At 37.3% G+C, this 72,089-nt stretch overlaps 1 protein-coding gene across 1 annotated transcript; it reads right to left on the minus strand.

Moving 5' to 3' along the window:
* Window positions 1–10,951: 10,951 nt before the first annotated feature.
* On the minus strand, window positions 10,952–51,513 carry lepr (leptin receptor). Its single transcript, XM_073851857.1, has 20 exons — window positions 51,278–51,513; window positions 46,182–46,234; window positions 43,467–43,519; window positions 40,176–40,349; window positions 38,130–38,247; window positions 37,583–37,758; window positions 32,538–32,683; window positions 31,148–31,286; window positions 26,251–26,511; window positions 26,066–26,171; window positions 25,762–25,982; window positions 23,649–23,800; window positions 23,153–23,306; window positions 18,750–18,832; window positions 18,446–18,662; window positions 17,863–18,066; window positions 17,655–17,732; window positions 17,292–17,385; window positions 13,145–13,220; window positions 10,952–12,993 (listed from the first exon to the last, which is right to left on the minus strand). The coding sequence occupies exons 2-20, from the start codon at window positions 46,184–46,186 to the stop codon at window positions 12,238–12,240; spliced, it is 3,213 nt and encodes a 1,070-aa protein (XP_073707958.1). The 5' UTR covers window positions 46,187–46,234; window positions 51,278–51,513; the 3' UTR covers window positions 10,952–12,237.
* Window positions 51,514–72,089: the final 20,576 nt, after the last annotated feature.

Genomic DNA, 72,089 nt, shown 5'->3' on the forward strand with positions numbered 1-72,089 from the left:
GAAATATTTGAACTATCTAAAATGGCTGTTTTCTATTTTAATATATTTTAAAATGTAATTCTTTCCTGTGATTTCAAAGCTAAATTTTTAGCATCATTACTCCGGTCACATGATCCTTAAAAATCATTCTAATATAGTAGCAGTAGAGTAGAATTTTTTCAGGTTTCTTTGATGAATAGAAAGTTGAGAAGAATGGTATTTATCTCAAATAGACATATGTTGTAACATTATGTCTTTATTATCAATTTTCTCTAATAATAATAATAATAAAATCAGCATATTAGAAGATTTCTGAAGGAGCATGTGACACTAAAGATTGAAGTAATCATGCTGACAAATTAGCTTTGATCACAGGAATAAATTACATAATAAAATATATTCAAATAGAAAACAATTGGATCCGAAGAAATGCAGGCTTGGTGAGCAAAAGAGACTTATTTTAAAAACTTTAAAAGTCTTACTGTTCAAAAAATTTTGACTGGTAGTGTAATTTTTGCAAAAAATAATATTATTTTTATTTATTTAGATCTATTTTTACTGGCCAGTCAAGTAATGGACCACAGATTTGACATTACATAATTAAAAAAAAAAAAAAAAAAATTACAAAGCCACAAAATTACACTATATACTGCTATCAAATGTTTGTGCTCAGTAAGATATTTCTTTAAAGAAATACATGCTTTTATTCCACAAGAACTCAATAAATTGCACAAAAGCAAATTGTTGCATAAAAGTATGTTTCAATTAAATGCTGTTCTTTGGAACTTTCTATTAATCAGAGAATCTAAAATAAATAAATAAATAACATGTTTCCACAGAAACATGAATAATAAGAAGAAATGTTTCTTGGTCCTTCAGAATTCATTCTGATTGGTTCATGTGACACTAAAGACTGTAATAATGGATGGTAAAAATTCACAGGAATAATTATTTTAAAATATATTAGGCTAAAACAGCAAACAGTTATCTGAAATGGTACTATATTCCACAATATTACTGTTTTCATTGTATTTTTCAAATAAATGCAGCCTTGGTGAACATAACAGACTTTCTGGATCAGTTTTGATGTCACACACAGAGATGCTGAGGGATTGTTTAAAGCACAGATGTGTCTATTAGCTGAACAGGATAAGCAGGATATAAGAATGATTGAGAAAATGACCAATTGACCTGTCTCTAATGAGATTGTTAAAGCTGTCTTAAGTAGATTACAGAACGTTTTCATAAAGTATCAAACGTGAGGAGTGCACCCAGACCTGTTGAATAAACCATTACTGGATCGAGACAGTTTTCCATGTCAAAGATATGATTGGGAAATAGGCCCTTTTTATTTTCGGAAAGCTGAAAAGATTAATTAATTACACTAATTGTTGCATAAAAAGCAAGGTCCATGAAGTTACTGCAGGAGGACAGTGAGCTGGCATATAACTGATTTAGAAAGTTCTTAAAAGACGAATAAATATTTAATATGTTTAAAAACAGTTATACTATATGTTTTCCTATTTCATCTTATTATTTCACATCCCATGTCTCAGTCATAGGTATAGTTGCATGATTGTATATACTGCACTGAAAGGTGTTTGTTGGTATTTAGTGTTACAGTGCCATCTGTTGGTGAGCTAGAAGCAGTGAAATTCTCTATTCACAGGAGAACCATACCAGACCAATTTAAAAAGCTGTTCTTTAAAAACATTAAAATCACAGCTGGGAATGACCGGTGTGCATTCGAGAATTTGTTGCGTCCATGTGTTGGAAGTTGTTTTTACTCAATACGTGAACGCGCGTTATCATGTTTACATTAATTCAGATTTACTTCCTGTTGTCGGATAATGCTAAAGTAACGATTTCTGTTAGGATTTTAAAGCTTTTTAAAGTTAAGCTACCTGAAATTCACTTACTGAGATGCAGTGAGGTCGTCCGCTTCGTTTATTCAGGAAAGTCAACTTTCTGCACTCACAGATGCAGAAAATCTCCCTTATGCAAGGAAGTGGAAGCTCGCATAGATTTGGTATCTAAAACAAAAATAGAAGGATTTTTCGATTCATATTTTTCAATCAAATTATATTATCCTGTAATCAGTCAGCAAAGCAATCACATACTGTTTGAGGTGACAGGCCTGCTTAGTGTAAGTAAATGTGTAGATTAATAAAGCACTTTATTTCATAAAAGAATACAGTTGAGTTTAAAAGTTTACATACATCTTGCAGAATTTGCAAAATGTTATTTATTTTATCAAAAGTGATCATATAAAATGCATGTTATTTTTTATATACTGACCTGAATAAGCAGCTGGACTGGGACAAAAAAAAAAAAAAAAAAACATCCCTGGCATTTTTGGTATATATTTATATTTAGATTTTGAAATTATGCTAAAAATGAAAATTCACTCTCTGCCAATAGGTGGCGCTTATGAAACAGCTGCCATATAGCTTTTCCTGTTTCAGTTTAGCGTTTCAGACATTTAATGTAAACAAAGCAACGCTGTGCTTATAAACACTACTTTAATATGTCCCTGGCCTCTGTTAACATTCTGTTTATAAACTTTACTGTTTATAGCAAAGTCCCATGTCACTCTGCGGCCATCTTTGAAAGGCTTCTCGGGCATGCACGTGCAGCTCCTTTCTCTTTGAATGGAGAAACATCAAATTTTCCAAATCTGTTCACCAAGCTTACGAATAAATTTCATATTTTAAATCACCAAAAAAAATCCTACAAGAACTGCCTCATAAATATGGTTCCTTGTGCTCAAAATAGCCTTAAAAAAGCTTAGGCTAGATCAGCCAGTGCGCATGCGCAGTACTGAGCGTACATCTTAGAGCGCCGACTGTTTCTATAGCAACCGGGACTGACTTCTCGCTGACTTCACTAATCAAGGATTGGCTCTTTCGTTAAGAAGGCGGGGCTTCGCGGCCACAATGAGCGTTGCATTTTCCCCCATTCAAAACAAGTATTCTATAGTCTTTGTTTATAGTAATATTTTCACATATTTAAAGCAATACAACAAAACCAATGGGTATGTATTTGATACGCATTTTGGTCTAAATGTATTTGAGCTGTTTAAAAAATAACAAGGTTGAGCTAGAATTCTGATGCGAGTCACCTGACATTCTTTAGAACGTTCGTGAGTGAAAATTGTTATGCAGATCTGACTGCCATTTGTAGCGAGTCGGCGAGTGATTGTAAGTAGACTCCTCTCCTTGTGCTTGAGAATTTTTAATTAGGGCCCGAGCACTACAGTGCGAGGACCCTATTGGAATTGCTCCGTTTATTATTATTAGGGCCCGAGCACCGATGGTGTGAGGACCCTATTGGATCTGCTTCGTTTATTATTATTATTATTATTATTATTCTTCTCCAAAATGAATCGCATTTTTGAGGGCTTAGACATACCCGAAAACTCATGAAACTTCGCACACACATCAGACCTGGCGAAAATTTACGTCTGATATGGGTTGCAGAAGTGGGTGTGGCAAAATGGCTCGATAGCGCCACCTTTACACGTTCCGCGGTGTGCGCTTTCAGTTGTGATTCACGTACATGCACGAAAATCGGTACACACATGTAGCTCACCAATACCTACAAAAAAGCCTCTTGGAGCAAAATTTGACACCCAACAGGAAGTCGGTTATTTTTAATTTTCTTAGCAAAATTTGTGTAATTTTTGCCATTTTCAGGCGTCATACTTGAACGAACTCCTCCTAGAGATTTATTCGGATCAACGGCAAATTTGGTGAGTCTAATCTAAAGCCCTTTGTGACGTTAAATTGCGAAGATCTAGAGTTTTCATCGGAGGGCGTGTCCGTGGCGGCCTGGCAAATTTCGATGCTTCGCCATGAAAAAGGAAGTTGCTATAACTCAGGCATAAAATGCCCGATCTGCCCCAAACTTCACATGTGTGATAACACTCCTGACCTGATGACATCTACATGCCCATATTCAGTTTCACTCATAACGCCACCTGCTGGCACCAGGAAGTGTCATGCTGTACTCTGCAACAAACTCCTCCAAAAGATTTAATCAGATCAACACCAAAATCGGTCAGTCTAATAAAAAGGCTTTAACGATGTTAAATTGTGAAGATCTTGAGTTTTCGTTGAAGGGTGTGTCCGTGGCGGCCTGGCAAATTTCGTGGTCTCGCCATGGATATAAAACTTGTTATAACTCAGCCATAAAATGTCCGATTTGCCTCAAACTTCACATGTTCGATAAGAGTCCTGGCCTGAACACATCTGAAGGCCAATATTCTATTATAATCACAGCGCCACCTGTTGGCAATAGGAAATTACTTGTAGCAAACTCCTCCTAGAGATTTAATGATATCAACATTATCTTCAGTCAGTCTGATCTAGAGGTCTTAGAGATGTTAAATTGCGAAGAACTTGAGTTTTTGTTAAAGGGCGTGTCCGTGGCGGCGTCACAAAGTTTGATGTTTCGCCATGGACATAGAAGTTGTTATAACTCAGCCATAAAATGTCCGATCTGCCTCAAACTTCACAGGTTTTGTAAGAGTCCTGGCCTGAAGACACCTAAAGGCCAATATTCAGATATTATCATAGCGCCACCTGTTGGCAGCAGGATATATCAAATATTTCACTAACTCAATCATACCAAGGTCAATCTGCACCAAACTTTATATGTTTGATGAAAGTGCCGGCCTGAACACATCTACATGCCAATAATCAGTTATAGGCATAGCGCCACCAGCTGGAAGCAGGAAATTTGGCACATTTAAGTGACTTTGACATATTTCTCCTATTTTTACTGTATTAAAAGCATACTACCCACCATTTGCTGTGTTCCTAAAGCCACCGGTCGGCGGTGAGCCCGTGTGCGAGGGCCCGTTCATCGCTGCTTGCAGCTTTAATTCTTCTTCTTCTTCTCCAAAATGAAAAGTCTTTTTGAGGGCCTAAACATGCCCGAAAACTCACGAAACTTTGCACACGCATCAGACCTGGCGAAAATTTACATCTGATATGGTTTTCAAAAGTGGGTGTGGCAAAATGGCTCGATAGCGCCACCTATAAAATTTCAACGGAGTGCGCCTCGAGCTACGTTTCACGTACATGTACGAAACTCGGTACACATGTGTAACACACCAATACCTACAAAAAAGTCTCCTGGTGCAACATCCGAAACCCAACAGGAAGTCCGTTATATTGAATTTCCTGTACGATTTTTGTGCAGTTTTTGCCATTTTCAGGCCTCGTACTTTAACGAACTCCTCCTACAGTTTTTATCCGATCATCTTCAAATTTGCTGAGTATCATCATAAGGCCTTTGCGATGTTAAATTGCGAAGCTTTAGAGTTTTCGTCGATGGGCGTGTCCGTGGCGGCCTGACAAACTTTGATGTTTCGCCATGAAAAAGGAAGTTGCTATAACTCAGGCATACGATGTCCGATCTGCCTCAAACTTCACATGTTTGATGACAGTCCGGTCCTGAACACATGTCAGTGCCCAAATTCAGTTATAGTCATAGCGCCACCTGCTGACAACAGGAAATGACATGTTTAACACTGTTACGGACTCTTAGCAACATATTGAAAAGCGTTAACAAGTCGTAAATAGGCTAGCAACATGCTACAAACATGCTAAAACATGCTAGCAACACTTAGCTAAGAGCTAAAGCATGCTATTAATACAAATACAAAAGGAAATTGCTGTAACTCATGTATATACTGTTGAATCTGACCCAAACTTAATATTCAACATGCTACAAAAATAATAAAGCATGCTAGCAACACTTAGCTAATATGCTAAAGCATGCTAATAATACAATAAAACAGGAAGTTACTCTAACTCAGACATACCATGTCCAATCAGCCCCAAACTTAACATGTTTGATAAGAATCCTGGCCTAAACACACGCCCATGCCTGTATTCAGTTATAGTCATAGCGCCACCAGCTGGTAACAGGAAGCCATATGTTTAATACTGTTGTGGATGACTAGCAACATTTTAAAAAAAATTCAACAACTGTTAAAAAGGGTAGAAACATGCTAGAAACATGCTATAACATGTTAGCAACATTTAGCTAAGTGCTAAAGCATGCTCTTAATGCAATGAAACAGGAAGTTACTGTAACTCAGGCATGCAATGTCCAATCAGCCCCAAACTTCACATGTTTGATAACAGTCGTGACCTGAAGATGTCTACATGCCAATATTCAGTTATAGTTATAGCGCCACCTACTGTCAACAGGAAGTGACATGTTTAACACTGTGACACACTATTAGCAACACACTAAAAAAGCCATTGAGTGCTAAACTAGTTCAAAACGTACTCAAACATGCTAGCAACACTTACTTAGTGCTAAAGCATGTTGTTAAAGACATAAAACAGGAAGTTACTGTAACTCAGGCATGCAATGTCCAATCAGCCCCAAACTTCACATGTTTGATAAGACTCCTGGCCTGAAGATATATACATGCCCATATTCAGTTATAGTCACAGCGCCACCTGCTGACAACAGGAAGTGATGTTTAATGGTGTTACGGACTCCTAGCAACATATTAAAAAGCTTTAGCAAGTTTTAAATAGGCTAGCATCATGTTAGAATCATGTTAAAACATGCTAGCAACACTTAGCTAAGAGCTAAAGCATGATATTAATACAAAGAAAAATAAGTGTAACTCATGCATACAATGTCCAATCTGACCCAAGCTTAATATGTTTGATAAGAGTCCTGGTCTGAACACAAGCCCATGCCTATATTCAGTTATAGTCATAGTGCCACCTGCTGGCAACAGAAAGTCACATGTTTAATACCGATGTGGATGCCCAGCAACATTTTAAAAATATCAACAAGTGTTAAATAGGGTAGCAACATGCTAGAAACATGTTAGCAACATTTAGCTAAGTGCTAAAGCATACTCTTAATGCAATGAAACAGGAAGTTACTGTAACTCAGGCATGCAATGTCCAATCAGCCCCAAACTTAATATGTTTGATAAGAGTCCTGGCCTGAATACATTTACATGCCAATATTTAGTTATAGTCATAGCGCCACCAGCTGGCAACAGCAAATTACTTGTTTTGCACTAACTTAAGAATGCAATGTACAATTTGCACCAAACTTGACATGATTGCCAACAGTCCTGGCCTGAAGACATCTAAAAGCCAATATTTCGTAATAGCGCCACCTGTTGGTAGCAGGATATGTCATGACTTACACTCAAGCATGCCATGTTCAATCTTCACCAAACTTCATATGTTTGATAAAAGCGCCGGCCTGAACACATCTGCATGCCAATATTCAGTTATAGGCATAGCGCCACCAGCTGGCAGCAGGAAGATTGGCACATATCAATGACTTTGACATATTCCTCCTACATTTACTGTGTTAATAGCATAGTGCCCACCATTCGCCACCGATCGGCAGTGAGCCCGAGTGCGAGGGCCCTACCATCGCTGCTTGCAGCTTTAATTCATATTTTAATTCATAACTCATATAATTCATATTTTTCGTAACAGTTTTAAGCAGTTTGATATTATTGTTTTATGTGTGTATTTGGACAATTATATGGTGCAGTAAGAAAATAAACATGCATGGTGGTCTATTTGGATTTTGTCATTAAATCAGGAGTAATCGGGTTTGATTTTTATATATTTGCTGTCAAAAAAGTTATGTACCACTATGCAAGTGATATGCTCCGACATATAAAATAATTAATTAATGATACCTTATCACCAATACAACTTTCCAGTTTAGTCAATGCCTTTTCCAAAAACCTTTAACTGTCTAATTGTGCACTAATCTTACACTAATTGTATGTTTAAACTATAATAATACTATAATAATATAATTTATGTTAACATTAAGTTTCAGATTACACATTTAAGCTTTCTTTGCTTCCTCTGACAGACCACCACTGGGTTTATAATTATAATTTAGTAAACTAAGGCAACCAGTTTTTAGGCTTTTGTGTTTACTCAACTCAAATCTTCCTTCTTTTTTTTCTCTTACAGAATTTCACAGATACTTTACTGTTGCGAACAACCGTTCAGAATTTCTCATCTTGTTTTGGATATCCAGTCTTACCATCATTACTTATCCAAGTATGAGCATGTCAACCATGCCTACAAAACCCTCCATCCCCACTGATGAGCATGATGAGCTCCTTACAGCCCTTGTCACTGGGCGTTGGTGGGCGATAATGGAGGTTGAAGACCTTTTACGCTCCTCATCTGAAAAAGGTGATTGTGAGCATTTCCCTTCAGGCCAGTGGTGGGGAATAGTGGAGGGACCACCTGTGCCCACTGCATTCCCAGAAGAAGCACCTGCTCCGGCCAGGTCCCCTGAGGGAACACCTGTTCCCTCTGCTTCCCCTGAGGGAGTCTCTGTTACAACTGTGCTCCCTGAGGAAGCACCTGCTCCAGCCAGGTCTTCAGAAGGTGCATCTATTCCTACCACAGCCTCTGAGGAAGCACCTGCTCTGACCAGGTTCCCTGAAGGAGCACCTGTGCTGTCTGCTTCCCCCGAGGAAGCATCTTCTCCAGCCAGGGCCGCACGGAGAAGAAAATTAACCGTCCCCGAGAACATGAGGCTGTACCTGACAAGGGATGTCATTTTAACACCTTTGCCCTTAAGACCTCCAAAGGGACCAACTCCACCTGCTAGGGTCCCAAAAGAAGGACCTGTTCCCTCTGCTTCCCCTGAAGGAATCTCTGTTTTATCTGTGCCCTCTGAGGAAGCATCTGCTCCATCCAGGTCCTCAAAAGGTGCACCTGTTGCTATCATGGACTCAGAGGAAGCAACTGCTCTAACCAGGTCCCCTGAAGGAGCATCTGTGCTATCTGCTTCCCCCGAGGAAGCATCTTCTCCAGCCAGGGCCACATGGAGAAGAAAATTAACCGTCCCTGAGAACATGAGGCTGTGCCTGACAAGGGATGTCATTTTAACACCTTTGCCCTTAAGACCTCCAAAGGGACCAGTTCCACCTGCTAGGGTCCCAAAAGAAAGACATGTTCCCCCCACTTTCCCTGAAGGAATCTCTGTTTTATCTGTGCCCTCTGAGGAAGCACCTGCTCCATCCAGGTCCTCAAAAGGTGTACCTGTTGCTATCGTGGACTCAGAGGAAGCAACTGCTCTAACCAGGTCCCCTGAAGGAGCACCTGTGCTCACTGCTTCCCCCGAGGAAGCAACTGCTCTGGCCAGGTCTCCTGAGGGAGCGCCTGTTACTGCTGCATCCTCCATGGAAGCACCATCTCAAGCCAGGGCCTCACTGAGGAGAAAAATAACAATCCCTGAAAACATGAGGCTGTACCTAAAAACGGATGTTATTTTAACACCTTTGCCCTTAAAGCCTCCAAAGGGACCAGCTCCTCCTGCCAGGGCCCCAAAAGAAGGATCTGTTCCTTCCACTTCCCCTGTGAGAGCACCTGATCCCACTTTGTCACCAGAGGAAGCACGTGCTCCAGCCAAATCCCCTGAGGGAGATCTTGTTATCAATGCTTCTCCCAAGGAAGCACCTGCTCTGGCCAGGTCCACTGAGAAAGCACTTGGGCCCGCCAGGTCCCCTGGGAAATTATCTGTGCCCATCAGGTCCTGTAAAAGAGCACCTAGACCTGCCACACTACTACGGGGAGTACCTTGGAAGAGGCTCTGCCCATGGAGAACTGGAGCTTTGGTAAGTCCCTCTTGTTAGAAAGTGTTCTTAGTTTTAATTTCTGTAAAGTGGATTTTTTTGGTTTAAGAGGCATTCATTAAAACTGCTTGTGCATTAAATGATGATGCATGTTCTTTCAACAGGACAGTGTATATGTGGTTCAGCCACCTCCACATAAAAAACAGCGTGTGGAAGAAGGTTCCATAGCCTCTCCAAGATCCTGGCACACTCTGAAGAGGCTGTGCACTGACGATTCGGTAAATCCCTACTATATATTATTTTTATTTTTCAGATTTAAAAATCTTTGGTATTATATTTATCAATATATCTTTGGATTCATCATTACATGATGATGTTGGTTATTTCAACAGGACAATGTAGATGGGGTTCAGCCACCTCCACGCAAAAAGCAATGTGCGGGAAAAGACCCCAAAGCCTCTGCAAGTTCTCCCTTGACCAGAGGCAGTGCCTAAAGAGCAGAAGACCAAAGGTTTGTCCCTTTTGTTTCTTAGTTTTACTTCAACTAAGCTGCTGTTTTCTCAGTTTTCTTGTAAATTATTTGTATTAGCTTTTAGTACATTAATCTGTGATTGACACTTGTCAATTCATAGACCCCTCGTGTTAAAACAACAAAAGCATCATTAAACCTGATTTTGTCTGTTTCTTTTACAGGACACGTCTACGTCAATGACGTCCACATAGAAAGCAGAGCATGCCTAAGAAATGAAAGAAGGAACAAAACTTCACAGACAGAATCTCCACCTCATAAACTAGCTATATTTTTTCATGAGATCAGCTAATAATTTTTAACTCTCATGACAAATGGATAAAGATATAAATATGTCTATTAATATGTCAGTTTAAAATGTCATTTTTATTTTCAGTGTTATGTTTGAATGATTGAATCCTGAATTGTATAAATAAATAAAATAAAGGAAAAAAATGGTTATTTGTTTATTTATTTATTTTACTATTAGTCCTGCATTTAACTCTCATAACCCATGGGTAAAGAAAAGCATTTGGCAAAATGCCTTAGAAAAGCAACTGTGCTAAAAACAAGAACAAAGAATTTGTGGCATCTGAAGGATTTTTTTCTGAAGAACAGCGGGCACTTTAACTGTTCAGGACAAACAAGAGACTCATAAACTACCATTAAAAAAAAAACAGCTGTGAATCATTAAGAATCAAGAGTATGTACACTTTTACACAAGGTAATTTTGGACTATATGTAATCTACTGTAAACTTTTATTTTGGTAAAATAATTAACATTTTGCAGATTCTGCAAAGTGTATGTAACTTTTGACCTCAACTGTTGTAACTATTTTAAGAAAAAACACCAGGCCATAACTGCAATAAATAGTTTATTCTGACCAGAAAAATAGACATAGAAGAAATACGTATGTACTGTACACACATTCATAATGATGCTCTGACATATATAACCAGTCTTATTCACTGAGTTACATTCAACCCTCATTTCATCAAAAAATACCATACACTGAAAATAGATGACATTTTGTAGACTCAAAATATTTGAGTTTCCAAAGAACACAGACCTCACTGACAAAATATACATTCATATTGAATGAATAAGCTCGATGTAAATGCAGACAAGAGAGCCTATTTCTTCACAAAGCTGATATTTTAATGGACGCCCCTTCACTTATGATAACCTGGACTTGATGAAGCACCTGAAATGCCCAAACAGCCACTAAACCGTGACTCTGACCACACACAGTCCTTTCTTCTTTGCACTTCATTCCAGTTAGTGTGGTCTTTACAAGATTTTACTTCAGTCTTCAAACACCTACGAAAGATTCCATGTGATGAAGATGGAAAGCAGCGAGTTCTGGAAACGACAGGCCGATCATTAACCCGTCACTGAGGCATTCAGAGTTTAAACTGTGCTTGGACGGCCTTTTCAACTGAGCCTGGGAAATCTAGCTGTGAAAACCTCAAAGGTATAATATATCAGGGACAAGTCAAATGGATCATAAAGAGTCATCTGAAACACTAAATCCTAAAATAGGTTGAGGGTGGAAAATAGGGCTGCACTATTAATCAAAATAAAAAAACGAAATACCTTAGTGCAATTATCAAGGCGTGAAAGACTGTGATTTAAATACAAAAATATGCACTGCATGTTTTTTTTTAGGTGTGACTTGGTTCAAAATAAACTTATTTTAAAGGCTTACTGCAGTTTTTTCTGTAGTTAATGGTTTAAATGAAGTTAAGACAGCCATAAATATTAGTACTGTAATTTTACAGTTTATTACTATTATAGTATTTATTTAAATACTTTTAAATGCCAAATTCTTCAGCCATACTAGCAAGCACCGAAAACCAGGAGCTAAAAAAATTCCGTTGTGCTATTTTATATCACGATTTTTATCAGGAATTTTTTTTTTATTATTACATTTTAAAGATCATGCAGTCTTGTCCCTTAAAAAAAAATTATAAAATAATATTTGTATTAAACTTGCAATTTTTTTATCCGGAATTTTTTTTTTTTTTTTCGCAAATTGACCAGCCCTAGTGGAAAACCTCTGAGGCATTTTGTGGACCACCATCCAGTGAAGAAAAACATTATCCCACATCACCACAAAGTGGTGCTGTTTGTATTATTATTTCAGGGTGGATTAATGGATTCAGTCCGAAACTGAGGCAGATAAAGAGGAATGCTGTTAGATACATGATTGGAATCGACTGTTGTGGATTTTTTTCCTTCCAGAAGAGGCCTGGCCTCCACCCTCATAACTATTTCGTTTTTTTCCTGTTCACCTTGTGTTTCCTCCATCTCTTCTTTATTTTCTTCCTCCTCTTCGTTCAACTCGAGGTAGTAGAGGTCTTTAGCTACACCTGTGCTTTCTGAAGCTTCATAATCTTGTTCCGATGTTTCCGAGAACTCTTCCACAGAATTATAGGAGCTGGAATGGCGAGGATTGGCGCTGTCAGAGCACACATGGTTCTCCATGTCCCAGAGTCCTCCAGGGAAGGAGCCAGAAATGTCAGAGTTGTTGGCAGAGAAGTTGCCTTCGTCACTGGAGCTGCTTAAACTCTCCTGCTGCTTTCGAAGGAGACTGGGCTGATTGGAGAGGAGAACGGTTGAGTATGTCACTGAGGACTGGCCTGATGTTTCTGGGGTAGCAGCAGCAGTAGAAGCCTCCAGAGATAGAGGTTCAGAAGAGTCTGTTAAAAGGGCAGAATCGGTAGTCGTTTTGTCTCCAGAGTTACACATGAGAACTTCTTTGTCTTTTTCACATTCAAGCGTGACGGGATGAAGCTTCTCGATGATTTCCACCTCACAGATGCTTTCAGAGACCAGCAGCAGTGGACAAGCAGTGAGACCCTCTGAGTGAGGGAACAGCCTCTCCATGGTGTCAATCTGCATAGAGAAAGAAACAAACAAATATATTCTGAATGTGTTACTTCATTTCCTCCCAGCTGTTTATCATGGATGTGGTTAAATGCCTTATGTTTTCATTTATCAACTAAACAACGGTCCTCTTTTTGACTCTGGATCTACTCACACTGACCTGCCTGAAGTCCATTCCTTTGGCCCAGGAGCAGTTGTTGGGATTTGGAACATCCTTCCACATCAGTTTTTTCATCCTGTAAAAAATAAGTACAGGTCAAGCACTGTTTGCAATCCAAAACTGTTGTAAACAAATATGTCAGTGGATTTTGATGTGAGAGGACAACAGAGGATGGACTTTGTTAACTGGAAAAAGCATTATTGTGGATTACAGACTTGTGCTTTGGCTAGAAGCAATGGTTTTGTTTCTTAGAAGAGCACACAGGTTTTCTTAGAAACACACGGTTAATTGACGGACTGGAGTCGTGTGGATTAGTTTGGATTATCGTGATGTTTTTTTATGTTGTTTGAATTCTTAATCATGACGGCACCCATTCGCTGCAGAGGGTCTGTTAATTCAAACTCGTTTACATTTTGAAAATAAAACGTGAAAATGAAAAATTCAAACTTACATTATTGTAATTTATGAACGAAAACATTTTGTAATAGTTTGATGTACATTTCCATGTTAATGCAATGTCTGATTTTAAAATGGCTTTAGAAGAATGAATTTTGAGAGTTGGAAGTTTTCAACTGATGTATCATTTCTTATGATTTCTAAAGTGTGATAGGGAAAAGGCAACAAGGAAATCTGTTTGTGATAAAGGTCAGAACTCCTGTTATGACGATTTTTTTGCACTCTTGTCATAAATTAATCTATTATTTTTCCTACATAATTTGTAACACAAAAACAATCTATTTAGGAGCCTTTGATCTTTCCAACAATATATAGTTTGTCGTGATTAGATTAGGATTTATTTGTAAAATGGTGAAGTAAACTTGGGTGTCCCATAGAGGGGATGGTGACAGTTAAGGGGCAACTATTTTTTGCTTTTATTTTGCTTTATATTTTGTTGTGAACTATCCTTTTATCAGAATCTAGAGCAGATCGAGATTCTATCACCCACATTGTAAAATCCAAACTTTTGCCACTCCTTTCTGTGGTACACAAAGTCCTGATATTTCCAGACAGATCAAGTCTAAGCAGATGGGCAATAATATGATTGTATTTGTCACCTTAGTAATTATCTCTGGCATAACTTGTGAAATATTTACCCTCGAGCAAACCACTCTATTGCTAGGAATGAGCATTATTCTAATTTATGTACATTACATACTGTAAAACAGTTTATGTATTTTATATCTAGCATTCATTACAATCGAATAAATCCCATACGAATCAGCTTACAATGCCTTACTTTAATTCAAACAACTGGCCAAAATCAATATATACTGTAGCTTCCTTAAATCTTTTTAATGTGTTCTTCTGCTAGATCAAAAGTAATCCAAGTAGATAAACAGTAGGTCTATGAATTTGTAATATGATTTGACTCTTTTCCAAGGATTTTTCTTTCAAGGGAACCCCGGGTATTAAGACTTGTATGGCTTAATATAACATAAATGATGTCTCTTAATGAAATATGTAGTAGAAAACCCATGTAAGATTTACATTATTTAAAAAATCCACATTGTTTTATAAAGCAATAAGCCCCAAGAACACGTGGTTTACAGTGAATTTATAACAGCTAAGGGGCACTGTTAGGCATGACGTGACGTATAAATCCACCTTATACTAAGGGGCCATTGAATGCTTAAATCTGATTTTCAGGGAAACGCACAGCGAAAGTAGTTCCAAGCAGCTCTTGACCGCATCACATGTTTATATCACTTCGCCACACGATTTCAGTTATTTTAAAGGTCCTTACAGCAAAATAACCTAAACCCACAACAACACTGGCCAAACAAATAAATAGAGTAAACAACAGGATAAAAACAACAGATTATTTTCAATGTTTTTGTCACAAAATTACATTTTATGATGTACGGAAAGCACATACTCTATTTCTCCTACTCTCTCTCCCTTACAGAGGCACACACATACAGTTTGCATACATGCTAATGTTGTTAGCACTGCTCTAATGATTAACAACTTAAAAACTACATGACATTTCTCACAACCGAGGTAACAAGGGCATTTTCCTGAAGAAAATGAATTTAAAGTTTCACTATAAGTAGCGACGCTGTTGCCGATCACTTTTGAGAGACGCACAGACTGAGATAGGTAATTCACAAGTTTAATCTCTCTCTCCCTTTCTCTTTCCGTCTGTCTGTCTAAACTTCATTAATACCTGCATTAGTTTGCTATCAATGGCTCAAGTGTTGTTACTAGGTCTAAAATGATGTTTTGGAATTAGCAACAAAGGCGCTGAATGAGCTGCGTAAGAAAATAATCCTACTCACAATAGCATTTTAAGGACAAAAACCCGACAAATGTCTTGAAATACATCATCTGATCGATGTCTTCAGATGTGGTAACCGTAGTATAAGCGGAATGGTTGACTTCGGTCTGTTGAATTCTGGCTGCGTCACCACCTCGGGTGTGCATTATTTTCTAAAAATTCAACAGTCCCCATCCTCAATTATTCCTTACGTAAACCACGGCTTCCCAGGGCATATTGCTTTTATAAAACGATTATTCCATATGCGTAGTAAGGTATCACAAAATAAAACAGAGCAAATAAAGTGTAATTACATTAATAAAAACAGTATTCTTCTGCCAAACAATGTAGTGGTTGCCGAGCAATGCACAGGTAAAGGTAAACAAGGGTCTATGTCTGAGTAATTTACAACAGCTTTGAACGTGACTCAACCAATCAGAATCAAGGACTAGAACTATCTGTTTTATAATACATATTTTGGACTATGGGGGGTGCCGTTATTTCATTTTCGTCTATTGGTTGCACTCGGTAAGCACCTACTGGTGCTAACTGTTGCTATTTTTTACCACAAGAGCTCACAGGTGGCAATGAATATAAGCGTAGGCTTAAACCAAATGCTGTACTATTGATTGCTTCAGTGGCTGTGGTGTCATGACAAGCGTCTGCATGTTTACATCCTGTCAGGATTGCATCTAGCAATTCTTATCTCTGCTGTTTGTAAGCTTTTTCAGTAGTTGTGGTCTACTAAAAGCTTCAGGCTAAAGTGGAGAGAACACAGACGTGGGTCTTTAGTAAGTTTTATTTGTCCACAAGCATCTTCCCATTCTTTTTTCCTTTTTTATTATCGCTAGAAAAGCAGTGAAGACTTACATCGCTTGTCTTGTTGCCCTTCGACTCAAAATTACAATCAAAAGCTGCAAAATGTGGCATTGTATAAGTATTTTAATTTCTGAGCTGTGTATTCAAAGTTGTGTTGCGGTAAAAATAGCAACATGTAGCGCCAGTAGCTCACCAAGTGCAAACATTTGACCTCAAAATATGTTTCACGAGTTCACACTTACATATAATAAACTGGGAATGGGTTATGCGTACTTGGCGAGCTGTCCGATGGACGGGCTCTGAGCTCGGAATTTTGGCTCGAACTCAGAATACCCCCCCCCCCCCCCCCCCCGTTAGGATAGAAATAGTTGTAAGTGTGGAGAAGGGGTGGCGGAGGGATGCTAAAAATCTGTCAAGGAACAGAGGTGAGGCTGCGGTATAAATACACATCTGTTACTTAGGTTGATTGCTGATTGCGCTCCTTATGTTCATTGTTAATTATCTGAACGTGCTCCTCCCGAACTTTGTTAATAAAAACATCATATAAAACAAATGGATTTTTTTTAAATCATGTAAATCAGGGGTGCCCAACCCTGTTCCTGGAGATCTACCTTCCTGCAGACTTTAGTTCCAACCCTGATCAAACTCACTTGTCTGTAATTATCAAGTGCTCCTTCAGATCATAATTAGTTGGTTCAGGTGTGTTTGATCAGGGTTAGAGCTGAACTCTGCAGGATAGTATATTTTCAGGAACAGGGTGGAGTACTCCTGATGTAAATATTTCAAGTGTTTTCCAATACATATTTCAGTAAGAGACATCATTTATGTTATATTAAGCCATACAGGTCTTAATACCTGAGGTTCCCTTTCAGGCCATTTTTTAGCTTTGGTTTTACTCTCTAGATTAACCCATTATCCATTGGTAAATATGTATATAAAACTAAATGTCACATTAAAGCCCAGGATATAATAACATGGGTAAGGTGCAGTACCTCACTGGGCCCTCTAGGGGTCACAGACAATACATAATTATACTGTATTTTGACCGCAAAAATAAGTTGTAGGTCTCACTGGTTTTGTGACATCAGAAGGGTGACAAACAGCACCACTGACAGGAACGCAATGATCAGTAGGAGTATGTATGCTGCAGGGTCTCCCCTAGTAGCTGGATGACAAAACAAAAGAGAAACACATTTTCCTATCAAAAACATGATTTTCATACATTTTCTTTAAATTAACATGTCTAATATTTTAAGACAGCTATTTGTATAATGTGTATTTAGTTGTCAAAAACAAATAAGTCAATAAAATGCAATGAATGTAAATCAGAATCCCCTCGCCAAGCACTAAACGCACGTAAAAATGTCTTCAGGGGTTTAACTGATCACATGATAACGTCAGTGCATTAGTTGATGTCACTGCTGTAAAACCCACCAGTGTATCGCACCGGCTCCCCTTCACCATCCACAAACACCGGATACAAGGTGAACTCCTCTGAGCCATAAAAACGACCTGTACAAAAACAAATTACACTGTCAAAGTTAATTTATACTGCTAAGGATAAACCTTCTTTTTTATTTTTTTCATGTACTGATATGTAAATGTGAGGAGCATGTTAGGAATATCAAGTCAAATAACTTACGGCAAAGGGAGAGATCTCTCGATGCCGACTGAACTCTGACCCACTGCAGCCTCTCAAAGAGAGACGCGTCCTGTTCAGGGTTTTTGTTCAGGTCTAACCATTCAATGACAAATGACTGAGGCACTGGATGATCAGATAACAGGCTCCAGGAAAGATACACACAGCTAGCATTTGCAACTGCGCTGAATGAACGTACACAACGTCCTAGAAAAGCAAAGAGGAAATTGATTCACATAAATAGGGGAATCTATATCATTTCTATGTGAAAAACATGTAGGATGCAGGAACAGATAATAACAAGCCGGAACAAAATATCAGAGTACCATTGTGTGTATGTAATAACTAATTCAAAATCTCCCTTCCAAACAGCCCTTTTACCAAACAAACACTAAGCTATCAAAACAATTACTTGAAAAAAATTAGGACTGGATGAAATAAAGCACCATCAACAGGCACATGAACAGACACATAATTTGCTTGAAGGCAAACTTCTTGTTCGTCAGACAAAAACAATGGAAACATTAGAGTGCATGAAAAAAATTCACGTGATGTTACAGGAAGGGTATGAAGCAAGTCAGCTCACGTTTGGGTTGATGCAACAACGTCATGTTTCTATTCCGTGTAGAGATCCCTAAAGCGTTGCGAGACATTACGGTGACTGTGTGCGCTTCCTTCCTCCACTGGAATGAGTGAAACTGAGCCAAGGTTGTTTCATTTGACCACATTGCTTTGCCCAAGGCCTGGTGTTCAATCACCAGACCCTCCACGCAACTATATGGATCTTCTGCTAGTACAGGCTGCTAAAAGTGGCAAAAAACATTTAAGCTTAAACATTTTATATCACACTTATTTTGTTGCTACAGTAAATCAAGTTAATATTTACCAACCTTAAAGATCAGTGTGACATTTGTCACACTCTTAGCAGGATCCTCTTGTATAATGCGCCAGAAGTCTGGTCCCATCTCTGGTGCTGAAATGACACACCATACAGCCATGATTATCTCCAGGACACTACATCTAATGTTCAAAGAGGATATTAACTCTTTCCCCGACAGTGTTTTTGAAAAAAGAAATCTACCAGCCAACACCGGCATTTTTGATAATTTTCACAAAATTTCATGGCACCACAGAGTATTTTTTTCTATGTTTCATTCTAGCTTTAAGCAATAATTTTAACACTTGAATGTAGGTAAGTTTCATAAAAACATTTTGAGCAGAGAGCTGAGAAAATCACATTTTTATCAAATACTACATTTGGATGATATTTGGTACAATGATCAAAGCAAAGATGCAGTAGATTGCTTCCATCATCACCCCCCATGCTTGCAAAATCCTAAACCACTTTCTGGATCGACATTTCACTCAGTAACGTTAGGCAGTTTTCATTTTTATGCTGTTTATTGTTGATGATCGCATAATTTTTCATATGCATGCTTGTTTCTGCATCTTCCTTTTTTATTAGTATATTCTGTGAGATGCGTATTAAAGTGATGCATATACCAGTGAAAATGTGAAACCCCGGAAAATTCTGTGTTTGGTGGAGAAGGATTGTCTCAGGAATGATAGAAAATTCAGTTTTTGGCGGGAAAGTGTTGTCTCATGAATAATGGAAAATTCTGTTTGGTAGGGAAGCATTGTTTCATGCATAACAGAAAATTCTGTGTTTGGCGAGGAAACATTGTCTCATGGATAATGGAAATTCTGTTTTTGGTGGGGAAGAGATGTCTCATGGATAATGGAAAGGAAAATTCCATGTTTGTTGGGGAAGAATTTTCTCATGGATAATGGAAAATTCCATGTTTAGTGGGGAATAGTTTTCTCGTGGATAACGGAAAATTCCGTGTTTGGTGGGGAAGAGATGTCTCATGGATAATGGAAAGGAAAATTCCATGTTTGTTGGGGAAGAATTTTCTCATGGATAATGGAAAATTCCATGTTTAGTGGGGAATAGTTTTCTCGTGGATAACGGAAAATTCCGTGTTTGGTGGGGAAGAGATGTCTCATGGATAATGGAAAGGAAAATTCCATGTTTGTTGGGGAAGAATTTTCTCATGGATAATGGAAAATTCCATGTTTAGTGGGGAATAGTTTTCTCGTGGATAACGGAAAATTCCGTGTTTGGTGGGGAAGAGATGTCTCATGGATAATGGAAAGGAAAATTCCATGTTTGTTGGGGAAGAATTTTCTCATGGATAATGGAAAATTCCATGTTTAGTGGGGAATAGTTTTCTCGTGGATAACGGAAAATTCCGTGTTTGGTGGGGAAGAGATGTCTCATGGATAATGGAAAGGAAAATTCCATGTTTGTTGGGGAAGAATTTTCTCATGGATAATGGAAAATTCCATGTTTAGTGGGGAATAGTTTTCTCGTGGATAACGGAAAATTCCGTGTTTGGTGGGGAAGAGATGTCTCATGGATAATGGAAACGAAAATTCCATGTTTGTTGGGGAAGAATTTTCTCATGGATAATGGAAAATTCCATGTTTAGTGGGGAATAGTTTTCTTGTGGATAACGGAAAATTCCGTGTTTGGTGGGGAAGAGTTGTCTCATGGATAATGGAAAGGAAAATTCCACGTTTGTTGGGGAAGAATTTTCTCATGGATAATGGAAAATTCCATGTTTAGTGGGGAATAGTTTTCTCGTGGATAACGGAAAATTCTGTGTTTGGTGGGTAAAAGTTGTCTCATGGATAATAGAAAATTATGTTTGGTAGGATAGCCTTGTCTCATGCAAAACGGAAAATTCTGTGTTTGGTGAGGAAACGTCTCATGGATAACGGAAAATTCTGTGTTTGGCTGGAACACTGTGTCATGGATAGACAATTCTGCGTTTGGCGGGGAAGGGTCATCTCATGGATAATGGAAAAATCAGTTTGGCGAGGAAGCGTTGTCTCATGCGTAACAGAAAATTCTGTGTTTGGTGAGGAATCGTCTCATGGATACAGAAAAATGTTTGCGTTTGGCTGGGAAACACTGTCTCATGGATAAGGAAATTCTGTTTTTGGTGGGGAAGAGTTGTCTCATGGATAACGGAAAATTCTGTGTTTGGTGGGGAAGAGTTGTCTCATTAATAATAGAATTTTCTTTTTTGGCGAGAAGGCGTTATATAACGGAAAAATTACACATTTAGTGGGAAAGGATTGTCTAAGGGAAAGGGCTGTCAGCCTGTCGGGGAATTCCATGTTTGGCGGGAAAAGTTAATAGGCTGTGATATAGGAGTGCATTTTTTAAATATTTTTGTCTAAAAGAAGTATCTTATGCTAATCAAGGTTGCATTTATTTGATTAAAATATAGTAAAAAGAGGAACAATTTAAAATAACTAATTATTTAACAAAATAATATTTAAATATTTTTAAAAATATAATTTATTCCTGTGAGCGAGAAAACACTGTGCCATAGATAACGAAAAATTCTGTGTTTGGCGGCGAAGCGTCTTATTGACAATGAAAATAATGAAAAACAATAAGATTGGATAGATGGGAATAGAATCTGGAAAAGTTGGGACTTGAACTTGGATCAGACATGATGCAGCGCTTTCTACAATACCATGGCCTGGTTTCATAGACAGAGCTTAGCCTAAAACAGGATTAGGTTCAATTAAGATACTTTGGTAATTTTTATAAACAGCTAAGACTTACATTTTAGTCTAGGACTAGGCTTAAGTCTTGTTTGCGAATCCAGGGGTATGGCTCCAACATTTTTGTTTTGCTAGAAGGCTCACTATACTGTATAATGAAATACATCTACCTTATCTGTTACTTGCAAGTCTTCTCTCAGGCATATTCCTACAACTCCGTACTTACTGTCACTGACAAGAATTATTACATCCTGTAATGCTGATGGCAGTCTGCTAGCAACAGTTACTTCAAAAGCAAGAGCTCTGGCACCAGCAGGCAGCTCTGCTCTAATGTAAAGACGTTAGAAAGGTGCTGTGAAGAGCTGACAAATAGTGTTGCGGGCACATACTGATCTCCACCCCAGCAGTAGCGTTCCAATTCACATTCCTACAGCGATATGTAAGTTTAGAAAGTCATGGTGGGTGATATGTGGTGCAATTTCCAGTAATCCTAATAGACCTGATACCGTAATTGTGTTCAATTCAAAACATTCTCACTATGGAGACAAAGTCAATTAATATACACAGAGCCATTTAAATGATTACAATCACACTGACAAAAAAAAAACTTTGCAGCTCCAGAAGCTGCATATGAACTAATTTACTCACTGAGTAACTTTATTTAGGATGTCAGTATGTTTATTATAATGAATGTAAGAAATTAAAGCAACTTTAGTTTTTTATTATTATAAATTACCATAAGCCCTCTAAAACATCCTTGTAAACAGTACTCATCATGACTCATAGACATACAGACAGGTATAATAAAGCAGGTGTGTGTTCACAATAAGTATGAAGAATCACATGGGTTCTCAAGGCCAAGACAAAGAAATGTTTCTTTTGTCAAATCTTTTAAATTATGTTTATCGTTTTAAATCAGCTGGCAAGGTTTTTTTTATCCTGCATATTCTTTTCACCAGTTCCAGTTTGGTCTATCTTCATTGACTTAGAGTTTGTTTTAAGCTGTTGTCATATATTGACAAAGTACTGTGGGTTTCATCACAAACACTGCTCAGCAATATCTAACTTTATATTGTCCTTAAATGTCAATGATATATAATGAATTTGAGTTACACTGGGGAAGTCATTACTCACACTTACAGACACCCCAAAGCTATTTAACATTAAATCTGTCAAAATGTTTTCATGGACTGGAAGATTTCAACAAAAATCCATCAGACTTTCCATGTATTTTATATTACAGAAACCCTAAGAGGCTATGAATTTTCAGTTTTGTTTTTCTTGTGACCTCAAAGACTTACATGAAGGAGAAGAAATGGTTTAATAAAGTTGTTACTTTTGTTTTCTTTGCACAATAAAAAAGCATTCTCGTACTTTTATAAAATTATGGTTGAACAACTGATGTCACATGGACTATTTTAATGATGCCCTTACTACCTTTCTGGGCTTTGAACATGGTGGTTGCTTTGTCAGAAAGCTCTCGTATTTAATCCAAAATATCTTAATTTGTGTTCCGAAGACGAACAAAGGTCTTACAGGTTTGGAACAACATGAGGGTGAGTAATTAATGACTTTTAAGGATTCAAGCTGAAATAGCTCCAAGATATAACCAAAAAAAGATAGGCATGCCATGCAAAATTATGCATACCTCTTAGTACTTCTGGATTATATAAGCTATTTAACAGTAGCAGAACTATATTGATAATGTTACCTTTCCTGTTGTAAACAACTGAAGTGTAACTCGTGCTCCAGTCACTCGAGTATCCTTTGCCATTCAGTCTTTTACAGCGAACTTCTACTTTAAACTGAACACAGGACTCTTCAAGCTCAATCTCTGCCTGTGTTTCCAGAAGAGGACCAATGACCTGTAAGGGGACATAACACTTTTCTGTAAATGCCATAGAAAATTGCAGACCTTATACCTGAGTACACAGTGTATCGTCTTCCTTCTGAAATCTAAAAGGGATAAATTGAAAATGAAGTACTGAGATGATCAGTGGACCCAGTAAGAGTAACATTTAACTTTTTTTTTTTAATACATGATCGGCTTAGCTTATCATTTCAATTCCAAACATCTCAATTATACAGATAAACAGATCAGAGTAAATGCAGTAATTCATTGCCAGCCTAATTTCTTTGTCCACCTGAGACCACAGCCTAATTTCTTTGTCCACCTGAGACCACAGCTTCCAGAAATTTCTTCCTACCTTCCATTGCGTATTTGCCATCCCACGCAAAGACACAAAGCGCAGTTCGTACTCCATGTCGTATACAGGTAAACGGGGGCGTCTCCAGCTTACACTCAGGGTTTTATTTGGCAAAGTTGTTGCTTTCAGGTCTGAGGGAGGAGATGGTTTGACTGAAAGAAAAAAAGACAGGGGAAACTCTTATTTATCTCAGTTTGCAACGTGAATAGAGGGGCAAGCAGGGACAGACACAAGTAACTGGACATAACAGCAGATGGTCACAAGAGACACAAAAAGTTTACATTTTTCAAAAGTAAACTTTGTGTTTTTTTATCTTCAAACATTTATGCACCAACATTCAAAAAAACATTGTTTTTGAAAGAAATAAATACTTTTATGCAGCAAGGACACATTACATTGATCTAAATTGAAGAATTCATGCAAATAAATGCTGTTCTGTTGAACTTTATATTCATAAAAAATCCTGAAAAATATAATGGATTCAAAATAAAAAAACAATGAACAGAACAGCTACCTTTAGCTGTGAATATGTAGTAATAAAGAAATGTTACTTAAGCACCAACTCAGCATATTAGAATGGTTTCTGAAGAATCACGTGACACTGAAGACTAATGAAATAAATTATATTTGAAAATACACTGTTGTTCAAAAGTTTGGAATCAAAAGTCACAAAAGCTGCATTTATTTGATCAAAAATACAGAAAACTGATATTGTGAAATTTTATTACAATTTAAAATAATGGTTTTCTGTTTTAATGTCCTTTAAAATATAATTTATTCAATTGATGCAAAACAATGTTTTAGCATCATTACTCCAGTCTTCAGTGTCACACGATCTTTCAGTAATCATTCTAATATGCTGATACAAATCCTTTCTAACTGAAGTTTTCACTATCACCTTTTTTAGTAATTTAACATATCCTTGCTGAATGAAAATATACATTTCAGAAAATAAAATGTTCTGACATCAAACTTTTGTACTTTGACACCAAACGCTAGTGTATACTGTTAGAAAAGATTTCTATTTTTAAAAAATGCTGTTCTTTATACACTTTACACATAAAATAAACAAACCAAAAAAAATATTTACATATTAGAATGATTTCTGAAGAATAATGTGACACTGAAGACTTCACAGAAATACATTTTCACAATATTACTGTTTTTTCTGTATTTTCGATCAAATAAAATGCACCTGTGATGAGCATAACAAACATATTAACACATATTAAAAAAATGACTGATCCCAAACTTTTGAACGGCAGTGTGTATTTAAAATATATAAATAAAATTGTAATGATACTTCACAGTATTACTGTTTTCCTATATTATTTAAAAATAAATGCAGCCTGGGTGAGCATAAGAGTCTTTTCGAAAAATTGTTCAAACTCAACATTTTTGAATAGTAGTGTATGTTTATAAATATATTTAATTACATTTACTTTTTAAAATAAATTTATTTTTAATTAAAATTATTATATACTATTATAGATATGGGTCAAAGAAGAAGAAAAAATTGTAATACTGCTTTAAATCATTTTTCTAAAAAAAACTATTTAAAAGTTTTGTTTAATTTAATTGCATTTGTGTTTGGCGAGCGTGTTTTTCTGAGCAAAAAATAAATATTATACATTTTTTACAGAAGACACCCAATAAAATGTCATTCAGTGTAATAACCTTGTCAGGCAGATTTACAACAAAAATACATTTTTAAAGACTAATTCTTTTCACCCTAAATACTAATTATTGGTAATTCTACATCCTAGGCCATTTGTCACTACGATTTTTTTTTACTAATTTAAAACACAATAAAATTTTATATGTTCCCTTATATTTTATATATTTTAATATGCACAAGTCATTATTTCAACCAAATTTTGACATTTTATTCTCCAAAAATGTATTTAAAACCTTAAAAGTAGACACTTACTTACATTTTAAAGTGCTTTCTATAGACATAAAATCACTTTTGTAAATTTCTTTTGATGTCTTTGACCCATATATTTAATTTTCACTGATATATTCCAGTCTAATGTAAGCAATTCAGTCTATAATTGAAAGTCAACAGAAAACTGTCACTTTTTCTATTGGAATGAAAAACTTTGAAACTCACCATAGTCAATGGGTGCAACATACACAGGAAATGATCTCACTTTGCCACGCCCTCCTTCCACTTCCAACCAGATTTTGTAGCAAGAGAACAGGCTAAGGATTTTTAAAGTGCATTCTCTGTCGTCTCCTGCTCCAGGCGGACACTCCTTTACTGAAGACATGTTTTCTTCAGCTTCTTCGCTGCCCTCCATCTCTGTTATGTTCTCACATGATGTATATTGTCTACAACAAAAAGCAATATCTTCACCATCTGTGCAACACTCAACCTGGCTGGAATAGAAATGGCTGAGCTATCGTGTTTATACCTGTAGAGGAGTCTGACTTGTGTCCAAGTGCTCTTATTCCACTTACAGCTCATGGAGTCCACCACTGAATTCTTGCTCTGGCAGGTAATGTCTGCATTAAACATTCCTAAAAAAAGAGGCAATATTACATTTAGCTTTTCAAATAAGCAACATGTTATTATTTGGTTAAATAATTCTTAGCTTACCTTCTGTGTATATTTTGGCATAGGCAATGCCGCAATTCAACCCGTCGCAGCACATCAGATAATCAAACCCTGGTTCATCTAATGTCACAGTGACCGCGCTAACATGCTCATTGATGACCTTGTACTGGCTTTCCGGAATCTTCACCTGTGCGTTAAGCATCCACATAGCGTTACTCGCGTTCCAGCTGCGGTTGTGAAAGACGCCGTAAACCGTGAACTCCGATCCTGGTGTTGTGAAGACTTCAGCAGAGATGTAACTGACTTTGAGGAGCATAGAAAGACAGAAAAACATTTAGAGCAGTGTTGTTTTTGACAACCATCTTAGATTTAGTCTTAGTCTTTTGGACTAAAATGCTTCTTAGTTTTAGTCAAATTTTAGTCACTTCTATATGTGATAGTTTTAGTCCAATTTTAGTCGACGAAAAGTCAAAAAGGTTTTAGTCTAGTTTTAGTCGACGAAAAGTCAAAAAGGTTTTAGTCTAGTTTTAGTCAAAAAAAGGGGAAAAAGTAGTCTTTTAACAAATTAATGTAGGTCAGTAAGTATTTTGCTGTTGGGTAGTGTCACTTATAAGTTCTGAAAATAGCAGATCTATAGTTCAACACAATGTGAGCTTCCGGATCGACTATTTTCACCAATAATTACAATAATGAAGGAATGTTTTAGAACATAAAAGACAAACAAGGATGGAATGCTAAAACGGCTTGCCATACTAGTATAGCAAAGAGTATTTAATGCTAAAACGGCTTGCCATAGCGTCAGATACTTTTTAAGTTTTAATTGGCATGCACAATAAGCAGAAATGTCATGCATTTTAAACGTCTGACGGACCACCCACTAACATTTTCGTCTATTCTCGTCTCGTCAACGAAAACTCACACACGTCTCGTCATGTTTTAGTCATCAACGAGCCATTTTTATCTCGTCATCGTCTCGTTATCATCATGAAAAAAAGTGGCGTCAACGAAATGATTTCGTCATCGTCATCGTTGACGAAAACAACACTGATTTAGAGCAGTCATTTTGCACAGTAAACAAACAAATAAATAGACCTTAAGTAGCACTGGTATATTTGTAGCGAGAGGCAAAAATATATTGTAAGGGTCAAAATTATAAATTTTTCTTTTATGCCAAAAATCCTTAGGATTTTAATTAAAGATCATGTTCCATTAAGATATTTTGTACATTTCCTACCGTAAATATATCAAAACTTAATTTTGGATTAGTAATATGCATTGCTAAACTTTAGTTGGACAACTTTAAAGGCAATTTTCTCAATATTTAGATTTTTTTGCACCCTCAGGTTCCAGATTTTCAAATAGATGTATCTCAGCCAAATATTGTCCTTATATTAATGGAAAGCTATTTAATCAGATTTCAGATGATGTGCAAATCTCAATTAAAAAAAAAACTGACCCTTATGCCTGGTTTTGTGGTCCAGTGTCACATACATGCATTCTTTTCATTCTTAATTATGACTTTTATTAGCTTTCTAACAATGTAATATAGTAATTTCGACTGCATTATAATGAAATTACTGCAGTTAAATATGGCAATTTAAATCTGAAATAAATAATAATAATTTACAAATTTAAATACTGGATTACAGTATTGACAATTACACTTAATTGAAAAAAAAAAAATGTTACGAAGCAAAAAAAAAAAAGCTGTTCGATTTTAGGATGAAAAATGACCTGGACATTTCTAACAGGTGTTGAGATTCTTGTATTGATTTTTATTTTCTCTCATTCCCATCTTGGTCCCTCGCGGCAAAGAGAAAGTGGGTTTATTGTTATTCTAGTGAACATCCTGAAGCTTAGTTACTATGGTGACTTGCGCAGCATGGATTCTGAAAATATACAACCCAACTGGCATATCAGAAAAAACAATGTATATGATCTGCACCTAAAAAGCTTACAAACACATAAAATGACAGATGCTACGCAAGTAATGCATCAAAGTCTGAAAAAATCTCTTTAAACGTTAAATAATATGCAGACAGCCCAAAGTGCAGTTAAGTGCAGCATTAGTTGGCAGCAGTATTTCAGACTAGCTACTGCACTCAACTGATTTTTTTTTCAAACGTGTCCATATATTACTGAAGTGTACTGCTGTGGTGTGGGCATTTAAAAGCAAGTAAAGAAAGAATAACAAAAAATAAAAAAAATAATAAAAAAAATCCCACCTGATTATTGTCAGTATTCAGCTAAGGTAATAAATAAAGCTTTATTCTACCACGGGAGAGTGTTTATATGTTACGGTTTATCTAGTAAGAATTTCAAAGAAGTTGCTTCATTCAGGCCACACAAAATGCTCAGATTTCACAATACTGACTCACTCTAAGGTGCATGTGTGTGCTACAAGTACAGTGAGGAAAAACATTATTGATACCCTGCTGATTTTGTATGTTTGCCCACTGACAAAGAAATGATTTGTCTATAATTTTTTCAACAGTGAGAGACAAAATAACAACAAAAAATCCAGAAAAACGCATTTCACAAAAGTTATAAATTGATTTGCATTTTAATGAGTGAAATAAGTATTTGATCCCCTATCAATCAGCAAGATTTCTGGCTCTAAAGTGTCTTTTATACAGGTATCAAGCTGAGATTAGGAGCACTCTCTTAAAGGGAGTGCTCGTAATCTCAGTTTGTTATCTGTATAAAAGACACCTGTCCACAGAAGCAATCAATCAATCAGATTCCAAACTCTCCACCATGGCCAAGACCAAAGAGCTGTCCAAGTATGTCAGGGACAAGATTGTAGACCTACACAAGGTTGGAATGTGCTACAAGACCATCGCTAAGCATCTTGGTGAGAAGATGATAACAGTTGGTGGGATTATTTGCAAATGGAAGAAACACAAAATAACCAGCAATCTTCCTCAGTCTGGGGCTCCATGCAAGACCTCACCTCATGGAGTTTCAATGATCATGAGAATGGTGAGGAATCAGCCCAGAACTACACAGGAGGATCCTGTCAATGATCTCAGTGCAGCTGGGACCAAGTCACCAAGAAAGCAATTGGTAACACACTACGCAGTGAAATCCTGCAGCGCCCGCAAGGTCCCCCTGCTCAAGAAAGCACATGTACATGCCCTTCTGAAGTTTGTTCAAAGGAGAACTGGGTGAAAGTGTTGTGGTCAGATAAGACCAAAATTTAGCTCTTTGGTATCAACTCAACTCATTGTGTTTGGAGAAGGAGGAATGCTGCCTATGATCCCAAGAACACCATCCTCACCATCACACATGGAGGATGTTTTTCTGCTAAGGGGACAGGACAACTGCACCACATTCAAAGGACGATGGACAAGTCCGTCAAATTATGTACCGTCAAATCTTGGGTGAGAACCTCCTTTCCTCATTGAAAATTAGTTGTGGATGGGTATTCCAGCATGACAATGGCCCAAAACACACGGCCAAGGCAACAAAGGAGTGACTCAAGAAGAAGCACATTAAGGTCCTGGAGTGGCCTAGCCAGTCTCCAGACCTTAATCCCATAGAAAATCTGTGGAGGGAGCTGAAGGTTTGAGTTGCCAAACGTCAGCCTCGAAACCTTAATGACTTGGAGAGGATCTGCAAAGAAGAGTGGGACAAAATCCGTCCTGATATGTATGCAAGGCCAACTACAAGAAACGTCTGACCTCTGTGATTGCCAAAAAGGGTTTTGCCAACAAATACTAAGTCATGTTTTGTGAAGGGGTCAAATACTTATTTCACTTTTTAAAATAAATTCATAACTTTTTTGAAATGTGTTTTTCTGGATTTTTAGTTGTTATTTAGTCTCTCACTGTTCAAATAAACCTACCATTAAAATTACAAAAGACTGATAATTTTTTTGTTAGTGGGCAAATGTACAAAATCAGCAGGGGATCAAATAATTTCTCCCCCTCACGGTATGACTACCTAACAACCTCTAAAGATAGATACAGTACTCACATTCAACTTCAACAAATTTAAGGATATTTTATTGGCATGAGACTGAACATGATGCCAAGCAAAAGACTTTTAGTATGCAAACTGGGGTTTCATTTGAATTCTGAAGGCTTTTAACAAACTATTTACAAGGAGGAATCTACACCTTACCAATAAATCTAACAACAAGGTAAAAGAACTCAAGGACAGTATGTACTCTGGCCTTGTAAACATTTACAATACATTTCGCTATTCTCATCTAAGAGTGAATTTTAAATTGGTAATTATGGACATAAAAAAATGGATTACATGTAAAAGTGTGTGCAACCCTTATTGTACAGTGTAAATCTGATTTAAGAGTATTAGGTATGCAAATACCATATACCTTGTAAATGCAAGCAAATGGCATATTAATGCTTTCGCATTAGAAAACTCACTACTTAACATTGTAATTAATTCTGAAATTGAACAGAACATCTTTTAGATGACAAACCAAAGAGATATTGTGAGTGCAGAGCAACAAGCCAAAGCACATACAAATGCAGAGTAGCAGAGAGTATATATATAAATGTAATTATCAAACGTCAAACTCTTAATTGGAGGCTTAGGGAAGAAAATGAATATCTTTGAAAGATGAAAATAACTAGAACAGCAAAAGCACTCATTTGCATTATGTTTGATGTACACTAAAAGCCACTTTTAGACTCTGAATGTTAGATAAATGTGTCGACCTGTGCACTCTGTTGTTGAGAACAGCAGGCTGTAAGTCATGGGAACATGAGCATACCAGGCAGCAACATTTGAGTGTACCCTTTCATAAATGTCAGTATTTGCATATATTTACTCTTTCACTATACTTGATGAGCCATTAAATGGGAGGAGGTTTTTGATTACAGAATTAAATTAATTAATTTTACCTAAATATATGCACATACAGCCTGAATGGAAATAGTATGTAAAATTCATGTGAATAACAGATCCTTACCATCCAGCATGACATCTAAACGTTGACTCCATTCACTCCAGTAGTTCAAGTGGCTTTGGCAGCGCACTTGGACCGTGTATGTGATTCTAGGCCTGAGCTCATTCAAGTGCACAGAGGAACATCCTTTGACCTTCACCACCTAAAAGAGCCATGGTTAAAACAGTGGCATATTAAATTAAATAAAAAATAAATAATGCGATGTGTGTCCCGAGGTCGAATCCCTGCTCAAGAAACTTTCCCAATCCCGCCCCACTTTCTCTCCCACTTCGCTTCCTGCCTCCTGTACACTGTCCTATCACAATAAAATGGCAAAAACAAAGTCAAAATATTATGAGAATAAAGTCATAATGATTTTTGAATATTTTTGAAATGTTTAAAGAATAAAGGTGAAATATTTCGAGAATAAAGTTGAAATGCTACGAGAATAAAGTCAAAATATAACAAGAATAAAGTCGAAATTATGTGAATGAACTCTAAATATTACGGGAATAAAGTCGAAATATTACGAAAATAAAGTTGAAATATTTCGAGAACAAAGTCGTAATATAATGAGAATAAACTCAAAATATTTAGAGAATAAAGTTAAAATGCTATGAGAATACAGTCAAAATATAATGAGAATAAACTCAAAATATTTCGAGAATAAATTTGTAATGTTTAGAGAATGAAGATGAAATATTTCAAGAACAAACTAAAAATATTTCGAGAATAAAGTCAAAATGCTTTGAGAATACATTTGAAATGCTACAAGAATACACTCAAAATATTTAGAGAATAAAGTCGAAATATTTCCAGAACAAAGTTGAAATATAATGAGAATAAAGTCGAAATTATGTGAATGATTTGTGAATATTAGTGAAATGTTTAAAGAATAAAGTTGAAATATTTCGAGAACAAACTAAAATAATTTTATATAATAAAGAATAAAGAATAAAGTCGAAATGCTATGACAATAACTCAAAATATTTAGAAAACAATGTCGAAATATAACAAGAATAAAGTCGAAATTATGTGAATGAACATTAATTATTATGAAAATAAAGTCTAAATATTACGAGAATAAAGTCGAAATATTTTGAGAACTAAAAATATTTTGAGAACAAAGTCGAAATATAACGAGAACAAAGTCGAAATATAACAAGTCGAAATTATGTGAATGAACTCTAAATATTACGAAAATAAAGTCAAAATATTACGAGAATAAAGTTGAAATATGAGAATAAAGTCGAATTTCTCGCTAATTTAAATATGTTAGATTAAATGTAAGATTTTGTTGAAATCTGTGAAGCATTCTGCGGAATTCTCTGGGGGTCTGTAACAGTTCTCACAAACATTACTTTGTAATGCTATTACAACACATTCATCACACCAACAAATGTGAATCAATTACCTCCCACTGCTGAAGCGAGGAAATTGGTGAGTATCGTATCTCATAGTTTATCTCATTACTGTCAGGTTGTGTGTCACTCCATCTGAATATTACTTCGCCTTTAGTCGTCACATTGTAATGCAGATTGACAGGTGGGTCTGGTCTTCCTGCGAAAAGAGGATATTCACAAAATATTAAATTTAAAAAAATGTAAAGTTATTATTTGCAAACCGGTAATGATGCAATATACAGTCAGGTCCATATATATTTGGGTTATAAAATTTGTATTATTTTAGCTGTTGACTAAACCACATTCAAGTTACAGTTCTATAAATTTCATTAAAATATACCTCATTAAAATTGGAGGAAAGGTTAAGTAATTACAAGTCTTTAATATAGACACTGTATACACACACACACACACACACACACACACACACACACACACACACACACAGTGTCTTAAGTTATTGGAATTTAAGTTTCTCGTATTTGCTTTTTAGTTCTTATTTGAAGCATTAACTGTATGTTAGACCATATGAAGTAAAAGAAAATAACGCTTGAGCAAAAAGTATCCTCTTTATTGATGCTCATATTGATACCACATGCCAAAAAGTGTGAGAAAATAAATGTTATTTTATTTTTGCTAAGAAGCCCTATATCCTAGCTTCCAAGAAGATGCTTTGCATGAAATACTTAGAAAAGCAAATAAAGCCTAGTCTGAGGGGAAATGGAGAGATACCTTAAAAGGAAACATATGCTAAGTATGCATTATAATTGGATGAGACAGAAACATCCTGGTTTAATTAGTGTGTGTGTGTGTGTGTGTGTGTGTGTGTGTGTGTGTGTGTGTGTGTGTGTGTGTGTGTGTGTGTGTGTGTGTGTGTGTGTGTGTGTGTGCGAGCGTGTGTGTGTGCGTGTGCGTGTGTGTGTTCCTCTTTTTCACACACACTGCAGAAACTCTGTATGACTGTCTGACCCTACAACAATAAATCATCTATTTTCTATTTCTACAAAACTTTGTTTATTGCGAGTTACTGCCTCACAACAGGAGTTGGAAACATTTTTCCACAACTCTTCAATGTCTGTTAGCAGAAGGTGGGGAATCCACACACTGCATTATGTGAAAAACGGTGGAGGAACATCTTCACACCACATTTTTTAAAAGGGAAATCCCCATTTTCAAAACATCTTGAAATGAAAAGCCAAACCAGATGCCTCCAGTTAAAATTCATTCATTCTACATTCTAAGTCCTGGCTGATAGTGAACCATTAGGAGAAATTAAGGGAGTAAGTGAGCAAAATTGAGAACTCCATTTCCAGGTTGTTCATTCATGGTTGTCATGTGTCTTTTAATGGATGTTGTCCACAAGTATTATTTTGTTCTGCACAAAATATTTATGTCTGTCCAGAACAAGATGTCCTCAGCAGCCACTGCTTTGTAAAATGGCAAAGTAATTGGCTTTATGTTAATAACAGCAATACCATTTTTACTAATTAGTTGAGGCAGTCTTTATTAACAGACAAACATTATCTTTTAAAACCACCACCTCATGGCACATAGCACATTATAAAGTAAATGGCTCCTGCTGCTGCAATTAATACAAATAGGCTTACACTGATTGGACTTTACTAATTTGATCTAATTATCAATTTAATTTTCTTCTTTTCCAACAAGTGTTTAATGTCCTTGAAAAGAATGAAGGAAAAAATGTCAGAACAATTTGTTTACTTGCAATGAAACCTAAAGGAATCATTCACCTACAAAAAGATAAATCGGATATCTTTTACTCATCTTTATGTCATTCCAAATGTCTGACTTTGTTTGATCCATGGAACACAAAAGGGCTTATTTTGCAGTATGTTCAGACTGCTCCTCATCCATACAGTGAAAGTAAATGGTGACCATGTCTATTCTTCTCTATACAAAAAAAGTTTTGTAAGACTTGTAATACAGTAAAATAGTCACATGCAGTACTTGTATAATGTTTTTGTATGTGCTTGTAAGTGCTTGTATGTCCTTTCTGCAGTTTGACAGCTATTTCACTGAACTTTTGTTTCAGTGTTCCACAGAAGAAGAAAAAAGACAAGTTTAGAATGACGTGAAGGCAAGTGAACGATGACAGGATCTTTATTTTGCGGAATATCCCTTTAATCTCACTAATCTCATAAAATGTTACACAATCGAGCTTTGTTAAACTTTTTGGTTGCAACTGTACAATGATAATATAGAGACTGACTTAAGTTTTGGACCTGGTAAATGATTTATCCACATCTTTGTGAAATCCACTGTCTGGAAAAACACTTAAGACTAAATGTGTCTCCTTCAGCCTCCAGTCCCAAAAAACAAACACACCCTAATAAAACACCTGTTGCCCTGGCATCAGTCTCCATGAAGTCACAGTAACAATTAGGCTACAATCATGTATCTACAGGTAACTTTGAAGATAAACTTATTACTATTAACATTTACATATAAACATTTGCCCAATTCTACTTGAATTATCAATCAAAATAAAAGGCAGTTTAAATCAATCTAATCTTGAACAAAAAAAATGCAGCAGTTTTCCCTAAGAAAGGTTTATGTTATGAGACCTATATGTTATGTTATGTTTAAGACCTATAAAAAAAATAACAGGAAATAACTCAATCTGTAGCACATTTTGCCAAAAGGAAACTCAGCACTTCTAGTAACTTTACACCCCTCAAAGTAAACATAGGCAGGAATAAAGGAAATGAAATAGCTGGTTTCACTTTGATAACATAAAATCAGCATTATTCCCAGAACAGTTCTGGAACTCGCTTACTGGTCAAACAGCCAAAGAATGACAGAATGACAGACACAATGATATAACAACAGACAGGTAGATAGACGTGAGACATGAGAAATGATAGATAGATAGATAGATAGATAGATAGATAGATAGATAGATAGATAGATAGATAGATAGATAGATAGATAGATAGATAGATAGATAGATAGATAGATAGATAGATAGATAGATAGATAGATAGATAGATAGATAGATAGATAGATAGATATGAAGGATATTAATGAATGAGTGATAGAACAATAGAACGAAACAATGATAGAACAATAGATAGAACAATAGACAGAACAATGGAACGATAGATGGAATGATAGAACGATAGATAAAACGATAGAATGATAGATAAAACAGACAGACAGACAGACAGACAGACAGATAGATAGAACAATAGACAGAACGATGGAACGATAGATGGAACGATAGATATAATGATAGAATGAAACAATAGATAAAACGATAGATACAGTGAGATCAATAAGTACTTGATCAGCCTGTGATTTTGCAAGTTCTCTTACTTAGAAATCATGGAGGGGTCTACAATTTTTAGCATAGGTACATCTCCACTGTGAGAGACAGAATCTAAAAATAAAAATCTGGAAATCACGTTGTATGATTTTTTTAACAATTTATTTGTGAATTACTGTGTCAAATAAGTATTTGATCACTTGAGTCAAAAAAATTTAATATTTGGTACAGAAGCCTTTGTTAAGAATTACAGAGGTCAAACAGTTTCTGTAGTTCTTCACCAGGTTTGCACACACTGCAGGAGGGATTTTGGCCCACTCCTCCATACAGATCTTCTCTAGATCTGTCAGGTTTCGGGGCTGTCGCTGAGCAACACGGAGTTTCAGCTCCCTCCAAAGATTTTCTATTGGATTTAGGTCTGGAGACTGGCTAGGCCACTCCAGAACCTTGATATGCTTCTTACGGAGCCACTCCTTGGTTTTCCTGGCTGTGTGCTTTGGGTCATTGTCATGTTGGAAGACCCAGCCACGACCCATCTTTAATGCTCTGACTGAGGGAAGGAGATTTTTGCCCAATATGTCACAATACATGGCCCCGTTCATCCTCTCCTTAATACAGTGCAGTCGTCCTGTCCCCTGTGCAGAAAAACACGCCCAGAGCATGATGCTTCCAGCCCCATGCTTCACTGTAGGTATGGTATTATTGGGATGATACTCATCATTCTTCTTACTGATAGTAGCCTTGGAAACGATGGTCCCAGCTCTCTTCACGGCATTGACCAGCTCCTCCCGTGTAGTTCTGGGCTGATTCTTCACCATTCTTAACATCATTGATACCCCACGAGGAGAGATCTTCCATGGGGCCCCAGTCCGAGGGACATTGACAGTCATCATTTGCCTCTTCCATTTTCTGACAATTGCTCCAACAGTTGTTCTTTTTTCACCAAGCTGCTTGGCAATTGCCCTGTAGCCCTTTCTAGCTTTGTGAAGGTCTACAATTTTGTCTCTTGTGTCTTTTGACAGCTCTTTGGTTTTGCCCATGTTGCTACTTAGACTTTGGCTGATTGCGGGGTGCACAGGTGTTTTTACCTTAAACAGGTGCTACTAATTTAGAATCATGAGCAGAGTGTAGCTGGAATATTTAAAAGCAAAATAACAGGTCTTTGAGGGTCAGAAATCTGGCTGATAAGAAAGTGATCAAATAATTATTTGACACAGTAATTAAAAAAAAAATTGTTTAAAAAATCATGCAACGTGATGCACCTATGCTGAAAATTGTAGACCCCTCCATGATTTCTAAGTAAGAGAACTTGCAAAATCACAGGGTGATCAAATACTTATTGACCTCACTGTAGATAGATAGAACAACAGATAGTAGATAGATAGAACAATAGAACAATAGATAAAGCGATAGATAGATAGATAGATAGATAGATAGATAGATAGATAGATAGATAGAATGATTGAAAGAACAATAGACAGAACGATGGAACGATAGATAGAACAATAGATAAAATGATAGAACAATAGATAGAATAGACAGAACGATGGTACGATAGATAAAACGGCAGAATGACTGATAAAACGATTGAACGATAGATAGATAGATAGAACGATAGAACGACAGATAGATTAGATAGATAGATAGATAGATAGATAGATAGATAGATAGATAGATAGATAGATAGATAGATAGATAGATAGATAGATAGATAGATAGATAGATAGATAGATAGATAGATAGATCTGTAAATCATAATGCATATCTTACGCAGATGATGTGTGCTGACTTGCATCTTGGGTGATAGTGCAGTAGTTTCATTCAAAGATATACTGATGTTCAGGGAGACAGTTGTATCATTGCCATGAAGAGAAATGGAGCACATGGCAGTATCTTCCCCAGCACACCGAGCTGCATGGTCTTCAGAAAGTAAATTCATCTGTACACTAAAACGAAAAAGAAAGTTAATATAAAATAATCAATAAAACTCAATATCCATAACATCAGATTAAGCCTCTAAGGAAGATCCTCCTTCCTGTAGAGTTTAGCTCCACACCTGATCAAATTGATTAGGGTTAGAGCTAAACTTTGCAGAAAAGTGGATCTCACAAGCCAGTGGAAAATTTTTTAATTAAATTATAAAATAAAATGTAAAAGTTGACCATTAATAATACACTATAGAGCTTAGATGTATTATATCATCTGCCCTCGGCCCACCACATACACACTTAATTTGTCCTGAATTCAATTTAAGCACAAATGGGAGCAGCGGCTAATCAGTAATCTGTGCAGAGCAGAATGAAAACAGAGGACTCACACTAATTGAGGTCTAACGGTGAGCAGACTAGCAGCGGCCACTGCTCTGTGGCTCTTTGCATTACAAATCAAATTTGTCCGTTCACCTTCAAGCCAGCACAGGATGTCCAAACAGTCTCCTGAAAAGAGATTGCATTCCCATGTTAGCTTCATTCATCACAGCCTATCGCAATTAGGAGCCTCTAGAAATAACATCTGCAAATTATTCCTGTCAGAACACCACCTCATTACATGGTGCGCAAATAACATGAAAGATACTAACACAATGCTTTGAATTAACATAAAACATCAATTATTCATAATCTATTTGAAATTCTATCAGGACTGTTTTCAAGTTTTAGACTTGCATTATTGCAGGAGTCTTTTGTGAATATGTCAGGGGGAAAAAATAAGCATCCACCTCTGAGTATTTATACAGATTCCTTTTCTGTTTTTGAAGAGATACTTCACACTTTAATAGGATTGCAAACCTTAACTTATTTTGCATTTAAATGCTATAAATTCATTTGTAGACTTTAATTATTGCCCTGAGGCCTACCGCAGAGAAGAGAAAGTAATGAGAATTGATTAGCATGTGTAATGGCACCCATCACTTGACTGGAGGGGTCAATTGTTTCAGTCTCTCTGGTTTACAGCTGTAGCCAAGACCTCTTCACCTAATAGATAATGTCATCTAATGCAAATATGAACAAAACTACTTTTTTGAGACCTTAAAAAGGCACAACTATTTTTTTTTGGACACTACAGCAGACATATGTGACCCTGGACCACAAAACCAGTCATAAGGTTAAATTTGACAAAACTGAGATTTATACATCATATGAAAGCTCAATAAATAAGCTTCCTATTGATGTCTGGTTTGTTAGGATAGGACAATATTTGGCTGAGATACATCTATTTGAAATCAGAAATCTGAGGATGCAAAAAAATCAAAAAGACTGCGAAAATCACCTTTAAAGTTGTCCAAATTAGGTTCTTAACAATGCATATTACAAATCAAAAATTACATTTTGATATGTTTACAGTTGGAATTTTACAAAAAATCTTCATGGAACATGAACTACTTAATTTCTTAATGATTTTTGGCATAAAAGAAAAATCTAAAATTTTGACCCATGCAATGTATTTTTGGCTATTGCTACAAAAATATGAAGCATTTTTATAGTTATCGGTATCTGTCATTTTTAAAACAAATTTGCCAATAAAATGTTTTAAAATCAAGTTTTTGTCAGAGCATTTGTTATTACCACAAATGTAACCACATGGAGTTAGGGGCTGACCGATTATCGGTGCCGATATGAAGCATTTTTATAGTTATCGGTATCTGTCATTTTTAAATCCAATAAATCTGTCATTTTTTTGCCAATAAAATGTTTTAAAATCAAGTTTTAATAAAATGTTTTAAAATCAAGTTTTTGTCAGAGCACTTGTTATTCTTAATTTGGACAATAATTTAAATTTTTACACCAGACATATACATTGGTTCAAAATATTGGTTATCTGTCTACTATCTGTAATAATCGGCATCGGCCCTGAAAAACACATATCGGTCGAACCCTACATGGAAAAGCTAAATTAATGACTATTTACAAACAAGTTTCTTATACACTTTGCCATCTTCCACTGGCAAGACTAACTCATAAATTGCCTTTTATTAAAGTTGTACGATTTGTTTTTATGTTTCTGAAAGAAGTCTTTAAAGCTCAAAGAGGCTGCATCACAAATGAAGACAAATACAGTAAAGACCGTAATACTGTGAAATATCATTAGCATTTTAAATATAATTTTTTAAGATATTTTAAAATGTAATTTATTTCTGTAATGCAAAGAATTTTCTGCATCATTACTCCAGTCTTCAGTGTCACATGATCCTTCCAAAATCATTCTAATATGCAGATTTAGTTTACATATTATCAGCAACACTCTAACAATGTTTGACAATTTTTTTTTACAAACATGAAAAAACTGTATTTTACATGATCTTGATTCCGAAAGCAACGATTAACCTCACACAGATTGATTTTACCAGAAAGAGTGGGTGATTTACTTGAGAGTTCTGGTTTTGTAGCATTTTGTAGCTGACACTGTCCTACGGGTGGGTGTTCTGAAAGACCACCGTCGAGTGTCTGAGCAAAGGGCAGCTCACAACATAGCAAAGCCTTCCACTTTAGGTCTTCATAAACACCACCCCTGCCATCAGAAGAACTCAAAGCAGCAAGACCTGGAACACAAAGTTCTCAATGTGAGTGACATTGATTTGTTATACTATTCAAACTGAACAAACAGGCGCAAAAAAAAAATCTCAGAGGACAGACCTTATGTATAAAAGAAAAATCTACTGACAGATTCATTTCTCAGAAGTGCTCAGAATTGAACATTAATCAGAAAGCTACTCAAGGACGTCACGACGGTGTAGGACTACAACATAAGCAAATCATCATGTATTTCTAAACAAAGATTTCGTACTTTTGAGTTGTAAAATTATTTTGTTAACTTTCTGCACCACTAATGTTACCACATGGAATTAGGGGTCGACCGGTTATCAGCCTGGCTGATTATCAATGCCGATATCAGGCACTTTTATGGTTTTCAATTTCGAAACATAAGATGATTTGCCAATAAAATAATTTAAAATCATTTACAGAAAGTTTTTTGTTTTTATTTTTTTTCATTCTTAACTTTGACATGAATTTTAATTTTTACACCAGACATATATATCTGTTCAAAATATTGTTTATCGGTCTACTTCATCTGTAGTCATTAATATAATCAATTTTGGCAATGACCCTGAAAACACATACTGCTCGACCCATAATTTTCAAACAAGTTTCCCAAACACACAATGTTTTTAAATGTAGTTTGTTAACTTTCTACACCACTAATGTTACCACATGGAATTAGGGGTCGACCGATTATGGGTGCAGATATTTAAGCATTTTTATGGTTATCGGTATCCGTCATTTTCAAAACCGATTTGCCAATAAAATATTTTTAAATCATTTAAAGAAAGTTTTTGTCAGAACCCTTGTTATTCTTAATTTTGACAGTAATTTTCATTTTTACACCAGACATATACAGTATATCGGTTCAAAATATTGTTTATCAGTCTACTTGATGTGTAATAATCAATTTCGTCAATGACCCTAAAAAACGCATACCAGTCGACCCCTACATGGAATTGCAAAAATCATGATCATTTTTTAACAAGTTTTCCAAACACATAATAATTTTTTTAAATGTAGTTTGTTAACTTTCAATGTTACCACATGGAGTTATGGGTCGACCGATTATCAGTGCCGATATTAAGCATTTTTATGGTTAAAATGATATGCCAATCAAATATTTTTAAATCATTTAAAGAAAGTTTTTGTCTGTTTTTATCGGTTTAAAATATTGTTTATCCGTCTACTTGATCTGTAATAATCAATATCAGCATTGACCCTAAGAAATGCATACCCATTGACCCTTACATGGAATTGCAAAAATAATGATCATTTTCAAACAAATTTCCCAAACTCATAATACATTTTTTATTGTAGTTTGTTAACTTTCTACACCTCTAAAGTTACCACATGGAATTAGGGGTCGACCGGTTATCAGCCTGGCTGATTATCGGTGCGGATATTAAGCATTTTTATGGATATCGGTATCAGTCATTTTCAAAAACGATTTGTCAATAAAATAATTTAAAATAATGTAAAGACAGTTATTCTGTCAGAACCATTGTTATTCTTCATTTTTCTTAATTTCATTTTTACACCAGACATATACATTGGTTCAAAATATTGGTTATCGGTCTATCTGCTAAATGAATGACTATTTTCAAACATGTTTCCCAAACACTTCCCCATCTTCCATTGGTTAATAGAACTCATGACCCTGCCCCCCCCCCTCCCAAAAAAAATGATTGCGTCAAACAGAGGATGGTCAAGATGATCAAACAGAGCACTAGTGCCACACTATTTATATGTTATGTCAAATACTCACAGTGCATATTAAACTAAATATTTTGACACTGAAATGTATACATGTCTGGCCAACTCTGATAATTATAAATAAATAAAATGAATCAATAATTTAAAAAGCACATCACAGCAATTTAACTTAAGGTCCAATATGAAAATTTGATACTCATTGATACTCAAATTATTATTGCTTTTAAAAAAATATTTAAAGGGATAGTTCACACAAACATTAAAATTCTCTTATTAATTACTCACCCTTAATGCTGTTCCAAACCTGTAAGACCTTTGTTCATCTTTGGGAACACAAATTAAGATTTTTTATTTTTTAATGATATCCAAATGCTTTTAATCTTGCATATACAGCAATGCAACTGACACATTCAAGGCTTAGAAAAGTAGTACGGACAATGTTAATTATTTACATCAATTATTGTTGAATAAAGTCATTATTTTAGTTTTCTTTGCACACAAGAAGTATTCTCGTAACTACATAACATTAAGGTTCAACTACTGACGTCACATGGACTATTTTAATGATGTCCTTACTACCTTTCTGGGCCTTGAACGTAGTAGCTGCGTTGCTGTCTATGCAGGGTCAGAGAGCTTTCTTAATCTTAATTTTTGTTCCGAAGATAAACAAAAGTCCTACAAGTTTGGAAACAACATGAGGGTGAGTAATTAATGACATAATATTTTGTAGAACTATCCCTTTAAGTTATTGTGTTAAAGCTTAGATGACAAAAATAATAGTATAAATGTAAATAGGTAAAAAGCATATTCACAGTTAATTATGATATATATATGTAATATATAAACACTGATCAATACTGATAAATAAAAAAGCCCTAATTTCAATTGATAATCAATACAGCACTGATATATTTAAATAATTAAAATAATATCCATTTTAATTTAACATTATCCAAAGCAACAACACATTTCACCTTCAGTTCCTTCACCAACTGCACTACTGTTATCCTGAAGGCCTATGAGCATGGCCCTGTCTCATCTGTACATCTGTCTATATGTGAGGCCCCTAGGCGACCGTTAAAAGTTTATAGTCTGATTCATGATGTGGGTGTAATCACGTTCCTCCTCCACCCCTTACTTTCAATCTACCTCTCTCTCTCACTACCTCTCTGTCGTATTCTATCTCTCTGTGCATTCATCAGCCTCCTGCACTTTGTGCGCTCAACCATAACCCATCTCTGAGGTGGGTAGAGGGACTGCTGACAGCTGGTGGGTGTCCAGCACACTATGCAGGTCTTTGCCTCGACAGCAAATAGGAAATGGAAAACAATGAAAAGATACTAGATACAGAGTTTGAATGAAAACAGGAAGTGTAATTTTAGCTTAATGCAGCAACAACTTACCTCGTGAAATGGTAATGAAATTCACAAGAAGAACGAGCATGATAAACAGAGACCTACGGGAAAGAGGGGACATCTGTAAAATGGTTCAGTATGGATATGACTCACAATCTTTTTCAACGCTGGAATGGTCAAATCTTTAAGCTCAAACAGCGTGACAGCGTTTAGTTTAATCATTATACAACATTCTACTGCTGCCTGAGTCAAAAGCACGTCTGTGGTTTATTTTTATGAAAATGCTTCCAGCTAAATTAACTAGACTTTCTGATTAAAATCTGAGAGGTTCTGATCATCAGCGTCACAATGCTAGCTTGTTGCTTGTTTATTATTTACTGTACATATACTATTACTTTTTATGAAATTCTGTTATTAATTATTCACCATCATGTTATGGTTAGGTGATAAATTGATAACGATAATTATCGTGATATAATAATAATATATAACAAGAGTTCGATAAATGTTCGTTATAATGTTTATGCGCCAAAGATGGAACTAGAGCAGACGTGTTTACTCGCTGATAAGTCTCAGTCATGTGACCTCTAAACAGCACTGTGAGATCGAGTATGAAGTGCTTGAATTCAGCGAAGAACACAAATGACTTGGTTTACAGCCAAATGAAACAGCGGTGACAAACAGGAGACACACTGCGCGTAAAGAGACAGTCAGGTGGCTTTTCAATCAACAAATCGCCATCATGGATTTACTGTAGTAACACTAACTGCACCATTGTACTATGTCAGAAATGTGGGAATTCATATAACCAAAAATAATATTATTAATGTAGATATGTATTAAATGTATTGAAGGAGTAATAGAATAAAATACTAGTATTTTTGTGATTAAACTATAGTGTTTATGCATTTATATTATGTATTTAGACTACTGTTTTCCATACAAATACCAAGAAACCATATTACATACATCCATACCATGGTATGGAGGTGCTATATTTGTTATATTTGTTTGAACTGTGGTTATCATAATCTAAATTTGTGCTACTATGGAAGACCAAAATAACTCAAACAGTCAGAATAAATAGATTTGACCATAAGGTTGCTACAATTTTTACAGATATTACTGATTTTAATAATAAACATACATTTACATCTGCATCCCAACCTAAGCTACCACCACATGTGTATTTCGTAGAGACAAAATTTTTTATATTATTAATATTACCGTTTCTTAATTTGAAGCAATATTACTCATTAGAACATGCAGAACAACAAATTATTTTTTCTATTAAGATAATTATTAGGAAAAATGATTGGAAAAGTGTAAACAATTTAAAAATGTGAAGTGTTTGTGATGTTCTGACCATAAAGAGTAGTTTAAAACCACAATTATGTCTGTTTTTTACAACTTTGTCTTTTGACCAAAAATCTGCCTTTAAACTTGAAAGAAATAAAAAAATGACATTTATTGTGATAATTATTGACATCAACTGATATGAATATATTTATTTTTTGCCCATATCGCCCTGCCCTGTTCCAAACTTTAAGACCTTTGTTCATCTTCGGAACACAAATGAAGATATTTTTGATAAAATCCGAGAGCTTTCTGACTCTGCGTAGACATCAATGCAACATGGCCCAGAAAAATAGTAAAGACATTGGTAATATGTGACCCTGGACCACAAAACCAGTCTTAAGTCGCTTGGGTATATTTGTAGCAATAGCCAAAAATACATTGTATGGGTCAAAATTATTGTTTTTTCTTTCATGCCAAAAATCATTAGGAAATTAAGTAAAGATCATGTTCCATGAAGATTTTTTGTAAAATTCCTACTATAAATATATCAAAATGTAATTTTTGATTAGTAATATGCATTGTTAAGAGCTTAATTTGGACAACTTTAAAGGTAATTTTCTCAGTATTTTGATTGTTTTGCACCCTCAGATTCCAGATTTTCAAATAGATGTATCTCGGCCAAATATTGTCCTATCCTAACAAACCATACATCAATAGAAAGCTTATTTATTGAGCGTTCATATGATGTATACATATCAGTTTTGTAAAATTTAACCTTATGACTGGTTTTGTGGTCCAGGGTCACATATAGTCCATGTGGCAAAAATAAATATTTTATTCAACAGTTTCTTTTCTTCTTTTCTGTCAGTCTTGGACGTGTGTTCAATTGAAAGCTCTCTAAAAAAATTCGGAAAAATATCTTAATTTGTGTTCTGAAGATGAAAGAAGATCATACAGATTTGAAACAACTTGAGGGTGAGTAAATTTTGATGATTTTTATTTTTGGGTGAACTAACCTTTTAACTGTGTTTGAGAACAAGGAGGTAAATTAACACACACAATTAAACATACAACATCAGTATCAATAAAAATCCTATATTGACTGTAATATCAGCCAATAAACAATATACCAAAATATGTTGCACCCAAAAGTCTATTTTCAAAATTAGGTTGCTTATCACAGCATGCCTCACCCCATAAAGCTACCTAGTTTGGAAAATGTTAAGAAAATGTAATAAGAAGAATGTGTCATCAAACTCTCTCTCTTCAAGATTTCAAGAAACAAAGAAATATTGTGCAATGTGTGTGCAGTATTACTTGGCTATTTAACATACTCTAAAACAAGATTAAATTACTTGCAGAAATGCAAATTCCCTCTTCTTAACAATTCATTAACCACTTGAGTAATCAGTGATATAAAGCAACAGTCTGATGAACCATGCAAATCTAATTAGAGCTACTTACATCATTTCATATGATTGTGAGCATCATTTCTCTTCCTGATGGAGTGATGGAGTCTGTAATGAGACAGAGAATAAGAGAGGAATGGCCTCTGCGTGGGAATACAGACAAATTTGATTTAAACTAAACCACTGACGAAAAAGAATGCAGGAATAGTTTTACTTTCTTAAGGGACGGAGAAAGTCATTCCTGAGTCACTTAATGGAAAATAAAGCAGGCAAATGTTTTGGCACGCATTAAACGTATAAGGCAGTAATATGACACCGGCTTCAGAGTGAATTAGTCTGCACTGATTATATTTGCCTTTGATTCCCTGGCTTATTCTCTCTTTACGAGATAAGTCACCTTTCTTGTACAAGGCAATAACGAGCATGGCTGCTTCCCTCAGTTCCTGGATGTACCAAAATGCTAGGTTAAATTAACAAAGCGCAACACTGTTTGACTGTGTGCCTGCGCAAACATGTTAACGGCAGCAACACCCATGTTTAGCATTTCCTGGCATTTTATACAGAGCAATATTGTGAAATCTAAAACCTGTTTTGCCACAATGCTGCAATGATGAGTCAGAATACAACTGACCTAGTGAACGCAGCAAATGCACACAAAAAAATGAAAACCAGTGCTTCATAATCTGCCTTGCATGCAACAAATAAAACACTACGGGCCCCATAATTCAATGCTTTCCACACCATCTGTTAGAGCCACCTGGAACTGCTGCTGAACCAAACATGTTATAAGATAATCTGATATAAAAACAGGTTGGATGTGAATATGCAAGGAGACAAGGCAAGTGGCCATTCACTTCAGTAAAGCCTTTTTTCCAGGAAGGCTCTTGTGAACATCTCACATATTTATGTAAAATCCCCTATCAAATGTCAAAACAACTTTGATGATGTTTAATTTTGTGTCAACAACATAAAACCAAATGCTCGCCAGAATGAATATTAACTCGGACAGAATACTAGAACATCACAAAGCTGATACATTCAATGTGTTGCTTTGATTATTGCAATGAGGAAAACCTGTAATATTGTGTGGCCACTCAGTGGAAAACAGAGTCCAGGTGTTCTGGGATAGGTCGTATGTTTAACCTACATGTGAATTAAATGGTGCAGAACAAGGCAAAAATAAATGTTGAATGTTAACCATGAAACAATGAACCAATTTCAAGTGATACAGTGGTGATAATTAAATGGATAGTTCACCCAAAATTGAAAATATGATGTTTATCTGCTTACCCCCAGGGCATCCATGATGTAGTTGACTTTGTTTCTTCAGTAGGACACAAACGAAGATTTTGAACTCAAACCTTTGCTGTCTGTCAGTCATATAATGGCAGTCAATGGGATCCATGGCATTGAGAATAAAAAAAACATATACAGACAAAACCAAGTTAAACCCTGCGGCTCATGACAATACATTGAGGTCTTAACACACAAAACAATCGGTCTGTGCAAGAAACTGAACAGTATTTATAAATATATAATAAGTAATATATAAATACTGTTCAGTTTCTTGCACTGACCGATTGTTTTGTGTGTTAAGACCTCAATTCGCCACGAGCCGCAGGGTTTAATTTGGTTTTTGACTCTCAAAGCCGTGGGTCTCATTGACTTCCATTATATGACTGATAGACTGCAACGGTTTGAGTTAACAACCTTTGTTTGTGTTCTACTGAAGAAATAAAGCCTACATCTTGGATGCCCTGGGGGTAAGCAGATAAACAACAAATATTAATTTTTGGGTGATCTATCCCTTTGAAGACCTTAAAAAAAGGTAAGTTCACTTCCGGAATGAAAATTTCCTTATAATTTACTCACCCCCATGTGATCCAAGATCTCAACATCTTTCTGTTTTCGTTCGCAAAGAAATGAACGCTTTTGTGAAAAACTTTCCAATATTTTTCTCCATATAGTGGACTTCAATGGTGGCCAACAAGTTGAAAGTTCAAACTGCAGTTTCAATGCAGATTTTAAGGGCTCTACATGAACCCAGCTGAGGAATAAGGGTCTTATCTAGCAAAACAATCTGCTATTTTCACGCTTTTGTGAAAAACATTCCAATATTTTTCTCCATATAGTGGACTTCAATGGTGGCCAACGAGTTGAAAGTTCAAATTGCAGTTTCAATGCAGATTTTAAGGGCTCTACATGAACCCAGCTGAGGAATAAGGGTCTTATCTAGCAAAACAATCTGCTATTTTCACGCTTTTGTGAAAAACATTGCAATATTTTTCTCCATAGTGGACTTCGATGGTGGCCAATGAGTTGAAAATTCAAACTGCAGTTTCAATGCAGATTTTAAGGGCTCTACACGAACCCAGCTGAGGAATAAGGGTCTTATCTAGCAAAACAATCTGCTATTTTCTAATAAAAATAAATATAAAAATGTATATACTTTTTAAACAACAAATGCTCATCTTGCACTAGAAGTTGTCTTGCATAGTTAGTTTTTCGTCTGTGTACTTCAGTTCAAAAAGGTTGGGTAGGGTGAAAAACTCTATATCATGTTCTCCTCCAACTTAAAAATCATCCAACATTGATGTTTTACCTTTTATTTGTAAAGGGCGTTTGACTTTCTTTGCCAGGTTGCTTTGTAAACAATGGGTCGGTACTTCAGCCTATGTCATGCGTGATATTTCCAACATGATTACGTAATCAAAAAAAACATCGGCTGGTACAAAACGAGCATTTGTGGTTAAAAAGTACATAAATGTTTACTTTTTTTTAGAAAATGACCATTCGTTTCACTAGATAAGACACTTATCCCTCAGCTGGAATCGTGTTGAACCCTTTGAAGCTACACTGAAACTGCAATTTGGACCTTCAACCCATTGGCCACAATTGAAGTCCACTATGTGGAGAAAAATCCTGGAACGTTTTCCTCAAAAACCTTACATTCTTGCAACTAAAGACTGAAAGACATTAACATCTTGGATCACATGGCGGTAAGTAAATTATCAGTATTTTTTTATTCTGGAAGTGAACGTCTCGATTAAGGGGTTTGAACCTACAAAACCAGATCTTTACCCATTTTGGGTTACAATGATTTTTAATTAGAGTTAATAAGCAACTGGAATCCTGCACTCATCTTCTCATTTAGTACATTGTCAAATATGTGACGCTACGTCCAACAGATATCCTCTAATTGATTCAGTTCCTTTTAGAAAAAGAAAACTGTTTTAAAAACTGAAATCACATGCAGGTTAAACATAAACCCATCCCAGAACATCTGGACTCTTTTTCCATTGAGTGGCTTTACTCTATCACTGCAATAGCAAGCAACACATTGAGTGCATCAGCTCTGAGATGTTCCAGTATTCTGCTCAAATTAATATTCATTTCAGTGTGCATTAGTTTTTCTGTTGACACAAAATTGAACCATTATGAATAATAAAATCAGATTGAAAATTTTCCACTAAGATCTGTTGTACGCAAGTATCCGGTTTATTATTTTTTCATAACAAGCAATGGGAGTTGCAAACTGTTTCTGTTATATTTCTAATAACCAATTACATTATATTATAATAAGGTTCCATTACGTTAATGTTAGTGCATTAACTAATATGAACAAACAATGAACAATACATTTATTACCATATTAATTAACATCTGTTAATGTTAGTTAATGAAAATACAGTAGTTCATGTCAACTCAGAGTGCATTAACTAATGTTAACAAGCACAACTTTAGATTTTAATAAAGCATTAGTAAATGCTGAAATGAATGTATGATTAATAAATGCTGTAGAAGTATTATTTATTAGTTCATGTTAACTAAAGTAGGTAGCTAATGTTAACTAATGAACCTTATTGTATGCATATATATATATATATATATATATATATATATTACTAACTAGTAAACAGAAGATTTTAGTATGTTATTAAACCTTACATTGTATTAATGTGTTCCAGAAGCTTTAAAAAGCTTTAGTGTTAAGGTGACTACAATAATCCTGTGTCCTATTATGTAACACTTCCTCAAATTTAATTTTGTTCTTGGTTTTCTAACAATTTCCAAACACTGCACCAGAAGTTCTGTGGCCAAATGTGTGGCCAAATGTGAGGCTAAATGTGGGGCTAAATGTGGAAGTGATTGTGCATCATAAATCACATAATGCTGATGGCTTCGACAAAAGCATATTTCACAGAAGGTCTGTAAGTTAAAATCAACAGGAGAAAATTAATGGGATTTTTACTTCCGGAACCAACTGTTGCACTCTATTTAGAGATTACCATAATTGCATGTAGTTGCTGACATCCGAGTGTCAATAAACACCCCAAAAAATAAATCTATGCTTCTGTTTTTTTATAGATTGCTCGCTACTTTGAAGAATTTGCAGAAAACGATATTGCATAAATAATTACATTAACCATATTAAAATTCATTTTTATCTTTTTTTTATCTCTGTTTCGTATGGGTTGATAAAACTGCCATAAAATGAAGCTGTAACTACGTCCATTACATTTATTTGTAACTTCTACAGCTTGTAACTTTTCTCACGATCAGCTAAATCTTCAGTTCACTGCACATGCTCCGACTATTAGCTCATTCAGCCCTACTCTTCACTGTGATCGGACATCTCCGACAAAGATGATTCTCAGTTCAATGAATCGGTTCAGTGAGTCGTTGACTCGCGAGCTGCTAGGACAAAATGTGTAAAACAGTTCAAAAGATTCATTAAAAGTTCCAACTCATAAGAACGATTCGTTCACGATTTGGACATCGCTATAACGGCAACGGAAACACTGACACTGCTCCGGACATAAAAATGAGGAAACCCCAATAATAAATTAGGCTATATTAAGCCTGATATTAAGCCAAGCCACTAGCAAAACCACAACATGAATGATTCTGTATACGTAAATCATTAAACTGAAAGAACATTTTCCAGTGAACGTAAGACAGTTGGGATAAGCACGCACAAAACAGGTCAGTAAATTACAAAAGGTGAGTGAAGAAATAGGTCCTCGTGGTTTCAGCTTTAAAAGATCTCAAGTGGCTTGCTAAAAGTGAAGGACAGTTTTACCGCTATCACTGCTGCCTGAGATTATCCGCTTGAACTCAAGAGAGGAAAATATGTGCAGAATGTCTCACCTGAGGTGATCACACTTCTGGCTATCGGTGGGTTTGATCCAACTATACTGGCAAAGTCTTACTGTACGAGTCCTGCTTCTTTTGAAAATGAGGGAAAAGCTCCAGACCCAGAGTTAAACTCTTCCTCCTGTGGTGAAGAATATCTGTAGTCGTTATTGCAGACTAGGAGAGGCGTGTGACTTTCCGAATGTTTCCAGACCTCGGCATCCTGAACTCGAGACCTACTACCACCGTCGCCTCCGCCGCTGCTGCTGCTGCTGTGAGTTTCCCGGCGGAGGGAGGGGCACCATCTACGGAGCGTATTGCGTCACAACATAATCATCTTCATTGTTTAATTTTTGGCAAGGAAAAGAAAGTCTGCTGCATTTGTTATTTTACAACGTACACACCTTCCTCGAGGAAATACTTCTTTATTCTACTCTATTCTAGCGAAATTCGCCTAACTATCCTAATATACAGTATATTCAGGTATTTGCCATGCTGTTGAGTTTGTAATGTTGTTTTTCAAAAGTAAGCGCTTATTTTCTATATAAGAACAAATGCTAATCTTTAAGTTGAATTTTTTTACAAATATTGACAATGTAGTATTTTTAGCAGTGGCATACTAGGCCTATAGTTGTTGTTTCAACAGATCTGTAAACAGTCATAATTAAATACACTGAATAATGAGTCAGTGGTAATTGAATCAAATGAACGTCTTACTGTATCACTTGCACTGTTGCCATTTAGCGACATTACGTCATCCGCATGATCTCAACATGCTGTCATCACCTGAAGTGAGCGCGAGGAGGCTCCCACGTGACGTGCTTGTCTCATATGCAAGCTCTTTCATGGATCGATGTAATAACCACACACTTAGGCCACGTGATAGTTACTTCACAACTGTTTTTCACTGTAGAAGTTACAAATGCTTAATGCATATCTCACGTATGAAGATATTTATTAATACTTAGACCCTATCACGTACAGTCAAACCAAAATGTATTCAGAAACCTTTAACGTTGTTTTTCCCTATAGTTTAGAAAATGATAGATCAAGTCAGATCACTTTGATAGAAAGGTATGTAATGGATTACAATAAACCATAAATACAGACAACTGCTAGTATGACCATATTTACAATCAAAACTTTGTTGACCAATTACCAAGCAATGCTTAATTTTGTTCAGTCTGTGGTGTAAAAATGTATGGTGAGAAATGACATTAAATAAGTCTAAATAAATAAATGAATAATTGCATAAATAAATTAATTAATAAATGTAGAAATACATAAATAAATTAAGAAATGCATAAATAAATTAAGGAATAAATGCTGAAATAAATAAATAAATGTAGAAATGCATAAATGCATAATTGTATAAATAAATGAATGCGGAAATAAATAAATGCAAATATGGATAAATAAATTAGTCAAAAGTGTCATTTTTAATGTGCTATTTTGTAATAATTGTGTTACACTACATTTATTTATGTATTTCTACATTTACTCTGTATTTCTGTGTCCGTATGTTAATAAGGTAGACGGTCCTCCTAAAGGTCACATTAGCGAAGAAAAAACACTTAAGCAAAGCATAGTCTGTCCAAAGTGTCTGAATAATTTTTGGTCAGAGATGTTTTAAATTAATTTTACTGGTAGTCCACTGTATGGAGACTTTTTGAGTATAATATGTCACAGCACTTATAAAAAAATATAATTAAATATATATCTATAAAACGTTTTCCTAAGCAAATATATTTTATTAAATCGGTTTTTAGATGTATTAATAAGCCTACATATTATCGCAATATTATATAATATTAATTTGTCTTTGCCTCAACATCTATTAGACCTTGGATGATTTTGAAGCCAAAATGGGATTTTCAGTTACATAAAATACTCACCAACAGATACAAACACCAAGGCAGTACAAAATTTAACACTGATGCTCTAAGGCATGAATGTTTATCAACCTTTATCAGCCTTTTCCAGGCCCATATACACATAATACTGCTACAGCTTGGGCTCACAATAACCATTTAAATGCATGACATGCACTATGTGGGCTCTCTCATGCTGTGATGCTAGACCAAGAACACTATGTATCTCCTCAGAAAGTCACAGCAGGTTGGAAAGTCAGTGGGATGCAATTTAGATGGCAGCCATGCTTATCAAAACCTTATCAGAATCAAAACATGAAAATCCATTGCCATAGAAACATATTAGGATTAGATTACACCTGAGACAAAACATACATATAGGGTGTAGAACTGAGGAATCATTTCGAAACATTCCAAAAATGGAGGTGTTTCAGTCAGAGCAATTGACCCAAACCAATCGTCTTTTCATATTTACTCAAAGCACAAAATAAACATGGATGAACTTCAGAATGTGGAAAGATGTCAATACACATAATTTTTCAAATTTAAGTCCACCAAGTTAATCTCCTCTCCTGTCTGATATGTTCGTTGGACAAGATGGCAGATTCAGCATTATGATTGGTCAGATCGCCTGTAAATCAAACTGTTTGCGAATGCTCAATTGCCACAGGTGTATAAAATATAGCACCTAACCATACATTTGTGGGAAAAGGGGTCATTCTCTAGAGTTTAGGCTACGTTCACACTGCGAGTTTTAGTGCTCAATGCTGATTGCTTAGATTAATTTTTTTTTTTGTATAGCTGTTCCCATTTTTGTTTTAAATATGGCCAGTATCAGATTTCCTGTGTGAACAGATTGTGGTTCTGAACTGACCCGCATGCATAAAAGAACAATACAAACAGGGTTGCCAGGTTTTCACAACAAAATCCGGCCAATTGCTTCTCAAAACTAGTCCAAAACTATCCCAATAGCATTCTGGGGGGTAAATATTGCATTAGAGGGGTCACTTTAACCCCACGGCAACAGTGAAAAAGTATCCCAATTCTGCTGAAAAAATGAGGTCTTGGCAACACTTGTGCAGCACGCTGTCATACAGAAGTAAACACGGAGGACATAAAGTAAGCATTTTCGCATTTATTCATCATGTGATCTGCCACAGAAGCCAGTGAAGTTATGCACAGAAAATATAAAAAAATAAAGACAAGGATGTGAAAGAAGAGAGCAGAGTTTTAAAACTTTTATGATGTGAGCCCTCATGTTTAGTTGTATATAGTGTTGTCACTGTAATACTTATAAGTTTTGACACATCATTGTACTTCTGACTACTTTTGCAACTGTCTTGATAACTTTGGGTGTGTAAAACCTATGAAGTAACTCCAATGAGTGCAGAATGATGACTAATGTTTATCTAGAGTTACATAAAAGTTCTTTGAGTTCTGTTCACACTGCGGTCGCATTGCAAAACATCTGATCTGTATTGGATTTAGTACCACATATGGAAGTGGCACAAATTGTAATTGAAAAGATCAGTTTCCATGCAGTTTGTGCTGTTCACACCATCGTGAGAAAAACAGGTCTGAGTCACATGTGAGCAAAATAAAACAGATTTGGGCAGTGTGAACAGCACAAACCACATGGAATCCGATCTTTTCCATTCCGATTCCGACACTTCCACATGTGGTGCTAATTCCGATAAAAGTTAGATGTTTTGCAATGTAACCGCAGTGTGAACAGTCATATCGGAATTCATGCAACTTTTACATCACTCTAGAAAAGCATTTGTCACAATTCTGCGCTCATCGGAGTCACTTTAAAGATTTTACAAACCCAAAGTCAAGACAGTTGTGAAAGGTAGTCAGTGGAAGTACAGTAATGGGTCAGAACTCAAAAGTAGTACAGTGACAACTGTAGGGGCTCATATCAAAACTCTTCTGTCACATTCTTGTCTTTATTTTTCATATTGCCGGCACATAGATCACACAATAGTAAACATAATCGCATACTTTAAGTCCTCTGTGTTTACTTCTGTAACTGTACTTCTGATGGCATGCTGCGCAGTTTTCCCGTGGAATTTGGCTACTTTTTGCATGGGTTGTTTTTCAACTTTGTGGGTTGAAGCAACCCCACTAATACTATGTTTACCACCGGGAACGCAATTGTGGTAGTTTTGGACTAGTTTTGAGAATCAATTGGGCAGATTTTGTTGTGAAAACCTGGCAACCCTGTTTGTGTTGTTTTTTTGCACATTTGTTGTGTTGTTTTTCAGAACCATGATCTGTTCACACTGTAAATCTAATATTGGTGACATTTAAAACAGCAATGTGAACAGCTATACAAAAATAGATCGTATCTGAGCAAAAATATGAATTGAGCACTAAGGCTCGCAGTATGAACGTAGCCTTAGTGAATTCAGGCATGGTACCGCAGTAGGATGCCACCTTTGCAATAAGTCAGTTTGTGAAATTTCATCCCTGCTAGATATTCCACAGTCAACTGTTAGTTGTATTATTGGAAGGCGAAATAGCAGCAACTCAGCCACAAAGTGGAAGACCACGTGAAGTCATAGAGTGGGGTCATCGAGTCCTGAAGCATATATATTGCATAGAAGTCACCAATGCTCCCCTGATTCTAGCTGAAGTGTTACAAACATCCACATGCATTAAAGGTTGTATCAGCGATTTCAAGCCTCGCTGATACAACCTTTAATATCAGCTTAATCGAATGGGTTTCCATGGCTGAGCAGCTGCATCCAAGCCTCACATCACCAAGTACAAAAACATGGTTGTGAAAAGCATGGTGCCACGTAACTCTGGAGCGGTGGAAACGTGATCTGTGGAGTGACAAATCACGTTTCTGTGTTTGGCACTCTGATGAGCAATTCTGAATTTGGCAGATGCCAGGAAAACATTACCTGTGCCAACTGTAACCTTTGGTAAAGGAGGGATAATGGGGCTGTTTTCAGGAGTTGGTCTAGGTCTCTTACTTCCAGTGAAGGGAAATGTTAATGCTTCAGAATACCAAGATAATTAGAACAACGGTATGCTTCCCACTTTGTGCAGTTTTCTAAAGCAGCATGACTGTGCCCAAGCACACAAAACAAGGTCAAATAAGAAATGGTTGGATGAAATTGGTCTGGAAGAATTCCACTGGTCCTCATAGACCTCAACTCTATCAAATAACGTCGGGATGAACTGTAATGGAGATTTCAAGGCAATTAGCAAAACTTCCCACAGAAACACTACACAAACTTGTGGAAAGCCTATTCAAAAGAGTAGAGGCAGTTATAGGTGCAAAGCGACTAAGAATTCCATGTTAATATTAATGTATTATGCATTGTCATTAAAGTCCCTGCTGGTGTAATAGTGTCCCAATGCTAAGACTTTAATTTTTCATCATTATATTGGATGATTTGTCTATTTATTATTAAAGGTCATGCCATTTTTTATCTACATTTGTATAATAAAACTGACTAAAATGCAGAGCAAGATGCTTGTTTGTTTAAAGCAGTCAAAGCATTCATGCTGCCCTTCCCACAGGCTCTCCAAGGAACAGTGACATCAGAACAGATGCATCTGTGTGGGTATGTTTGCATGTGGGCTGCCAATACTAGGTATTAAATCTCAGCATAGTGTAGGTGTTCTTTGACAGCAGGGGGGTTGATGCTCCCCTTTTGCCCAGGTCTGACCCTGAAGAATGAAACTAGTCATGCATAGCATAAGCTGCGGTAAATCACTAGTGCCTGGGAAGCCCTGCAGAGTCTGTATGGCAAGGAGCATCACCAAGGAAGATATTTCAAATGAGTCACGACATGACCTCTAATACTGCATTATGGCTGCATAGCAACTGTTGCATTGATATGCAATGATTGTTATGAAGTAATAGCATCAGAAAGTCTTCAAAATGTCACGAGTTTGGGAGACTATCATGTGTTTATGTCTGTATATATTGCATCTGTCATTTCAAAGCACTGAATGTCCGGTATAGTAATTGTCAAACCGCAAAAATAAATACATTTAAAATCCTCAGAAGTTTCTGGTAAATCTTTTCTCAGAACTACTTTTATGAGCCATTTTTGTATTTATTTTTAACTCTGTATCATAGGTAAAATAAAGGAAACCTTACTGGCATCAGTTGTTCCTTGAAGAACCTGTAACATTTAAGGAAACTTTTCAGTGCACAAAAGGTTCTTTATAGCAGAAAAGATTTCTTTGGTTTATCAAAAATATTATTCACAGTAAATTAAAAACAAATGGCAGAAAATTTGCTAAACAGTATGGTGCACCCTAAAAAATGGTGTATATGGCATATATGGATATATATGTATATGGATATATATGACAAGAACAGTTCATATACAATATTTTTATTCAACGTCAAGTCTTTTATAATCATAAAATCTACAAAAACAAACAAAAAAAAGTTCAGGTTTTAGGACATGAAAGGAGCAGCAAGAGAAGCCAATGCAATGGGAATTCTTTGCAAAAAAAAAAAAAAAAAAAAAACTACCTAGCACCTGGGTAAAATATTAAACATAATCCAATAAATGACCCAGACTGAACCCAGCATTTTTAGAGTGCAAAAAAATAAAAAATAAAAAAAATAAATAAAAAATAAAAAAAAACTACCCAGCACCTGGGTAAAAATATTAAAAATATCCCAATAAATTACCCAAGCTGAACCCAGAATTTGGGTTACAAAAAAAATAACCCAGCATATTTTAGAGTGCAAAAAACAAAAAAACTAACACCTGGGTAAAATATTAAACATAATCTAACAAGTGACCAAGACTGAACCCAGCATTTGGGTAAAAAAAAAATAACCTAGCATTTTTACAGTGCAAAAAATTACCCAGCACCTGGGTAAAATGTGAAAAATAACCCAATAAAATGATCTAACAGGCTAAACCCAGCATTTGGGTTAAAAAATAACCCAGCAGTTGTTATAGTGCAAAAAATCTACCTAGCACCTGGGTCAAAATATTAATAATAACCCAATAAAACGACCCAAGCTTAACACAGCATTTGGGATAAAAAATAACCCAGCATTCTTAGAGCACAGAAAAACTACCCAGCACCAGGGTAAAAATATTAAAAATAACCCAAATAATTACCCAAGCTGAACCCAGCATCTGGGTTAAAAAAAAATAACCCAGCATTTTTTAGAGTGCAAACAAAACTATCTAGCACCTGGATGAAATATTAAACATATAATCCAATAAATGACCCAGACTGAACCCAGCATTTGGGTAAAAACAATAACCCAGCATTTTTTACGGTGCAAAAAAATTACCCAGCACCTGGGTCAAAATATGAAAATTAACCCAATAAAATTGCCCAACAAGCTGAACCAAGCATATGGGCAGTACCTGGGTAAAAATAAAAAATAACCCAAAAGAATGACCCAACAGGATGAACCCAGCATTTGGGTTGGAAAAAATATCAGCATTTTTAGAGTGCAAAAAAACCAACAACTACCCAGCACCTGGGTAAGAATATAAAAATAACCCAATAAAATGACTCAACAAGCTGAACCCAGCATTTGGGTTAAAACAAAATAACCCAGCATTTTTAGACCGCAGAAAAATTACCCAGCGCCTGGGTCAAAATATTAAAAATAACCCAATAAAATGACCCAACAAGCTGAACCCAGCATTTGGGTTAAAACAATATTCCAGCATTTGTTAGAGTGCAAAAAACTACCCTGCACCTGGGTCAAAATATTAAAAATAACCCAATAAAATGACCCAACAAGCTGAACCCAGCATTTGGGTTAAAACAAAATAACCCAGCATTTTTAGACCACAGAAAAATTACCCAGCGTCTGGGTAAAAATATAAAAAATAACCCAATAAAATGACCCAACAAGCTGAACCCAGCATTTGGGTTCAAACAAAATAACCCAGCATTTTTAGACCACAGAAAAATTACCCAGCGTCTGGGTAAAAATATTAAAAATAACCCAATAAAATGACCCAACAAGCTGAACCCAGCATTTGGGTTAAAACAAAATAACCCAGCATTTTTAGACCACAGAAAAATTACCCAGCGTCTGGGTAAAAATATAAAAAATAACCCAATAAAATGACCCAACAAGCTGAACCCAGCATTTGGGTTCAAACAAAATAACCCAGCATTTTTAGACCACAGAAAAATTACCCAGCGTCTGGGTAAAAATATTAAAAATAACCCAATAAAATGACCCAACAAGCTGAACTCAGCATTTGGGTTAAAACAAAATAACCCAGCATTTTTAGACCATAGAAAAATTACCCAGCGTCTGGATAAAATATTAAAAATAACCCAATAAAATGACTCAACAAGCTGAACTCAGCATTTGGGTTAAAGCAAAATAACCCAGCATTTTTAGACCACAGAAAAATTACCCAGCGTCTGGGTAAAAATATTAAAAATAACCCAATAAAATGACCCAACAAGCTGAACTCAGCATTTGGGTTAAAACAAAATAACCCAGCATTTTTAGACCATAGAAAAATTACCCAGCGTCTGGGTAAAAATATTAAAAATAACCCAATAAAATGACCCAACAAGCTGAACTCAGCATTTGGGTTAAAACAAAATAACCCAGCATTTTTAGACCATAGAAAAATTACCCAGCGTCTGGGTAAAAATATTAAAAATAACCCAATAAAATAACCCAACAAGCTGAACTCAGCATTTGGGTTAAAACAAAATAACCCAGCATTTTTAGACCACAGAAAAATTACCCAGCGTCTGGGTAAAAATATTAAAAATAACCCAATAAAATAACCCAACAAGCTGAACTCAGCATTTGGGTTAAAGCAAAATAACCCAGCATTTTTAGACCACAGAAAAATTACCCAACGTCTAGGTAAAAATATTAAAAATAACCCAATAAAATGACCCAACAAGCTGAACTCAGCATTTGGGTTAAAACAAAATAACCCAGCATTTTTAGACCATAGAAAAATTACCCAGCGTCTGGGTAAAAATATTAAAAATAACCCAATAAAATGACCCAATGTCACAAACGGGACGACCAAGAGTGAGGATCCAAATGCAAGGCTTTATTAAGCAGATCGTAGTCAGACAGACAGGGTCGAAAACACCAGCAAACATGAACAGCGAAGACAATCCAATAGCGTAATCCAATAAACAAGCGTGGGTCAAAATCCAAGTGGGCAGTCCAAATGAAACAATGAAATGAAAACAAGAAACTAGAAAACTAAGACTAAGACTGGGAAAACAAAAACAGAACTATGGCTAGGGAACAACAAGGAGACTAGGAAACCTGAGAGCAAAGGAAAACGCTTGGTAGAGTCCGCTGGAGCAAAACAATACTTCGCGATGTGTGTGTGTGATGAGCTGGCTTTTATGTCTGATAAACAGGAAGTAACCATAGAGGCAGCAGAGGGAGCAGCAACAGTCAGTGGGGGTAAGGGCTCCCTCTGCTGGCCTGGCGTGACATAGCCCCCCCCCAAGGAGCGGCTTCCAGACGCTCCAAAAAACAACAGGAGGAAACAGTCCAGGGGAGCGGTGGGGGGGCCAGGAGACTGAGGCAGAACAGGTTGGGCAAAGGCCCTCCAGAGCAGGGCAGGAGATTCAGGAGCCCTCCAGGGCAGGGCTGGAGGCAGAGCAGTCCTTTGAGGTGGAGCAAGAGTCTTAGGAGCCCTCCAGGGCGGAGCAGGAGGCTTAGCGACCCTCCGGGGCAGAGCAGGAAGCGTAGAAGCCCTCCAGGGCGGAGCCGAAGGCGGAGCAAGGGGTTTAGGAACCCTCCAGGGCGGAGCAGGAGGCGGAGCGGCCCTCCAGGGCAGAGCAGGAGGCGCAGGAGCCCTCCAGGGCGGAGCAGGAGGCGCAGGAACCCTCCAGGGCGGAGCAGAAGGCGCAGGAGCCCTCCAGGGCGGAGCAGGAGGCGCAGGAGCCCTCCAGGGCGAATCAGGAGGCGCAGGAGCCCTCCAGGGCGGAACAGGAGGCGCAGGAGCCCTCCAGGGCAGAACAGGAGGCGCAGGAGCCCTCCAGGGCGGAGCAGGAGGCGCAGGAGCCCTCCAGGGCGAATCAGGAGGCGCAGGAGCCCTCCAGGGCGGAACAGGAGGCGCAGGAGCCCTCCAGGGCAGAACAGGAGGCGCAGGGGCCCTCCAGGGCGGAACAGGAGGCGTAGAAGCCCTCCAGGGCGGAACAGGAGGCCGCATTATGGACTGGGACCTGGGGAGAACAGAGATAGAGGAGGCAGACAGAGCAAGGAGAGAAGTAGAGAGTTCATGGGAGAACGTGGCCTCCATAGCCGTGACCAGGCAGACGAGAACTTCAGGAACGACTTTCGTGGCAGTTCCTGGGCAGACAGAGACTTCTGGAACGGCCCCAGACGCCAAGACAGAGATGACAGGGAACCTAGGCGGTGCAGGCAGAGCAGGGAGTCTTGGCGGGGCAGACAGAGCAAGGGACCTTGGCGGAGCAGACAGAGCAAGGAGTCTTGGCGGAACAGGCAGAGCAAGGAACCTTGGCGGAGCAGGTAGAGCAAGGAGTACTGGCGGTGCTGGCAGAGCAGGGAGCACAGGCGATGCGGGCAGAGCGTGAAGCCTTGGCGGAGCGGGCAGAGCGTGAAGCCTTGGCGGAGCGGGCAGAGCGTGAAGCCTTGGCGGAGCGGGCAGGGCGTGAAGCCTTGGCGGAGCGGGCAGAGCGTGAAGTTCCGCTATGTACGCCACCTCCGAAAGAGGTATAGGCGCAGCGGACATGCCTGTAGATGAGGTCTCCAGAACAAACTTGTGGGCAGACTCATGGGCCGAAGAGGCAACTGGGGCGCAGTGTGCAGCCCACACATTCAAAATGGCGATAGCCATAACAGGTAACACAGTTGGCAGAGGAATGCCCTCCGGGTCATTGGGCGTGGGGCTTGGGAGCGTTGGCTCTGTGTGACTTGGGAGCGTTGGTTCTGCATGGCTTGGCAGCGTTGGCTCTGCATGGCTTGGGAGCGTTGGCTCTGCATGGCTTGGGAGCGTTGGCTCTGCATGGCTTGGGAGCGTTGGCTCTGCATGGCTTGGGAGCGTTGGCTCTGCATGGCTTGGGAGCGTTGGCTCTGCATGGCTTGGGAGTGAAGGCTCTGGATGCTCAGGGGAGATGTGACTTGGCAGTGAAGAAGTAGCTATGACCTGACTCGTCATGACAAGAGCAGCAGTGACTTGATTTGGCGTGAGAGGGACAGCTGTGGCTTGGCTTGGCTCGGAGGGAACAGCTGCTTGACTTGGCCTGACAGGAACAGCAGCTGTATCTTGACTTGTCCTGGCAGGGACAGTGACTGTGACGTGACTTGACTCGGCAGGGACAGCAGCTGTAACTTGACTTGACTTGGTAGGAACGGCAGCTGGTGCAGGTTCGAGAGAAGCAGATATGACGTTCACAGGCGATGGCTTGGTTGACGTGGCGTGAGCAGACGCTGGCTTGGTTGACGTGGCGCTAGCAGACGCTGGCTTGGCTGATGTGGCGCTAGCAGACGCTGGCTTGGCTGATGTGGGGTGAGCAGACGTTGGCTCGGCTGACAGTAAGGGACCAGCCGAACGAGCTGACAGCAGTGGTGGGTCCTCCAAGCTAGACATTAGTCTCTGATACGTCCTGGAAGGGTGAGAGTCTGACGCTGTAGCCACTCTGTTAATAACAGCCTCAGGTATGGCGGCCATTTTGTGTGCCAGCACGGGCGTGGCGGTCATCTTGGGTGCAGGCTCTGGCGTGGCGGCCCTCTTTGCAGCAGGCTCTGGCGTGGCGGCCATCTTTGCAGCAGGCTCTGGCGTGGCGGCCATCTTTGCAGCAGGCTCAGGCGTGGCGGCCATCTTAGCAGCAGGCTCTGGCGTGGCGACCATCTTAGCAGCAGGCTCTGGCGTGGCGGCCATCTTTGCAGCAGGCTCTGGCGTGGTGGCCATTCTGACCGGGAACTCAGGAACGGAAGCCATCTTATGAACGTGCTTTGGAACGGCGGCCATCTTGTGAGCAGGGTCTGGAAGAGCGGCCATTTTGCGAACAGGATCAGGAAGGGCGGCCATCTTGGGTGCAGTCTCAGGAAAGGCGGCCATCTTATGAGCTGACTCGGGAAGGACAGCCATCTTGGAAGCAGGCTTTGGGACGGCGGCCATCTTGTGAACTGGCTTGGGGGTGGCAGCCATCTTGTGAACAGGCTTGGGGATGGCGGCCATCTTGTGATCGGGCCTTGGGGTGGCAGCCATCTTGTGAGAGAAGTCAGACGTGGTAGATTTCTTGTGAGCTGGGTCCAATCGGGTGACCATCTTGAATGCGGACTCAGGAAGGATGGTCATTCCGAAAGCTGATTCGGGAAAGGCGGCCATTTTGTGAACAGGTTTAGGGAAGGTAGCCATCTTGTGAAGGGGCTCCTGAAAGGCAGACATCTTATGAACAGGCTTTGAACTAGCAGACATCTTGTGCTTTGGCTCTGGGCTAGTAGACATCTTGTGCTGTGGCTCGAAGCTAGCAGACGTCCTGTGCTGTGGCTCGAAGCTAGCAGACATCTTGTGCTGTGGCTCGAAGCTAGCAGACATCTTGTGCTGGGGCTCAACTAGAATACCCACAGTACATGGAGAGCCGCATAACGACAGTGCATAGTTCATATAATCCTTCAGTGAGCATAAGGATTTCCCCCCAGGCAACATTGATCTTGTTGGTTCATTCAGCCCCATACGGAATAAGTCCTTAAAGTATACCTCATCAAAAAATGATACTTTATGCAACAACTCACTGAAACGTTGAACATATTCCTTGATGGGGAGATCTCCTTGTCTGAGGAGCAGAAGTTGGTCGACTGGGTCCATGTTGTGATGCTGGTGGTGAGTAAAGCCGCTGGATCCGGGTGTGGCGAAGTATTCTGTCACAAACGGGACGACCAAGAGTGAGGATCCAAATGCAAGGCTTTATTAAGCAGATCGTAGTCAGACAGACAGGGTCGAAAACACCAGCAAACATGAACAGCGAAGACAATCCAATAGCGTAATCCAATAAACAAGCGTGGGTCAAAATCCAAGTGGGCAGTCCAAATGAAACAATGAAATGAAAACAAGAAACTAGAAAACTAAGACTAAGACTGGGAAAACAAAAACAGAACTATGGCTAGGGAACAACAAGGAGACTAGGAAACCTGAGAGCAAAGGAAAACGCTTGGTAGAGTCCGCTGGAGCAAAACAATACTTCGCGATGTGTGTGTGTGATGAGCTGGCTTTTATGTCTGATAAACAGGAAGTAACCATAGAGGCAGCAGAGGGAGCAGCAACAGTCAGTGGGGGTAAGGGCTCCCTCTGCTGGCCTGGCGTGACACCCAACAAGCTGAACTCAGCATTTGGGTTAAAACAAAATAACCCAGCATTTTTAGACCACAGAAAAATTACCCAGCGTCTGGGTAAAAATATTAAAAATAACCCAATAAAATGACCCAACAAGCTGAACTCAGCATTTGGGTTAAAACAAAATAACCCAGCATTTTTAGACCATAGAAAAATTACCCAGCGTCTGGGTAAAAATATAAAAAATAACCCAATAAAATGACCCAACAAGCTGAACCCAGCATTTGGGTTCAAACAAAATAACCCAGCATTTTTAGACCACAGAAAAATTACCCAGCGCCTGGGTAAAAATATTAAAAATAACCCAATAAAATGACCCAACAAGCTGAACTCAGCATTTGGGTTAAAACAAAATAACCCAGCATTTTTAGACCATAGAAAAATTACCCAGCGTCTGGGTAAAAATATTAAAAATAACCCAATAAAATGACCCAACAAGCTGAACTCAGCATTTGGGTTAAAACAAAATAACCCAGCATTTTTAGACCATAGAAAAATTACCCAGCGTCTGGGTAAAAATATAAAAAATAACCCAATAAAATAACCCAACAAGCTGAACTCAGCATTTGGGTTAAAACAAAATAACCCAGCATTTTTAGACCACAGAAAAATTACCCAGCGTCTGGGTAAAAATATTAAAAATAACCCAATAAAATGACCCAACAAGCTGAACTCAGCATTTGGGTTAAAACAAAATAACCCAGCATTTTTAGACCATAGAAAAATTACCCAGCGTCTGGGTAAAAATATAAAAAATAACCCAATAAAATGACCCAACAAGCTGAACCCAGCATTTGGGTTCAAACAAAATAACCCAGCATTTTTAGACCATAGAAAAATTACCCAGCGTCTGGGTAAAAATATTAAAAATAACCCAATAAAATGACCCAACAAGCTGAACTCAGCATTTGGGTTAAAACAAAATAACCCAGCATTTTTAGACCATAGAAAAATTACCCAGCGTCTGGGTAAAAATATAAAAAATAACCCAATAAAATGACCCAACAAGATTCTGAAGTGAGAAGTTTTGAAATGCCTATTTGTGGGAGTCTATTTATGTCCACCATAGCTCAGCTTCAAATATATTTAATGTTTCATTTCAAAGCACTGAATGTGTGGCAGAAGCAATTATTTAGATAAAAGACTGAAGTTTGAGGGCTCAAATTCCTTTACATAGCCTTTGAATGACATCATCTTTCATCATCATCCAGGAGGCTTAAAGATATGACCTCATGCGCTTACTATCTCATGTTCTCAGGAGAACCTGCATGTGCAGAATTAATAAAATATTCAGAAGTTTGCTCATGCTCTAGTTTTAGAAATGAAGGAGTGTCAAATGCCCCCTTATTTGAAAACACCGCCTATACAAAAGTGGATGTTGTTCCTTCTGGGGATGAAGCAAAGCAATTGGTGAGGGAGAATTTTACAGCGTACTGAATACAAAAGGAGATTTACCGTCAGTGACTGAAACAGTCTTTCCTTTGGCACCCAATGCCCAGGCACTATTCACAAGTGCCCTTGTTTTCACAGGGTTGAGATATATATTACAAGGAGGACTGTGAGATTTATGGGCTAACTAATGAGAAGAATAGCTGCCGTAATGAGGTTGCAAAGCATCCACTGCATGCCGTGTTGAACACTGCAAGGGCTCAGGAACAAAATGTCAGCAGTATTACACTGGCTCAATGTTCTGATGGAAACAGCAACTCTAATTTGTCATGTTATTGGGTATTATTGTAGATTACAAGATCGCAAAGAAGAAAAACTGATGGCAGGAAGATAATAATGATCATTTGGCCAGTAATGTTCTATTTTCAGTGTTGGCTGTTTCTACATATCAATCTTCTCAATAACAGGATACATTAGCTGTGAAACCAATTTAAACCCTTTAAACCTCACCTCTCTTTCTTGTCAGTGCAGTGCATGGTCTGCAAGCCTTGAAAAGGTCAGTAGCAGATTTAGATGTTTAATTCTGAGTATGAAGCTGTTGGTCCCAGACAAACTGACACATATTTGACCCTTAAGTCACCATTTCAATTAACCCCCTCTAATGAGCTGACTCATAGCTGCATCTGCTTAATCACCACAAATCAACGCACATGCACAGTAGGAAAAAGGTTTTAAAGTGTTTTAAGTTTCTGTGTACAATATAGTGAGAATCATAGAAGGATATTTGCCATATTTGTTGATAACTGTGTAAAGTAATGAGTTTAAAGAGATTTCTAAATTAGGACTCTTACAGCAATAGTTCATTGAGAAAAAACAATTATCCATGATTTACTCACCCTCAAGCCATCCTAGGTGTATATGACTTTCAGATCAAAACAATCAGAGTTATATTAAAAAATGTCCTGGTTCTTTAATAAAGGCCTTCTGAAGCGAATTGATGCGTTTGTGTGAGAGAGTGGCGTTCCAACTCATGAAGTAGGATGTAGACATAGCATAAGCTCTGGTGAGAATATGCTAGTCTCGCGAGAACCAAATTTTGTTTACGGGAGCAAAGGAAGCATAGTTCCCTTTGTTTAGCAAAAGGAAACCAGTCACCTCTTGGCTTATATCGAAATATTCTGACATTTTTCTTTATGAATCCTCATTTTGTACTTCTAATTCATGACTGGTATTTTGTTTTGCTCTTTTCCCTGTGCTTTCACCTTCGGCACTTTTCACTGGAGCTTATGCTATGCCTACGTCCTACATCATTGGGTGGAACGCCACATCTGTTCGCTTCAGGAGGCCCTCTGGAGCAGTGTGGAGTACTTTTTTATGATGGATGGATGCACTTTATTGGACTTCTATTGGACTATTGAAGCTATTCATTGCCATTATAAAGCTTGGAAGAGCCAGAACATTTTTAAATATAACTCAGATTGTATTCGTCTGAAAGAAGAAAGTCATATACACCTAGAATGACTTGAGGTTGAGTAAATCATGGGGTAATTTTCATCTATGGGTAAACTAAGCCATACTTTGAAGGAGAAATGACTTCCAGAACTCAAATTTACAGATAATTTACTCACCACTTTGTCATCCAAAATGTTCATGTCTTCCTTTCTTCAGTCATAAAGAAATAGTTTTTTGAGGAAAACATTTGAAGATCTCTCTCCATATAGTGGACTTCTATGGTGCCCCTGAGTTTGAACTAACAAATGCAGTTTAAATGCAGCTTCAAAGGGCTCTAAATGATCCCAGCCAAGGAGGAAAGGTCTTATCTAGTGAAACAATCTGTCATTTTCAAAAACAATTGATAATTTTTATACTTTTTAACCTCAAACGTGTCTTGTTTAGCTCTGAAAAACTCCAATCTCATTTTCTCCTCCAACTTTACAATCGTCCTACATCGCTGCATGTCCCGATCCGGTGTTTACAAAATGAAAGAAACGCAAAGAAGATCAAACACTTTTTACAAATAAGCTAAAACATCGATGTAGAATGATTTTGAAGTTGGGGAAGAAATTCAAAATCGAAGAAATTGAGATGGAGTTTTTCAACATACCCTAAATGTCATGAACTGGAATACACAGAGTTCACGCAGAGCATTGACACGACAAGCATTTGAGGTTAAAAAGTATATAAATTTTAATTTCTTTTAGAAAATAACTGATCATTTCGCTAGATATTTCGCTTTCTTTCTCACCTGGGATTGTTTAGAACTCTTTGAAGCTGCATTGAAACAGCATTTTAGAAGTTCAACCTCGAGGCAGCATAAAAGTCCACTATATGGAGTGAAATCCTGAAATATTTTCCTCAAAAAACATAATTTCTTTATGACTGAAGAAAGAAATAACATCCTGGATGACAAGCGGGTGAGTAAATCATCTGTACATTTTTGTTCTGGAAGTGAACTTCTCCTTTAGGAAAAAAAAAGTAAGTAAAAGTGCATTTTAAGTGATGAAACAAAAAAAAAAAAAAACATTTTTTACTTATTAAAAGTTACTAGCAGTCTGAACTTGTCACGTGACCTACATTGTCAGTTGTGTCGCTTTTCCTTCTGATGTCCATCAAAAGCAGGGTTGCCAGGTTTTCACAACAAAACCCGCCCAATTGCCACTCAAAACTAGCCCAAAACTAGCGTTTGGACAGGGGTCCCCTGGTGAAAAATGCATTCAGGGGTCATGTTTTTGGGGTCACTTCAACCCGCGGACATGAAAAACAACCCACGGCAACAGTGTTAAAGTATCCCAATTCCGAAGGAAAAACTGCAGACTTGGCAACACTGATCGAAGGCACACTTCCGAATTTTGACAGAAATAGTATATAATCTGTATTTTTGGATTATACTGCAAATGTGGAAATCAAATACTGCTCATTTCACTTACTACGATTAATGTATTATATATTGTAATACAATATGCATATGCAGACATGTGGTTTGAGTTGTTCATAAATTATTGTTGAATTTGATTTCAATCAAATGTATCAAACTTAACCATAGTATGGATGTCATACTATTTCTACAGAAATTATGAAGTACATATCCTGTGGACATCCCATAAGGCCACGAGAAAGAAATAGCCTAGCACAACAAGGTCATAAAATGAATATGTCAGATAGCACGCCCAGAGATAGCACACCAGGATTGCTACCAACTTTAGACTAAAATGTGCCCAAATACTAGTGAACTGAATATTTGGTGTATATACGGAAGGCAAAACCGTGGCAGGAAATAAACTCTGCAGAGGCTTAAGATAAGGCTACATTCCAATTATGTAAATTACAGAGAAGTGGCGCTGCTAGCATAAGTTTTAGGATCCAGGCTGCTAATTCAAAGCCTGTTAGTAGCTCCTACCATGTTATTGTGTTCTTGAGAAAGGCACTTAACACTGGGTTGCCTTAAGGGGTCTACCACTGCAATTGGTGTACCTTTGGCCACATTGGAAAAACAACTTCTGCCAAATGACGCATAACTACATAATAAGTAATCATTTCTTCCCTTCATGTCTGCAAAGGTGCTAATCATGGGAAATAATTTCTTTCCCCTGAAGTCATACAAGAGAGGTCCTTTTTCTGACGGCGGAAAGTCTATACAGTGTGTCCCCACTTTAATACTGTTGGGCCTTCGCCATGTTGCTTGATGGGTCTTATATGAATGAGTATCTGTGTGAGGACTTTGACTAGACACATTGAGATGCTAAATTACTTTGGGTGGAGTTTATGCCACTTTAGTGCTAAGTCTTTCAGTGAAAAACTCAACATGTCTACAATATTTTTAGTCTAGTTTAATCATGAGCTAAATGTGCTGGAATAGCATTCTGAGGGGATGACTTTGAGTGCAAACACTCATTCACAAAAGTCAGCAGCGTTCAGGACAAATTTGTATGTGTTATTGCAAAACAGACAGTGGGTATTAAAAATAAAGCTATCTGTGTGTGGAATTTTATTTTGTAAACCTCGCCCTGTTGGTTTAAACCTCCATCATGGCTGTTGTGAAAAATTACGCAAAATGGTATGTTAATGACTTTACCTGCCTTCAGAAATAGGAAAACGAAATGCATGTCAACAGATCGATAATTGGATTTGGTTTAAGCACCACGGGAGACAGAATAAATAATGCTGTCTTCGCAGAGATTGGAAATTACCTCTAGCCTAAAGGTTAATCACATGGTTTACGTCATAATAGGTAAAGGGCTCTTCTCTGTGTTAAACGGTGTAGTTGTCAGTCTTGGTGCTCTTGGGATTGATGAAAACATTTGAGCTCTGGATTTCTTGTGCTATGATTATGTACTGATATATAAGTTCAGTGATGTCCAATTAAACTTTCATATGTTTTGGATTTAAAATGTGTTAGCAGGAAATCTGCAGTGTTCTACCAGGATTAGCTGGAGACTGCATGAAATTCTACAGCCCGGCTCATAAAATCATGTCACATGATTGACTGGTGTATGCCAGCTGGCTAACTTCACTCAGAGATGGTCATTTCCCAGAAGTGAACAAATTTAACAGTCTTTTACATGCCAGAAATATGGAAAACAATTAAGATAAAGTGAAAGTTGAAACTTAAGACTTAAAACTGCCTAGTAGGTGATTCTGATTTTTTTAATAACAGGAACCACAGCAAATGACATTTCCATGCGCTACCTTCCCCTGACTTACAAAAACAAATAAAACTATTTTACAGATCCCTCAGTTATGAGCTTATTTACTAGTTTTTGCAGTCTGTTAGCATATTTGACCATGGTTACGTAACAGTATAAGCCTGGGGCTAGTTGTCACACTTGACTCCAATGTATATTTCTAATGATAGGTTTTCTTTTGAAACTCAATTTCTCAATAATTTTCCTTGTTGCACAAAAAATGTCTATATAATGTGTGTTGTCCCAGTACAAGTTGTTGTTTTTCTGTGAAATGTTAGCCTGAGTTTCCCCATGCTGCCTTGCGTGCAGCAGGATTTTATTCACGCTGGAAGGCAGCCTGGAAACCATGGACCAAATTTTCACCTCAGATAGGGAACCAATCACAGAACGGGGAGGGAGCAGCAAGACGATGACGCCTTCTATGCGACTCACCGAAGCAGTTTGTTTATAAATATGGATCCAGCATGACAGCAGACGCGAAGTTATCTTTCGATGCAGCCTTAGATAGTTACACACAAGGCCGTTTCTCAATTCCAAGTACGCAAAGTTCGGACTTGCGTCCTTCGTAGTTTGGACTTGGAAGTTTGACTTGGGAGTACGAACTCCTAAGGATAGTTAGCATGTTTTTATCATGAGTAGCATGTTGTTAACATGGTGTTAGCATGATTAACTGTTGTTAGCATGTTTTTTAACAGGAGTAACGTGTTTTACATGTTAGCAGGCTTTTAGCATGATCAGCATGTTGTTGGCATGATTAACATGTTGCTAGCATGTTTTTAGCATTAGTAGTATGTTACTAACATGGTTAACATGACTAACATGTTGCTAGCATGATTTATCACTTTGTTAGCATGATTAGCACATTACCAGTACGTTGTCAGCATTTTGCTAGCATGATTAACTAACATGTTTTAACATGAGTAGCGTGTTGTTAATTTTTCTAGCATGTTGTTAGCATGATGATATGTTGCTAGCATAGATATATATACGTAGATGCCTCATTAGCGACTGTTTCTATGGGCCGTTATACGTAAGCCATCCGCCATTTCACTGCGGTCTACTTGACGTCATTCATCCATAGATCTCATAGTAATCACTGAAAATTCGAAAAGCCACAGTCCTGCACAGCCGTTGGTCTGCGAACCTACAGTATGGTGAATGACGTCAAGTGGACCGTTCCAATATGGCGGACGCATCTACGTGCTTGGAGCGGTCCAATGCGGTATCTATGTATATATATCTATGGTTGCTAGCATCACTTTGTTAGCATGATTAACATATTGTTATGTTTTGAGCATGACCAGCATGTTCTCATCATGTTGCTAGCATGATTAACTGCTGCTAGCATGTTTTTAACATGAGTAGCATGTTGTTAGGATGTTGCTAGCATGTTTCAGCATGATTAACAGGTTTCTAGTATTTTGTTTGCACGATTAACATGTTGCTAGCATGATTAACATATTGTTAGTGTGTTAATTGTCACCAAGTGGTTAGCATGATTAACTGTTGCTAGCATGATTTTAACATGAGTAGCATGTTGTTATGATGTTGTTAGCATGTTTTAACATTA

The sequence above is a fragment of the Garra rufa genome, chromosome 12 (assembly GCF_049309525.1).
Source record: "Garra rufa chromosome 12, GarRuf1.0, whole genome shotgun sequence".
Classification (NCBI taxonomy): domain Eukaryota; kingdom Metazoa; phylum Chordata; class Actinopteri; order Cypriniformes; family Cyprinidae; genus Garra; species Garra rufa.

Bases quoted from the DNA above. Each gene is read 5' to 3' on its own strand.
- lepr (XM_073851857.1), bottom strand. The intron at 13,221-17,291 runs GTGAGACCTACA...TATTTTTTACAG, and splicing joins CTTCTGATGTCACAAAACCA to GATGAAAAAACTGATGTGGA. The intron at 12,994-13,144 runs GTCAGTGTGAGT...TTCTCTATGCAG, and splicing joins AAGGAATGGACTTCAGGCAG to ATTGACACCATGGAGAGGCT.